Below are 60948 nucleotides of genomic sequence, written 5' to 3' on the forward strand. Positions count from 1 at the left end.
AAAAGCTAAATTTCGAGAGGAGGGGGTCATCCTGGATGGTGCTCTATCACAACTGCAAGACAGAGAGGAACTCCAGCTTGGATCAATGTGTTTGATACTTTTTCCTTCTTTGTATTTGAATTTTTGGTGTATTTTGGATGATGTTAGTTGAAATTCTTGATCGTTCTTCTTGATTTTGGCCTGCACTTCTAAATTGCTTGGCTTGAGTGGCATGTACAAGCCCTGACAAGGATTGAGAGGAGAAATTGAGAGATTTACCTAGGTATTCCAAGTGCATATCAAGAAAACTATAAAAAAAACTTATAAAAAAGGGTTAAATTTCTAGGAAATTAAATTTCCCATTTCATTATCCAATAGACTAGTCATTCCTGAATTATCAAACCTACAGAACCAACCAAAACGAATCTAAATTTTCTTCTTAATCTCTCTAATTGAATTCTTTGATCCTTTCAATTGGATCAATTAATTCAATTTAGAGCCCCTTATTTCTTATACTCCTCTCATCTATTTTTTTCCCCCCTTTCTAAATTTCTCCTCTAATTAGGGTAATTTGATCTCTGTTGAAGATTAAATTAAACCCAATTAGGTTTAAATTTTTCAAGAAGAACATCAATTGGATTCCGTAGTAGCTTCTGTTTGATGATACTCTACTTATCTTTATACATCTTAAGTTAGGGTTTTATAAATTTTATTGTATAAGCTAAAATCGACAACGACAAGGGATTATAAAATTGCAAAATTTACCCCTATTTTTGGCTTATCAGCGTCTGACCGTGATCAGTCCACTCCCGAGTCTTTAATTGATTGCCATTCTATTCAGCGCTTGCCTCGTCTTATCTCATTACTTTACAACATATACTGCATACTGCGCACTAGTTTTCTACTCAATTACCATCTCACCTGTGTTGTAAGACAAGCCAACCAATACCGGTGCTCTTCGTGTTACATCAATAATGTTGGACAAATATTAGTGGAGCATTAAATTTATTAATTAGACTGATTTATAGGCCTAGGGTGTCACACACACAAGATAAATAGACATTTGTGGATATAAATCATGTTGTAAGTAATTTTGAAAAGTACCTAGATAAGAATAAATAGAAGGCCACCCATTTTAGGTGCCCTTGCCAGCCAAGCTTGGGTGTCCCCTTCCCATTAGTTTTTTCCTGCTATTCAGTCCACTCCATTAGTGTGACTTGATGATTAGAAAATAAACTAGAACTTACAGAATAGTTTGATAAGAAGAAAATGATATTAAGTATTTTTTATGATCGTGTGGATATGTCTAACGGTGAGAAACATGAACAGCTTGAAGAGTCTCACACACGTGTCCAGTCTGGTGGAATTAATTCCCCACAAGGTGATATGATTATATGATGCATTATATGGTAGTTCAATATATTTTACAGCTTCCACTACCTGAAAAGGGTTTATTAGCACTCAATCAAAGCCCTATAACCTAACAAAATTTCATTAGAGTTTTGTAAGCTTTAGAAGTCATTTAGGCAAAGGCCTAAATGGTAAAACAATAAAATACTTTGGGGGTCAAGTCAAATAATGTCAAACAATGTCGAGGAAGGTAAAGCTGCATTTGTTTATTATTTTTTTGGAATCATTGTTACACCTTATTTCAAAGTAATTTTATATGGTCCATTCACACAAACTTGATTAGGACTCATTATCACCATGGGTAAGATACTCCCAACCACTATTAAGGACTAATCCACTGTTGTTTTTAAAAAACTGAGTATACCTTATCATATTTATATTTCCCTAGTTAGGTAGATTTTATAGCACAACTTAACCAGATAAGAATGACAAAAGATCTCAAAAAGCTAATTCATCCCCCCTCTTACGTCATACCGTCGACACCTAACCTAACACAAAGTAATTACCAAAATTGGAAGTTTAATTATTATTATTGAACTATTTGATTGAAAATGACTTAAGTATATCAATATGAATTTAAATTATATCCATATTTACAATTTCATGAAGTTGTAGATATAATTTGACTTAATCAGTTGAAAGTTGACAGGGGAGGTTGAAATGAAAAGAATTTCAAAGAGAAAAATGACAATATTTATAGTAAAATTGAACTCGGATTAAATAATATCCTTGAAATGTTGAGAAGCGGAAAAAGCGATTATATACAATTGATATATTTCATGGTATTATGAAAATATTCAACATTAAATAGAGATACTGTTATCAGACTATTATTGGTGAATCAAGCAGGTTTTGATATCTTTTTACTTTCCATTTTAAAAAATATTTAAAATTAAATTAATATAGAATTAAAATCTTGCAATTGGATTTAGGCTTTTATTAAGTAATAGAAATGAGGTTTGCACAATGCAGAATCTCACAGTGGAAAGTGACATGGGATAATAATTTATTAGATTAAATTACCATTATATTGATTTGAATTGATTCACTGATAATTAAGGTAAACTATTTTAATGTTCATCTGGTAATTTTTTGGTTGCGTTTATGGTCTTAACTGAAACTTCTTGAGAAAGATATGAAACAATGATCATGCAAACGTTTTAACAAATATTGCAGTTGAAGAAGACACAGTTTCAATAAATATAGGGGGTCTAGAGGAGCTGAAACCATCACAGATTACGTAAATTTGGGTGCCTGGATGGAAATATAATGTCTCGGTATTTATGCAACGTTCTCTATCACATTAATTTAATGGGATTAGGCATGAGTAGCCTATATTCGTAACAGGAAGATAGTGTGAGGGTCTGGATACACAAAATGACAAAGCAAGATAATCAATTATCCTAATTCTATACAAAGATATAGTATCATTCCTTATATTATAACACCATTAACTATATATGTATATTCTAAGTAGGTACATGTTTGGTATTTTATTTTAGCTTAAGACTATAAAACCCCTCTCTTAGATACTTTAGTAGCTACACAAAATAATATTTTTCACTTAATGTTTTGATGAATAAATGGCAATTTATCAATACTCAACACAAAGAACCATGTAATAAAGTCAAGTTATAGACATAAGGAATATGAAACAGATAATTTTAGACAGACGTTCTAGAAGAACATTGCAAAGAGAGTATCAATTTCATAATCATTAAATAAAACCAGTAATTTTAAGAATATGGTTTGATAAATTACTACGTGGGGACTACCTTTATGTAATTTCAAATTTCAACAACCTCAATTTCTATTTTTTAGATTGCATATGTTACTCATACATCATATATGTGAAAAGACAAATTTCTGAAAATATTATTCGTTGAAGTATGACAAAATCATTCTGTGATATTCATAGACCTCAGGATCATAAATGTGATTTTATTCATACTTTTGTAGAAGAGAATATAAATTAGTTTCAAGTATGTCCAATTCAAGAATGGAAATATTGCAACTTATAAAATGTGTCGACTGAAAAGAGAATATTATATGTATTAGATTATTAATAAAATGTAATTAATAAAAATATAGAACATAAAATTAATGAGTCAATAAATATGTTTGAATATAAATCATAAATGATTTTCTAAATTTCATATAGAGTACATCAGAAAATCCCAGATTGTGAGTAAAAAGTATGTTCACAAATAGGAAGTTAGAGTCCTAGTGAGAGTATATGTAATATGCCCATACCAGGTTAAAGAACCATGCATTGTATCCTGAAATAGTATGAAATAAAAAAATCTTGGAGGTTAGCTCGTAGGCATAAGGATAAGAACATTATAGGCACTGCATAAAACCAATAATATTAAAATAATTCATGGATGATATTTTGAGAAATGCGTGTTCAATAGATTTTCTGAAGAGTAAAAAATTTTCATTAACTCTTATAAACTAGAACCTCAAATCATAATCCAAGTTTAGAAAGGATGAGTAGGACAGCCAATCAAAATATTCGGCATCATGCCTGCAGAGTTTAGCTTTGGAAAATCCGCATAACTCAAGTTCTTATCCTATTTTATGGTTTTGTAAGTTTGAAGATGGGAAATAATCATTAATATTTTTTAATTGAAATACTTCATTCAAAAAAAAATTTAGATCATTTGATTTTAAAACTAACGCCTATTTGAAGAGAGATTAAATTTATGAATAAATATACTTTCACATTCAGCATCATTTTAAATATGATGATTTTTCATTCTCAAATTCCTAATACTTGACGTTAATTTATCATTATCCTGTACAATAGATATCAATATTACCCTTTATGATCTTGAGGTCTATGAATATAAAAAATGATCATTATATACTTAAATGGAAACTTTTTAGTAATATTATCTATTTCCATTTAGGATATATCCATGACATCTTAAAATTCAAAAAAAAATTAAAAATAGGGTTATTCAGATTTAAAGTTACATCTGGAAGTGATGATCAAACTCTATCCTGAATATTACTATAGCTATTCAAAAATTCTGACATTAATACTTTTTTATAGTATGCTTTTATAAATGTCATTATAAAGGTCTGTTAGTTTCATATTACTTATTAGTTTAACTTTACTCGAATACAAGTTTCGTCGTCAGTAGTATTGATGAATAGAGGGAGGTGCTGTGTTTTAAATTTCAGTTATAATTTATCAGTATCTTTCTTATTGATGGAGGACCATCCGCAAGCTAAAGCGCCAGGTCTACCCGCGCCGACACGTCAGCAACCACGTCACGAAGCTCGAGCTGACGAGAAGAACCCGGCGTTCAAGTACACGGCGTGACGAGAAGGCGTCCCCAATTTTATTTTCCTCGCGTTTTTCTGAACTTTGTCGTTGTGTTTTTGTTTGGGGGGGCCTCCGTGTTTTGGCCCTTCTGTCGTACTTCGAACTGCATATTACGGCCCGATTAGGGTTTTTTTTCCCTAATTACGGGCCTCCCCTAGGGTTCCCTCTCTCCCGCTATAAAAGGAGAAGAGATGCCTTAGACGAAGAAGGAGAATTTTTGAAGTTGATTAAGTTTTGCAGTTTGTTAGAATGGAGTCCCCTTCAAGGAGAAGAGGAAGACTGAACTCGCTACGCCGTTGCCGTCCATCGTAGGTCTGAAGACTGAATTCGCTACGCCAGAACGCGCCGCCACCGCGTCGCCATCACCTCCCTCGTCCATCTCCCTGAGGAGAGAGACCGCCGGAGTCCACTGTCTGCTGCCGCTGTGACGAACTTCCCCGCTCGCCGCTCGCCAAGACCCGGTGCCTGCTTCCGTCCTGCTGTGGCTCCCGCCCTGAACGTCGCCAACCCGACCGACGCCTAAACAAGGCCTTCTCGGGCAGCCGACCACGCACGAGCCCAGGCGCTCCGCCAGCTGAGCCATCTCTGGTGCCCCGAGCAGGGTGCCTGCCCGTCTGCCCACCTCACCCACTCGGGGGTCCGACCACGACCCGCTCGAGCGTCTGTTTCCTCGCTCTCCCGCCGGCCTCGCCAACTGCTGCCACCGCTGAACAACCTAGGCGCGGGGAAAAGGGTGAACCGGATCAGTCGCCGAGTTGACTTAGTGTGACCGGCCGATTCCGGCTCTAAGTCAACTCAGTCCAACCCGGTTTTAAGTACCGGCCAGTCACCACTGAGTTGACTCAGTGTGACTCGGATTCAAGTAAGGGCACTCGAAGGTAAAAATGCTGATCCGAAAGGGCCTTCCTGTCAAGACAAAAAAAGGATAAGAAGAGAAGTGTTACGGCTCCAGCGGGGTGGCCGCACCGCTCGCCGCTGCAGCCGTTCGCCGCCGTCGCCGACACCCCACTCAGGGTGCCAGCCGCTGCCACTGATTATGTTGGCGCCCTTGCGCCTCGTGCCCACCCCGACCCCACCGTTCACCAACGGGTGACCGCCAGGCGCCCGCCGCCGCCGTTGGGCCGCGGTCACCCCGTGCTTCCGCACTCCCACGGTGCTAGGTCGCTCGCAAGCACCTGCCGAAGCCACCTGCCCCAAAGTCCTCCCGTTGAGAAGCCAGATCGACGCTCGACACGGCCGAGCACCGTCGGTGACCCCGGCCCCCAGGGCGCTAGTTCACCTCGTCCCCACCTCGACCAGCGCCGCCAGTTAACGCCGGTGTTCCGGTTTGGCGCCCGCCTGCCCTCCACGCGCATCGCGCCCCAGCCCGGTCGACAGGGCTCGCCGCACGACGCCGCCAAGCGCCGTCCAACCCGGCCACGCCAGCTTGTCCGTTCAACCCCACCGAGTGTCGCCGGTGACACGGCCACGGTGCCCGCTCACCTTCCGTGAGAGCCGCGCCCCTGTACTGTCCTATGGCCGTACGCCTGCCCGAAGCTCCGAGCCGAGCAGGACAATGTCGCTGCTCCTGCGTCTCCCGCCTGAACACCGCTCGACCGACCATCCACGATTGTCTTCCGCCTTGCTGCACCGGACAGCCACGCCAATTAAAACACGACTTCGACCACTGCAACAACCAGACTCGAGTCCGCAGGTCACGACGCTAACCCTTGTGCGCTATTACCTCTTGCAATATTCTCTCACGTGCCCTATCCTCGGATCTCCCCCTTTTGTCGTTTCTCATTTGTTTGGGGTTCGGGTAGTTATCTCCACTCGTTTTTCCTGCTCAACATCTTGTTTCCGGGATAGATAGTTGGATCGAGGATACCCGCTCCGGCGGCGTCCTTCGATTGATCTATCGGGTTATTGGGAGTCGGATCATACGTGACACGTAGGGGAACTCTTTCAGTGCCCCGTCCTATTTCAGTTATTGCTGTACTTCTCGTTATTTTCTTCATAAACGTGCATCCCGCATTCCACATCAAACTACATGTTATTCATCGCCGCCCTATGTTGCAACGCGACCCATCGATCCCGGCCGTACGTGTTGCATCACTTATGCTTTTTTTCCAAGTGTTTTGCTTGGGGGATACAAAAAATACTATCTAAGGATCATCATAACCTTAGGATGGATAAATCCAAAAAGAATTATGGATTATCCAATGCTATCTGGAAAAAACTCGGTGTATTCTATCATCTATCTTATTCCCTGCCTGGGTAATCATCTTTCACTTTCCTAACTAGATGAGAGTGAGTAAAATTTAAAGAATATTTTTTCATCTAAGGTGATATGATTACCTCATGATTTTATTTAATCAATTTTGATTGATTTCATTTCCGCTCAATTAATTTCTTTAAATCATTAATCTATCCTATATAATCCAACATTCAGAACATAAATACTAGTCGAGATGTAGAGAATTATGGGTAAATCTGAAGATTGAGTTGGATTAGCCAGTGGAGTCTCACTATTGCAGAATTCCATGGAAAATGCTTAAAATTGGGCTAAAAAGATGATTAAATATGCAATGCTTCGTCGATACCATCAATATATATCTTTATCTGAATGAATATTTTCATTTAATGGTTCCCATGGGCTGGGTAATATCAGGGCACCAGGCTTGTTACGTACCAGAGAACAATGAATCAAGGTATTTTAGGCATAACACATGCATTATCAGTTATATAAATAGACAAATCATTATGTTTTATCAAAAAAAAGTATGGTTATTTAGCATCCATCTGGATTATACCTAAATATCAAGTTGAGAACATGACTGATAACACCCTAGATTCGGTCTTTATTTCATGATATTAGCATAATTTTATGCATTTAGAGAGCTTAAAATGGGGTTGTTATCATCTATTTACATGAAAATACTGTTTCCAAGTGATTTCTGATTTTTCCCTAATTTTCTGTTAATTCTATGAATTTTAAGATATTTATTTGAGCTTGAAATAATTATTTTTGAATGAAAATGGCAAGTTTAATATATTAATTTCGAGATTTATCAGTACGGGGATGAATCAGTGAATTTTCTAGGATTTTTTACGATTTTTTAGGATTTTTCTGAGATTTATTTGAAGAAGAAATACATTTTTTCTAAGGAAAAAAAGTATATTTATAAGGAAAAAATGAGTATTAACATTATTTTCAAACTTTGGAGGGCCTTTTTGTAAAATTTTGTTGCAATGATACCCTCAAAGCAGCTCTCGGTCGTGGTTGCAGGTGTAAAGATATTATTTAAAATATTCTAGGGTTTTATTGCAATTATTTAATATTTGTTTTAATGTTTTTAGGAGAAACCAGAGGAGCGAGAGTGCACAAGGGGCATATACACAATTACTTTTGGGCGGCATCCAGCAGCAATTCTGGCCTTTTTTAGGACTTTTCTGCAAAAAGAAGAATTCAAAATGTGCCAGCCAATGAGAGAGCGACACATGATGGCGTGTTAAAAAAAGAAATGAATAAATGTATCAATTTAAATCTAATGGATTAAATTGGTTTAAAATTCATTTATTAATAACTTTTGATCCTGAAGTCCGATTGAGATGATTTTTTATGGATTTGCTCGTCTTAATTCCCTCTTTCTATCTATGTTGAATCATTCAGATCCATCCTACATTGATAGATAAAAATTAATTACTAAACGGGGGTAAAATGGTACTTTTTACCGTGTAACCTAAGTATAAAAGCTAAATTTCAAGAGGGGAAGCTCATTCTTGATGGTGCTCTATCACAGCTACAAGATAGAGAGGAGCTCCAGCTTGGATCAACCTATTTGGTACTTTTTCCTTCTTTGTATTTAAACTTTTGGTGTATTTTGGATGTTGTTAGTTGAATTCCTTAATCTTTCTTCTTGATCCCTGTCTGAACTTCTAAATCGCTTGGCTTGAGCAGAATGTACATGCCCTGACTAGGATTTAGAGGAGAAATTGAGAGATTTCCTAGCTATTCCAAGTGCATATAAAAGAAAACTATAAAAAAAACTTATAAAAAGGGTTAACATTCTAGGATATTAAATTTTCCATTTCATTATCCAATAGAGTAGTTATTACTGAATTGTCAAACCTAAAGAACCAACCAAAACATGTCTAAATTTTCTTCCTAATGTCTCTAATTGAATTCTTTGATCCTTTCAATTGGATCAATTAATTCAACTTAGAGCCACTTATTTCATCTACTCCTCTCATCTCTTCTACCCCCCCTTCCCAATTTCTCATCTAATTAGGGTGATTTAATTTCTGTTGAAGATTAAATTAACCCCAATTAGGTTCAAATTATTCAAGAAGAACATCAATTGGATTCCTTACTAGCTTCCCTTGGATGACACTCGTACTTATCACTACACATCTTAAGTAGAGTTTTTATAATTTTTATTGTATAAGCTAAAATTGACAACGACAAGGGTTAAAAATTACATAAAATTTACCCCTATTTTTGGCTTATCAATGACCTCCCAAGATGTCGGCCCATTCTGCAGTATTTAATAAGATCTTGGCTAAAATTTAAATGCAATCATGTTTTGTGAAAAATAATTATGCATTGTATCTAAAATTAGGGGTTTTATTGGACTATACTTTAAGATGCCTCTCTATCTGAACTCATCTCAAATGCAGATTCTTGCATCTGTACTGTTTCTGATGGTGATTCAATTCCTACTAGTTTATCTACATAATAGAAGTACATGTACCGCCCATACTGGTATATGTGCAACCGAGCAATAAATAACTAATGCATTTATTAACTCATTAATTATTTAACCAATGTCCTCTTTAGGAATTTTAGTAAAAAATCTATATGCAAAATTCATTGAAAGTATATAACAATGATTTTTTATACTCACAAGACCGTTTGGATTCATTTAATTATTTGAAATTAAGTTAGGTATGCAATAAACATGCAATATATCAGGAAACATATGAACAACTTCCCCCACTTTGTATGAAGTCCAAAATATAATAAATATGTGACTAATTTCATCTCAATAAAAATGTGTAATAAAATTTATTCCTATATGGAAATATAACATTTAATGGTAGACATGATCATATATTTTAACTGTGTCAATAACTATGACGCTAAACAGTGCCACGGATCCTATCAGTAAATGATACTAAAGGTAACAAAAAAACTCATGATTAAACATTTAGGGCATAAAATTGTTTAGGTTTGTCCCCAATTTGCTTTAAGTCTTTCAGTCTTGAAGGCATGTGGATATTATTTCAATAGATCAAATATGTTCATTTCTCAAATTTGAACTATTTGAGGCATTATCGCTAGATTTTTCATGCATTCACCATTAGTTGAGGTTGGTTGACTAACCATCATAACTTCTACTGAGTAAGAAAATCCCAGGGAAACGTTCACCACGCAATAACCAGTTTCATTTCTCGTTTGTTATCAATTCAATTATAATCCTATAAAGTTTAAGCAGCTTATCAAAAAGCTTGGTTTTTGTGATTTGGGTTTATGAAAGTTCAATAAAAGTATCATGTTTCTTGGTACAATCTTTTTTTTTCTTGGTACAATCACCCGAACATATAATTGAATCATAATAAGCAAGGTCGAAAGGTTTTAAGTCACGCACCATGGTAAATCTTAATATTATTGAACATAGCAAGTGTCATTAAGATGGGGATGTTGTTCGAACGCTTATCTCATAAGGTTCAAGGACATCCTTGATAGGTTTGTAAAACGTTAATATCATAACCACCTGAACTATTATAGTCATGATCCATATGTTTTCCAAGCGTGGACAATGATTTGACCCTGGTATTTTTGACCATTTAATTTTGTTCATAATAATTGAATGATGTTAGATGCTGAATTCCTTAAGTGCGCCTTCATCAGGTTTATGGAGATGTAAGTGATTTGAGTATTAAAGATGTAAGTAACAATTACGCAAACATAGAATGAATGGGATTATGACAGATCCATCAATTATGAAGTGAAACCATAAGGCTTAGGAACCTTATTGCCTATATTATTTTCTCCCACATGGGTTTATGGAGCTATTAACGTGATAATAATGTTACAAGCACAATAGTTCTGATTCATATGTTTTCAATGAATGGACCACGTTTTCACCGTAAAATCGATACTTTCTATTTAGTTTTCTTTAGGTAGTCGTTGACTTTTTCCAAACGATTTCATAGTAAAAGGTTTCACAAAGCATAATCAAACTCATTATGCCAGTGCTATTCGTTGCACGTGAGCTTAGAAGACTTAATCACCTTCCTGGCAAGCTTATGATTTATCATATAGGTTTACGGAACTTCGTGGAAATTATCAAGCTGCCAGCATAGTTCTCCGGCCATTATCACTCATGGGATGCTGAAGATCCGTAAGATTATTCGCTATTGTTACCGGATAAAATGCAAGCATTAATGATTAGTTCAGTTAGAATCAGCTTTCAGATATCATTCAGAAGGTTTTGAATAGTCACAGGCTTAAAATTTTTGCTGAGCAAATTTTTTAATATTGTAAAATGTATTAATTGTTAAATGTGGGGTCAGTCATTACGTTTGATTTGTATAACTTGTTGCGTACCTTTCGTGCACTAGATTGAATGGTCATTCATCCAAAGATTATAAGAAAGAACTACGATTGGTCTCTATCTCTACTTGTCAACCAACTTATCCCATCATCTATTGATACAGATACTAGCCCTCAGATATTAGATTGGCTTATTTTATCAGTCTTTTCCATATGTCTGCGTCTATCGGCCTGACTTCTTTTCCGTCTATCTATTTTCGTCTGACTTTCGATTCATACATACATTCTGATTAGCTGTTTCCATTAATGAGAATAAACAGCTGAACAAACGCTCGTTAGCTGTTTCTATTACGAAAGGTTGAGAACCCCAGTTGTGCGTGAAGTCACCCGCGGCTACAGTTAGAGTTCACCTATCACGCCCACGAATAAGTACCGGAAACGCACGTTCCCGGATGCTGTTGACGAAAGTGTCCGAGACTTCCTTTCAATGCCAGCCAAAGACGTTGACGGCGCACCGGTTAGAGACAAGTCTCTGCGCTGTCACCGCGCTGGCTTTTCTACTCCTTTTTCTTATGGCTCCTCTCTTCTCTCTTACGCCATCATTCCAGGGTGGTCATGATAGATAGACAGCGAGACGACGACAAAGAACGATAGATAAAAAGAGAGGGAAGAGATAGATAGACAGATGGAGAGATAGATGGAGAAATATATAGATAGAAAGATAAAGAGGAGAAATAGATAGAGGGAAAGATAGATTGATAAATGGAGTGATAGATAGACAGATAGATACATTGATAGAGGGAGAGAGATATAGATAGATAGATAGAGGGATAGATAGATTAAGATAAAAGGAGAGGGATAGATAGATAGATAGATAGATAGATAGATAGATAGAAAGAGAGAGAGAGAGAGAGAGAGAGAGAGAGAGATAGATAGATACAGCGACAAAGAGACAGAGAATGATAGAAAGAGGTATAAGATGAGGTGTAAGGGAGAAGAGGACCCGCAGATGAATGACGACGCAAAACCGAGCAGATTAATGATCCTTAGCCAAAAAATGAGTACAAGGGCTTTGTCATAATTGCGAGATATTCTCCAGCGATGGTGATAGGGAAGTTAGCGAGAGAGAATTGGAGGCTCAAGTTTATTACTGCAGCGACAACCCCCAGTAAGACCGTGGAAGTTTCCCAGATACCCGTTCGAAATTACAGCAAATGGACAACTAGGAATAAATAAGAGGTAAAATTCGGAATAAATAAAGCGGAACGCGGCCAGATTTCCAACGGGATGCCCACCTGCGCGCCGCTTCGCTGGCTCCATCTGTCTTCCATTCACAGGCCAATACGCCTCCTCCCACCTATATATAAACACTCTCTTCCTCTTCTCTCCTTCACCCCCATCGTCACTGCAGTAGATCTTCTCCCAGCCCAAGACATGGCCGCCCCCCGCGGAGCTCTGGCGCTCGCCTTCTTCTCTCTTTTCTTCGCCGCCAGCTTCGCCCAGGGTCCAGTCGCCGGACCCACGGCCGCGCCGCCCGTCGCGGCCACTCCCCCGCCCACCGCGCCGCCCCCGGTCGCCACCCCCCCCACTGTAGCCACTCCCCCAGCCACTCCGCCGGCTACCCCGCCGGCCACCCCGCCGGCCACCCCGCCGGCCACCCCGCCGGCCACCCCGCCGGCTACTCCGCCAACGGAAGCTACTCCTCCGCCAGCCACTCCCCCAACGGCTACCCCGCCAACGGCTGCTCCGCCAACCTCTATCCCGCCAACGGCCTCTCCTCCAGCGGCGACTCCCCCGTCAACGGCTACTCCTCCGGCCTCGCCGCCGACCGCCGGCGAGCCAGTTGAAGCGCCCACTCCGAGCAAGTCTCCGGCAGCGTCGCCGGAGAAGGCGCCGACCGCGCCGACATCGCCGGGGCCAGCGCCTGAGGCGCCGCCGGCGGACACGACCCGCAACGCCGCGGGCGTGGCCGGCAGCAGCTTCGCAGTCCTCGCCATGGCCGGAGGAATGGCGGCCCTGCTCCTGTAGAGACTCTGGTTTCATCCACGAGGGCGCCATTTTTTCTTTTTCTCATATTCTATTCTTCTGCCTCCCTTGTATTGGACCTGCATTCTTCTTCTGGTTCGGGGGTTTCGGGGGTTTCGGGGGTTTCAGTCGTGTCTCGGGCGGGACTATCATACATTGTGCCCATCTGCTGTATTCCAAACCAATAAATCTTGATTTCTCGCGCCACGCCCTGCTTCTTTGAATTATAATCCCATTTCTGTTCTTGTTCTGGAGTTTATCTATCTGCGGGCGGAGAAATCGTTGCATTATACGTGGCCAAGATCACGTTTTTACCGGGTTTTGGTAGGATTCTGTTGAAGATGGGCTTGTGTTAGGTGAGTAGAGGACGTTACAGAAAACGAGAAGACGGGTTGTTTGTGCAAGTGAGAGCCAGCTGAGTGCAAGCTGGAGGCTTTGTCGGTGCCAACGTGATAGCTCGAGACAGCTGGTCTCTCTAGAGAGAGACATACCTACTAGTCTATTATATCCGATGAGAGAGATATAGAGAGCATATCCCTAAACGAAGAGAGCAGGAGAGGGGGAGAGAGAGAGAGAGAACGTGGCTTGGCAGGATGGGGTGGGGGCCTGGATCCAGATCAAATCTGTCTTATTGAAACTTCCCGGATCTACCTCCGGTTGTCGTTTTTCTCGCGTGATATAAATCTTTGGCAGTAAAACGATGAGATCTAGTTACAAATTTACAGGGACCAACACTCCATGAATGAGCTCTTCTTAAAGTGCTCTGACGTGAAATGGGTGATTTTTCCCGAGCCCTGGAAGTCGCATTTCCTCTGTGGTCACATTTTCAATTGGGACATTTATGACTTCCAAAGTCTGTACGTAATGGGTTGAGTCCAGATTCTCAGTATAATTTCTTTTCTGATGGCTTTTCCTTGTTTATGCAATAGTATCATGTAATTTCCTTACGTTCTTTGAATTGGGAACCCCGTTAATCGGGAATGTTTCTCATCTTAATTTCTGTTTAACATTAAACTATTCATCAGGTAACCTTCAATATTATCTTTTTATCATAAACTTTTCGTTTACTCACTTTTGTATATTTAAACACCAAAATATCTTACAAGGCATCATTTTCACATGCTGCCACCAGAATAGTAGATATCAACCATCTCATTATTAGGTGTTATTTTAAATGTGTTCTTTCCAGAGGAATTAGCTTAACCGTTCACAAAACATAAAATTGACTTGTCGCGCGAAGATCACTCGTATCTTCAAAGTAATGCTTCAGAGGCATTTACTGATAAATCCAAGCGGTGAAAAAAAGGGCTGTCTGCGGAAACGGAAGCGGACAAAAGGTCTGGCGCCGTTATCTCCAGAAGCTATCCTTTACTTCACGGGGGGTGCCTGCTGTCTGAACTCTGGAGTAGTCAGGAGCTGATCACCATTTACCATGGACATGGGCCCACTCTCCATCTCTCTCTTTTCCTCCCTCCTCCCTCTCTCTCTCGTTTCTGTCTCTCTCTTTCTCTCTTGTTTCCGTCTCTCCCTCTCTCCCTCTCGTTTCTGTCTCTCTTTCTCTCTTGTTTCTGTCTCCCCCTCTCTCGTTTCTGACTCTCCCTCCCTCGTTCGCCTCTCTCTCTCTCTCTCTCTCTCTCTCTCTCTCTCTCTCTCTCTCTCTCTCTCTCTCCTCTCCCCCTCTCTCTCTCTCTCTCTCTCTCTCTCTCTCTCTCTCTCTCTCTCTCTCTCTCTCTCTCTCTCTCTCTCTCTCTCTCTCTCTCTCTCTCTCTCTCTCTCTCTCTCTCTCTCTCTCTCTCTTCCCTTACTATCTCTTTCTCGTTTCTGACTCTCGCTATCTCGTTTCACCCCTCTCTCTTTCTCGCTCTACTCTCGCTATCTCGTTTCACCCCTCTCTTTCTCTCTCTCTCTCTTTTTCTCTCCCCTTACTTTCTCTTTCTCGTTTCACCCCTCTTTCTCTCTCTCTCTCTCTCGCTCTCTCTCTCTCTCACTCCCCTTACTCTCTCTTTCTCGTTTCACCCCTCTTTCTCTCTCTCTCTCTCTCTCTCTCTCTCTCTCTCTCTGCCCTTACTATCTCTTTCTCGTTTCACCTCTCTCTCTCTCTCCTTACTATCTCTTTCTCGTTTCTGACTCTCTCTCGCTCTCGTTTCTTTGTCTCTTTGTTTGTCTGCCTCCCTCTCTCGGTTTTCTCTCTCTCTCTATGTCTCTTTCCTCTCTCCCCCGCTTCCTATCTCTCTATTGTTGGATCTTAAATGTGGGCTAACACATATACCATTGTACATCAATATTTGTTGCAGATTTTAGCTATCCTATTTAATTTTTGATTTTCTAAAGACTGAGATTAAGGCATTGTTCATAACTGTATGGGGTGCAAATATATTAGAAACCAGGTCAGCTATACAAATAGTGATGGGTATTTTTGGAGTGTATATACGGTGGTTGTGGTCCCTGGATCAGGCAGAACGTGAGACCCTCAAGTCCCTATCTGCATTGGCGGAACAAGTCTCAACTGCTAATACGTTAATACCCATATCGGGTGAGCTGTTGCTTAATGTGACTGCTCCAATCCAAGGGCCAATGAAGGCCCATTTAACCAAGTTAATGGTGGTCCATTCAATCTGGGGCTAGTAAGGCTCAAAAGACTCAGCTGACCCCAGTTGCCAAATTGGGCTTAGCTGTGGCTCAGAGCATCCTTTAAAAATATGGGCCTGCGATGGTTTTTTTTTACCCAATTGGCCAAACATCCTACCTTTAGCCAAAATGTGTTGAACATGGATAATTTGGCCAGACCAACAGATACGAGGTCATTTTCTAAGTGAATTGTTTCATTTATTATATTTATCAAAATTTAAACCTTTGGCAACTAAAATTTGTTTAATTCATCTGGGATTCAATTTATCTACGCAGTATTTGCACATGCATTATCTAGGTGATGAATATGATATTATACTGGTGTATATTAAATTTCATGTGGGTGTTGCCCATTGTAATGCATATAAACCGGGCTAATATTATAGTTTGCCCTACATTCATGCAGACACTTATTAGCCAAAGCAATATAAATGTTTGAGCAAACACATTGGACACATTGCTAATTAAATCATACTATTGATATGCCATTTTCTCAAATAGATTTTATAATAAAATGTAGCAAAAAATACTCTGTTTCACGATTTTTGAGGTTCGATGACAACATTTAGCCTGCCCAAATGAAGGCTCATTGGTTATATTAGCCCATTCCTGAATCCTTGAGGGATACATTAGCTGGGAAGGAAACTGAAATCACAATGCTTCTTCAAAATTTTGAAAAGAGATACTACAAGAGTCATATATTTGAGATAATTACAATTATGAATTGCGTAACTACCATGAGGCATAAAGATATAGCCAACCCTAAAAGAGTACATTATTGAAATGATTCATATTAGTTCCAAGTTTAAGGCTATACATCTTTAAGTACCTGAAGAATCCATTCTCTACATGCTTCTCAACTGCCTCCCTTCACAACTCAACCCGTTCAAAGTGAGATATAACTGTAACATGGACCCTTGGTCTCCCGATGATCTCTTTTCTCATTGTGTTTAAGAATAAAAGAGATTGAAGTCTGAGAAATGTGAAAGTGTTCACCTCAATATTTCCTCAAATGGAAAATTCAAGGATACAGGAAAACAAGGGCAAGAATGGAGAAGCATACGTAACATAAATGCTTATTCTGGAAACATGGTGGAGAATTGAAGAACGATTGTTGTAAATATCTTGCTTACTTTGATAATAAATGTACATTTTCTCTTGTTTTTTCATAATTATCCTTACTTTAGTACGGATATACACATGGTGGGTAGATTGGTGGTGATCATTTTTATTTTAATAAGAGTTTCATTGTACTGTCTTTTGGATGTATTATCTATATTTTGTCTTGGACGAATCTGGTTATCATTCTTCATTTGGAGATAAAAAGTTGTCTATTTCAAAATTCACTACTCATATGGACTAGATGTTTAGTGTCTTATAATAAGTTGAAATTAGTTGATACTATCACATCTTCTTTAGATGAATCCTTGAAAACCAGCTATTTTTGTATGAAATGCAAGTTAGGTGATGAGAATTCATCATATTTGTTGCATAAATAAGTGTGCCACATTTTTCAGAATAGCATTGCAAGGGTCGTGTCATAAGGAGTTATAGATTCCCTATATCTTAAAGAATTTGGCACATGTGTGTGATGTATCAAGGTAAAATGGGCAAGCACAAAAAGAGCAGGTCCCAATCAAGCCTCAGAATTCTCAGAATTGATACATATGGATATTTGTTGACCCTACGTCGTCCATCGGGTATGGATCTACGGAGATGCCACTACGTGATGCAAAGACTCCTAGGTGGATGTACGTGCAGGCCCTGCCTCGTAAGTCGTTCGAGAGTCTCGTGCGGTCATACCCTAAGTCGTTCGAGAGTCTCGTGCGGATGTAGGATTATACATATAAGGTAACCAATGATGGTAGAGGTTCCGTAAGAGAGTTTAAAAACTACTCGAAATCTTCTAGAGCACAAGGTGTAGGTTGGCACCCCACGGCCTGGAAACTTAACCAATGGATTTGGTTAAATTAATCTTTAGTTAACTAGTCTATATGTTGATATAGTTAATTAATAAGGTTGACCAATATTTGTTATTGGGCCAATAAATTTATTAACTAGAATGATACATGGGCCTAGAGGGTCACACACATAAGATGCTAGGGACATTGGTGAATATATTTTACTCTATGAGGTTTTTTGAGAAAAAAACTCAAGTAAAATATAAATAGGGGAAGGGGCACCCATTTTTGGCACCCAGGCCAACAAGAATCGAGAGGCCCCTTTCTCCACTCTGATCCCTTCTCCACTAAACAAAGGAGAGAGTCTTCATGGTGAGAAGATCTTCAAGATTTTCAAGAAGCGTTAGAGAAGAAGAAATGGAGATACAAGAGCAACGTGATTGGGTGTATACTTCTAGAGGCTGGGAATGTTAAAAACTTCAAAACGATCTTAGAGTGAGAAAGTCAAGGGTTGAACAAGTTACCCAAAAGATACATGTGATTTATTGGTTTCATAGATTGATTTTGAATTGAGTACAGCTTCTGTTACATAGAAAAGGATGGTGTTTATTATTGAATCAAGGCACTAGAACCCAAAAACAGCAACGTAAATATATCTATACAAATTAAGGTTGCTTTATATGCATCTCTTTTGAATATTTATCTTCATAAAGAAAGTTGGAACAGTTGGAAATATCCAATTCAAATCATCATTTATGAACTTTCCATGCTACACATTCATACTTGATCTTTCTCATTTGTCAAAATAATATACATGATTATTTTGGGCATAGCAACATAAAATGGTGGTGACAATTTTTACTGTTTTATGTTCAACTGATGATGGAAGCAATTATGGAATATGCCTTTGCTTTTTTATAATATCGAATTTGAGCTCTAAAGCTTGTAATGTTAAGTGGTCGGAGTGATCATATGTGTTGCCCAGGAGGTAGTTGGATCTTATATGTTGGATAACACATATATCATTTCACACAAATGGTGATTGGAAATTTTAGATATCCTATTTAATGTGTCAAAACTTATGTCCTTGAGATAAATTTATACTAGCACTATTACCTTCCACATACTCTTAATACATATGATAGCATTAACAGTACCTCCTTCATTACCAAATGAGAATGCAAACCAGACTACAAGAGCTTGTTTATGGAAATATAAATTATTATTTAGTTTTAGTACCACATATGATTATTATTTACCTTAAAATATATCATTTGGTTTTCTACAAGTCTATTCCTTGATATTTCTACTACCAAAGGTACTTTTCTGGTATATTTTTAATATTTTATAATTATTCAAGCAATAAAATTCCCATGATTAGGATCTACAACTAGTTTAGTGATTGCATTCAATGCCTTCAACATGGAACTATTCCTAGACTCCAGTTGTTGCCTTATTTGAAGTAAATATTTGTTTTCCGCTATAATTTGTGTTGGAAGACCACAACCTTTTCATACAATGATATCATTTGGGGTCTAAAATTATCTGCCAGATATTATATTACTCCCATGTGATATTTCTCTTCATGCATGTCATTTTCCAGTCTAGCTTCATTCAAGTACTAATTTTCTTTAGCTCAATTTGAGATGTGAAAGATACTTCAATGAAGTATCATTATCTGGCACTAGTCCTACATCCATCTATAGGAGAACTACTAAAACTTCTCAAGTCTCTCATTTCTACAAACTTTTTCACCTTATATTTCCTAAAAGCATCATAATATATGATTTGTTGTAGTTAAATGCTAGTATCAGATTAATTTTGATTGTCCAAGTCATATTTCCCATCTTCAAATATCATAAATGTTATAAGAATCCATTCCCATTCCTTCCTGGAAATCTTGATATATGTCATACATTATTGTAATGTTTTTTGTTATCTAACTAAGATCCCTTCACAAATAAATACATATCTTTCTTAATAAATTTCTTCTACGTCCAATTAGGAGTCATCATTAACATGCAAATGCTCAATAAAACATTGCAATGAAATATTTCCATTTCAAAAACTCAAAGGGGTTGTTTTTCATGTTGAAACTTATAAAAACCTTAATTTAAAAAAAATACAGAAAAACTTTATCGCATAAGGTTTTGCAAAGCTTAATTGCTCAATCATAGTTAGACATTTCATGGAATCTCTAGACTAGACTTCTGATTGGGGATTCTACTGTAATAGAATTAATGAAACATTACATACTCTTCACAAAATATAGTGAACGACCATTTCTCAGAATATTCTACATAATTCATCCTTTGAATAGTATTAGTTTTCTGCAGTACCAATAATACTTCATCCTTATGTCTATAGATGGACATTCAAAGTCTATTCCTTCTGGCTAGTACGGGGCACACCATATGGAAATTTAGCCCACTATACACCCATTATACTGTCATACTCTCACTTAGAATCTCGTTATATTCTAAGGACACATTCCCGGACTTCCAATATGAACACCTGGTTTTTACTATCTTGCTAGAAATTTATAATATACTCTATATGATTTTTAAAAATCAGATATCATTAATAAGAAAAAAGAGTATATGAACTTATTGATTTCATATTCTCATGTTTATTGTTTTTCCTTCATTATCATTTAACATATTATCATTAATATTTTTTGTTAAACATATGGCTGATGGAGCGCGCCAGCCCGATCCACCATTGTCGTCATCGACAGCCCCCCCCAGTTCGCGTCCAGCCCGACCGGCACGCCAAGGCGCAAGTAAAGGCAGCCGGGTTCAAATACCCTGGGTGAAAGCACATCCATATCTTTCTGGCATTTTGATTTCGTATTGCCTTAGGCGTCTTATCGTGTTCACATTTTCATTTTCATCATGTCAGTATCCGCCATGTCGTGTTCGTGTTCATGTCGTCACATTCGACTCATGTCATCAAATACGTGTCAAGAAACTATGGTTATTTTGTATTAAGGGGGGGCCCTATGTATAACCCCCCCTTGTAAGGGCACTTGTGCCCTTACTAAGGGTCCCCACCCTTAGTAAGGGCCAGCAGGCCCCTATAAAAGGGGGCACGATGGTGCCCTAGAACTCAGACCAGGAATTATCGAAGTAAGAATTTGTTCCTCTTCTTGGTCTAACAAAGGAAGAAGAGGGAGGAGGAAGAAGAGAGGGAAGGGGATAAAGGAAAGAGGGAGCGGGAGGAGAAGAAAGAGGATAGCGCATGGGCCACAGTGTTCCCTTGGGTATCTCTGCCATCAGCGCTTCAGTCTGCCCATGGTCTCCCATCGTGCCACCACCGAAGTACCGGTAGTATGTTGGTCTGGGACATCAGGAAGTCACTATCTCCCTTCTCGCAACGCGTTGAAGATTCTCATGCACGACAGCTCACCTTCCTCGCCAGGACTCATGCTGACCAGCCACGACCGTGCGCGAGATTGCACTGCGTTCGGTCAAACCACGATGGAATTTTCCCCGCGAGGATCGAGTGGACACCATTCCTGCACGCGATGGTTTCCCCGCGTACTGAGTGTGCACCGCCCCTCGACGGGCTACCAGGAGCCGTGAATCATCGTACGACCATTTTGGGTGTGATGTGGACCTACAGTCACCACCAGTGGTGATGTGCATCACCCCTGGTTGAAGTGCCTAGCGGGTGCAACATCCCTGCGCATTGACTGGGCCTCATGGTGAAGCCATCGATGCGCCCTGCTCCGCTCGTGTTGACCCACCTCAGAACTGTCCACCGGCCTAGACCGACCGCTTGAGCCAATTTGCTGCTGACCATCCGCGCCTTTCATCCTCACTTCCACCCTCAGACTACCGCTCTAGCGCTGTGCCACATCCGCCTATTGAGCTACCTTGTGCCTGTCTCTAGCACCCCTCCACTGCACTCGCTCGTATTGGTTCGCGTCAACAAAGACACCGACGATGAGTGACACCACCGACGAGGTACATCATTCCCCTTGCTCATCAGTTACACAATGTCTTTCAATATACTTTCGGCTACACTCCACCGAGCTCGGGTTAGTTTTAGGTGAGAGACTATATCGAGAAACTAAATCACCAGTGAATTCTTGGGTACGGGCTAGCCCATCTGTTACGTGTGAGCGTCAACAAAATTATTTTGTTCGACGTTGTAGTCAACATCGTCTCTCCGACAAGCATTGCAAGGTCACCGTCATTGTCACCATCACCAATCCCCCACTGATGGAGGACCATCGTGCCGACGACGACTCGCCAGCAGCCACGTCGGACAGCTCGTGCCGACGTCCGCAACCCAGAGTTTAAGTACTCCGGGTAGGTTCGAACAATTTATGTTTTTTCTATGTGTATTTTCTTTGCATTTCGAATTATGGATTGGGCCAGTATCGTAGGGCCCATCCTCGTCTTTATTTTCATTTTAAGATTGTATTTTGATTTCGTAAGGAGAGGTCGAACCACGTCTCATGACGGTTCAACCTCTCCCCACGTCTCCTTGGCACCCCTCCTCCCTATATAAGGGGAGGGCATGCCCAAGGGACTACTTGGAAGTTTTTGAATTGAAAAGCATTTTCAGAAGTCTTCCCCCCTTATCGTAGCTGTAGCGTAGGGGGTTTGGTTAGCCCCACCTCTTCGTCGAGACCACTCCGGAGAGTAGAGCCCACGCCCCGCCCGTCGAGATCACTCCGGTCGTGGCGTGTTCAACCGTACCATCGAGATCACTCTGGTATGTTCAAGATTTTCAAGAAGCCGTCGAATCAAGAATTGAGAGGGCTCCCATCGAGATCACTCTGGGCGTCCTCAAGGTTCGTGACAACTACGGCGCAGTGCGGCATCGGGACATCTGCCTCCAGCGAGGAGGAACGCCCGCGATCCCGTCAAGAACCCTCTTCGCCAGGTTCTTGATCCTTCTCCTTCACCATCATCCTTCTCACCTCCCCACCTCGATCATCTTCTTCCATCGTTCTTGATTATTCCCCCCCACTTCTTCCCTTGTTTCCTTGACCGAGAACCCCTTTCTTGATCTCCTCCCATTGCCCTTCCCCCCCGTTCTTGAACCCCACGTCCTGTTTCCCCCCCCCCCCCCCCCTTCGCCTTCTTGAATCATCCCTCCTCTGCATAATCCCTTCTTGATCCATCCCCACCCCTTCTTGACCGCCTGTGCCATCCCACTCCTTCACCTCTGTCCCGCCACCCTCTCGCCACGCCGTCCACCGATTCTTGATCTTTCCCCACCCACGCTCCGGCCACGATCATCTCTGACCCCGTCGCCATCCCAACGCTGCCCTCGCCGTTACCCCTCGCAGCCAACTCGCGCGCTGCGCCGCGCAGGCCCCACACGTGGTCTTGCCTGGTGCCGCGACCGCATGGCCCCGCACGCAGACCCGCCGTCCCTTTCGCTGCCGGCTCTGCCCGCGGCCGCGCCGTGCCGCGGCACGACCCCGCACGCGACCTCACCTGGTCCCGCGACCGCGGCCTCACCTGCTCCGCACGCGGCCTCGCCTGTTCCGTGGGATCTCGCCATCCGGCGGTCTGGTCGCACGCCCAGATCTCCGCTCAGCGCCGTGCTCCCGCTTTGCGCCGCTGCCCTGTTCCAGCCGACGAGCGGCCCCGTGACGTGCCCTCGCCCTGCTGTGTACCCCCGTGTCCCCGCATCGCATTCACGTCGGCCTCTACCGGTGACTCGGACATCATCAAGCTACCATTGGTCTTCGACCCGTCAACTCATCGCTCTCATCCGACACGCCGTGGACTACGTATCCTAAGGTCCGCTCGTCTCTTCTCCCACTTAATCCAGTATTATTACTACTTGCAGTCCCATCTTCCGCTATCACGTCCTCTGCCCCGGCGTCCCGCCTATCGCCAGAAATCGGAATAGCCACCGTTGACGAGAGTAGGGACTTTCTTGAGGTAAACGGACTGTCCCCTGACCACTTAAATTCCGAACTTAACAGGGCCGTTGGACGCCCCTCTCGTCTAGACGTCTAGTAGATTCCGAGGGTCATTGGGAGTTTGATCCTTGGATCATTCTTCCCGGGTGATCGTCCTGATCTACATCGTTATCTTCCGAAGTCTAGTATTGCTCGTTCAAACGTGCATTATTTTTTTGGATTTCATCTCATTACATTGCATCACTCTTTCCTGTGACGTGAAACGCGCCGTTCGATCCCGGCCGACAGCGTTTCGCATCACCCACCCTAGAGCTCGGAGCTCAGTGAAACCCCATGAGTTGAGGCCTGCACGTACGTCCGCTAGGATTCATCGCATCACGTAGTCACATCCCCTTAGGGAATTATCCATTTGGGTGACGTCCTCGACGACGTCTGACATCATCTCGGTATCAGAGCACCGTCTTGGTACTTGATAACACCCTAAATTTGGTCTTTATTTCATGTTATTAGCACAATTTATGCATTTAAAGAGCTTAAAATGGGGTTGTTATCATATATTTACATGAAAATATTGTTTTCAAGTGATTTCTGATTTTTCCCGAATGTTCTGTTAATTCTATGAGTTTTAAAGGATTTATTGGAGCTCGAAATAACTATTTTTGAATGAAAATGGCAAGTTAAATATTTAATTTCGAGATTTATCAGTATGGGGATGAATCAGTAAATTTTCTAGAATTTTCTAAATTTTTTTACGAATTTTTAGGATTTTTTTTTAGATTTATTTTAAGAGGAAATGCATTTATGCTAAGAAACAAAGATATATTTATAAGAGAAACAAAAAGTATTAACATCATTTTTGAACTTTGAAGGGCCTTTTTGCAAAGTTTTATTGCAAAAAGACCCTCAAAACAGCTCTCGGTCGTGACGGCAAGCGTAAAGATGTGATTTAAAAAGTTTCAGGGTTTTATTGCAAATTGTTTATTAATTTTTTTAATGTTTTAGAAAAAAAAACAGAGGAGAGAAAATGCGGGAAGGACATATACACAAATATTTCAGGGCGGCGTCCACTCGTGATTTCGCGTTTTATAAAGGGCTTCGCCAAAAAAAAAGGCCAAAGAGTCTTTCGCGTGCGACGTGGCGCTATCATGGCCGTCAAATGAGAATCCGACGGGGCTTGAAGAGGGGTTGGCTCCGGCAGGTAAGTTCACTTCCCGCGCGGTGCATACGACGCGCATGCACGGGCGGTGACGTGGCGCTTGTGGATTCGTCTGCGCAGCGAAGAAGCCGTGCGCCATGTGCATGCCATATTTATACGCATAATCTATTTTTACCTTCTTTTGTTGATTTTCATTTTTCGCCAGGGGGTACATGGCGCAACGAGAAGACGCCCGCCTGGAGAAGTTGAAATGTCGCTACCAATGAAAAAGCGACACGTCAGCGAGCAGTTAAAAGAAGAAAAAAATTAAATAAATGGTTTAATCCAATGGCTAATATTGGTTTAAATTCATTTGTTCATAACTTTCAATCCAGAAGTCCGATTGAGATGATTTTTTTATGGATTTGCTCGTCTTGATCCCCTCTTTCTATCTGTATAGTTGGATCATTCAGATCCAACCTACATTGATAGGTAAGATTGAATTACTAAATGGGGGTAAAATGGTAATTTTTGCCATTTTACCTAGGTATAAAAGCCAAATTTCGAGAGGAGGGGGTCATTCTTGATGGTTCTCTATCACAGCTGCAAGACAGAGAGGATCTCTAGCTTGGATCAACCTATCTGGTACCTTTTTCTTATTTGTATTTGAACTTTTAGTGTATTTTGGATGATGTTTTAATGAAATTTCTTCTTCATTCTTCTTGATCTTGGTCTGAACTTCCAAACCGCTAGGCTTGAGCGGAAGGTACAAGCCCTTACTAAGATTGAGAGGAGAGAATGAGATTTACCTAGCTATTCCAAGTGCACATTAAAAAACTATAAAAAACTTCAATTTCTAGGAGAGTAAATTTCCCTTTGTATTATCTAATTGTGTAGTTATTTCTGAATTATAAGACCTACAAAACCAACCAACTCAAATCAAAATTTCCCTCTCAACCTCTCTAATTGACCCCTTGGACCCTTTTCTTTGGATCAAAGAAGCCAATTTAGAGCTCCCTATTTCTTCTATTCATCCCATCTCTTCTAACCCCCTTTCTAAATTTCTCATCTAATTAGGGTGGTTTGATCTTCCTTGAAGATCAAATTAACTCTAATTAGGTTTGAATTACCAATAAAACCATCAAATTGAATTCCTTACTAGCTTCCCTTGGACGACACTCGTACTTATCACTACACATCTTAAGTAGAGTTTTTATAAATTTTATTTTTATAAGCTAAAATTGACGACGACAAGGGTTTAAATAAGCATAAAATTTACCCCTATTTTTGGCTTATCAGTACTACCAGACAACGTCCTTGACGACGCCTGACATCAATGGTTTTCTTTTCACTGAAAAATGACTGTATAAGTCATTTTTTCATCCTCAAATAACACATAGTTGAGACTAATTTATTCTTATCCTCTAGCACACATACTATACTGAATTTTATGATATTGAGATATGAATATCACAGAATATTAGTTAAATCTATTTAAATTGAGGATGTATCAGTTACATCATAAAATTTATAGATGTATTAAATAGGCTTATTCAGCTTTCAAAATAATAAGGGGTATTGCCCAAATGTAGCACTCTGATAAAACCTATTTTTAGTATTTTATGCTTTATTCACATATTACAAAATTGATACACTCTTATCTGATGTTATTATACAATGTCTAAATAAAAATCTATCCATTTTTTACTTTAAGTTGCTAAGGGATGACATAAGTGGGTAAGACCTTTAAACTTTATTCACTCCATTCCAGATAACTATGTTAAATACGTTCTTCCTATCTTGGGAATGAGGTAGAGGATAGGGCAGAATCAGTTATTTTTTTATACTGCTTAGGCTAATCCTTAATAAGGTCTGGGGGTGCCTAGCTGATGGGGGACCATCTCGCCAACCACACCAAACGACGCCAACAGCCCTCGCGAGCAGCCTGAGCTGATGCTCGCCACCCCGACTTCAAGTATTCGGGTTAAGAATGGATCATAAATATTTCCCTATAATTTTATTTCTTGTCTTGAACAATTTGGATTGGGCCGCTGTGTTTGGGCCTCGTCCTCGTTATTTTATTTTGAACAATTAATGTATGATAGGGGAATCCTCATCACGAGATGGTTTTCCCCTACTTTTGGCCCACTTGGGCATCCTCCCTCCCCTATATAAAGGGAAGGCATCCCCAAGGAAAGCCTAGGGAGTTATTTGAATTGAAGTTTCTTTCACTTGGCTCCCACCTCCTCCCGTTGGGAGCTATCAGTTTATCATTTTCTAGGTAGATTGTGGATCGTGTTGCATCATCCGTCCACCGCGTGGAGATCACTCCGTGGAAGAGACCACGATCCTGCCCCTCTGCACCTTGATGAAGAGACGGGGTTTTCTTGAACCGCCTCACCACGTCTGTACGCCACCAAGAGTCTACATCAAGAATCCTGCTTACTCCTCACCGTCATCAAGGGTACTTAGTTTTCTTCAACACCCTTGCGAATTCTCCATCAAGAATCTGAGTTTCGAGACTACACCTCCACGAAAACGTCTTCTTGGAAATTTCTTGCCAAGAATGTTTGTTATCGCCATGCCCACACCTCCTCACGATCTCACCTCACGCCCACGCATCCAAACACCGCGCGTGTCTACGCACCTTCGCCGCACATGCCCGCATCTCGTTGTCGTGCTCATCCATGCGTTCTCGCCATGCTCATCCATGCATCCAGCATCCACGCCTTTGAGCAACGTCGCCAATCATCACGCAAAAACTGGTACCATCGTTCCCCTCTCTTAGCAGTTTCCAATTACCTTCTTTTATGATGTCGTCTATAGCTCCTGTGCCGGGAGATGAGACGCCTGATGCCAGATTTCATTCGGTCGGCACTGAGTATGATGGCTCTGTACCGATGAATGATGACGGTATTGAACGTCGACGGTGTCGTCGTCCGACAGATCTAAAACCCTAACGGGTTGATGTAACTACGATGCGTTGAATGCCTTACGTGTTGTACGTGCAGGCTCTGACTCAAGGGAGGCGCCGAGCTCCAAGCTTGGACAGGGTCGCCAGGGTGATGGCGACGGTGGCCTCTCGGACCTCGTCGGAGTGACGAAGGCGTCTACGGCCGAATGGAATCTATCCGTAGGGTTCGCACGTAACAGACGTACTCGTTATTACCAATAAGACACTCAAATATCGTTCATAGTTTGCCCTCAATATCTCTCTCACCTACCTACCCCGAGCGCAGTGGAGTCGAGATGAATCGATACTGCAAGAGATAACTAAACGAGCGCCAGGAGAGGATGGTGTACCTCGATGTCGTCAGTGTGGCTCGTCCTGCAGGGGGAAAAGTCATTGATGTTGTGACGGTCGGAGGGGGTGTGATGGAGGGGCGCCGGAGAGTGATGATGGCTCGACTGGCTATTCGGCACAGGAGCAGTCTATGGGAAGGAAGAAACGTAGAGCACAAGCATTGCTCGGGGTGACGACCCTTGAGGCGGCAAGGAACGGCAATCTCAGGGCAACGGCCTTCGGGGCATCGTAGGAGGGCGACGCTCAGGCGGCAACCCTAGGGGCGTCACGAAGGCAGTGGCAGAGTGGTGGCAATGATGTCAACGCACCAACATTGGACACGCCACCTACGTCATCCGACACGCCGGGCATGCAGACTCGTCATCGACATCAACTAGATAACCCCCAGACTTCGGACGTGCAACCACCGCCTCTTGAGACGTCCCGCATCATGACACGTCGCCCACGTTTTATTTTTATGTCATTTCTCGTATTTTTTGCTTTCCTCCAAGGGCTATATGAAGGCCAATGTTGTAAGAAACACTTGGCAAAGATATATTCAAGAATTGAGTTTTTCTCTTCTTGGAAGACTTGCCCTAACCCATCCATCTTCACCGGATCGCCGGCGCCGCCGTCAATGCCGCCACACACCGCCAACCGTCGTCCTCTCTTCCCCTCTCCCTCTTCTCTCTACCAGCTCGCCCTACACCCGCTGCCAGGCCGCCTCGCGTCCTAACGTCAGGCCGCCCATCGCCCAAGTGCAAGGCCGCCCAGTGCCCACGCACCAGGCCACCCCGCACCCTAGCGCTAGGGCCCCGGCGCCGGCTACCCCGCCAAGGCCACCCTCGCCCGGCATCCCAGCATCTGCCGCCCGCTAGGGCTGCCCGTACCAGGCACCCTAGCATCGGCCGTCCAAGCCAGGGTCGCCCAAGCAGACTGCCAACCCGGTCGCCCGCACAGGCGCCCTCTCCGCCCTCGCCGCCCCCGCAGGCTGCCAACCTGGCCGCCCGCGCAGGCATCCTCGCCGCCCGCGTAGGCAGCCAACCCGCTAGCCGTGCTCGCAGCGCCCACGCAGGCCGCCATCGGCCGCCCGCACCTGGCCGCCCACGCGGGCAGCCAGCCAGCCGCTCACGCGGCAACCAGCTGACAGCCCGCGCTAGCAGTGCCCGCACAGACCACCGATGGCCGCCCGTGCCTGGCCGCCCGCGCAGGCTGCCAAACCGGCCGCCCACGCAAGCACCCACACCGCTCACGCAGGCAGCCAGTCGGCTGCCTGCGCTATCAGCCCACGCAGGCAGCCGCTAGCCACCCGCGCCTTGGCAACCCGCGCAACCACCAACCCAACCGCCCGCACAGGCACTTGCCCCATGTGTCTACGCCCACAATTTGTCAGCCACGCCCGAGAATCCTAGCTATCGAGCGATCAGACTTCGTTCGGATATCCCCTTGCCAAGGACGCTCAACGCCAGGAACACCACGCCGTATCATTGAAGCGGGGCCACGCAACGCCTGGATCACCGAGCCTAATTACGACCAGAATTCCCCGCAGCCTCAACACGCACTCCGGTGCCGAGGTACACCTAAACTCTTTGGTGTCGTGTGTTCTTCGTCTAGTATTCCTCGAGAATTTGTCCACTGTCGTCGGATTTTCTTTGAACTTCTTGGAATTTCAATGATTAGTGGATTAGGTCTTTCGTGAGTTTTCCCCCGACCGCGAATTTGAAGTATTGGATTTGGTGCTTAGGCATCGTTGTAGTGGTTGAAGATAGTACTCCCGCCCTCGACAAGGATAGGGGCTGCACTACCATTATTTCATTGGATTTAAGTTTACGAAACCGATCGTGTGGATTTGTGGTCTGGTTTATCCCTCCCATTCCTAAACCAGTCCATCCCAGCACCTGTCGTCCTCCTTCCCATCTCATCAGTCATTTTGCATCCATCATCTAGCTATCCTGCATCATAGAGTCCGACGGAGTTTGATGGAGGCGCTAGGGATGGACGACGCCCAGCAGAGGCACGAGCCGCAACAGCAATGTCTTTGAGGCAAGGCATGATAGCGGTGCCCGACGAAGGTGCGGGGTGAGGCGGCGATGCCAGTCAGAGGCATCCTTCGATGGTTGCATCCGTGGGGTTGCCAGCGGTGCTAGGCGGCAGCGCAGGTCATTCGCGGATCGGTGGCACTCGAGCGGAGGCCTTCGAGCGTCGCCAATCGGCGGCAAATGGCGGGAGGTCCGGAGGCACCTCGTGGAGGGTACCTAGGGCTCTGGCGGCGGCGCCCGATGTGGAGGCGCCAGCCACGGCGGTGACACCTGGCGGGGGGCACTGAGCGGCGCGGCGTCGGCGGCCTAGTGCCCGAGGCTCACAGGAACGGGATCCGGCTCCCCGGCTGGACTGCGGCGGTCCTGGACGTTGCGGGCGGCATTGGCGGCCTAGGGCTCGGCAACAGCGGCAGCATTTTCAAGGAGGTTCCACGGCTGAGGCTCGCAGGAACGAGCTCCAGCTCCCGACGGGACGGTGGGAGTCCCGGGCGTCGCCAGACGGCGACCAAGGGACTCGGAGGTGGCGGTGGCGGCCGCGTCCACCTAGGGTTCCTACAGCCTGGCTTCATCGGAATGGGAACCCTAGGAATGGGTGCGGCGGGATGGAACAGCCGTGTGTTGGATTACCCCATTCCGTTCCGCCATCCCTCCTCTCTCTCTTTCTTTCTTTTCTCTTTTCTTTCCTTTCCTTTTTGTTTCTAAATGTGAGACCAGAACGGCAACCAATAGGATTCCCTTTTTTTTTCTTCTTTTGGTCTAAGTCTTTAGGGCGCCCATCTCTTCCCTTATAAAGGGGAAGGGAAATGGGCCCCCAAATTGGGTCTACGAGGGAGTCCATTAGGGGAGCCCTTATAAATGGGCTCCCCCCATTACAAACAAAGAAAGAACATAAGAAAAACAAAGGGGGAGATGAGGGAATGGGGAAAGGAAGGGAGAGAGACAATGGGAAAGGATCAACGGAAGGCCCCTCCCCTTGACGGTAAAACGACAGACAGACGAACACGTCGCGAACGCGACAAAACACGACAATGCGAAAGGGAAAAATGCAAAGACACGAGAGAGAGAGAGAGAGAGAGACGAAAAAAACAGAAATGATAACTCGAGCATCTTCATCCAGTCTTCAATGTCGATGGCGCGCAGCGCAGGTGACGTTGTTGACGATCCTTGATGGCGTGCCCCATCAACGCCAATTTAGGAATAGCCGTTGTGTCGAGGAATAGGGTGTTCTATGGAATACGACTAATCCTCACGGAGGGGTAGTGGATGGGTTTGGGCGCTAATCGCCTCCCCACAAATTAGAGCGTCTAGTTGGCCTATCGGGACATGTGAGTCTGATTGAACAAAATCACGCTCTGAGTCTTTAGCAGGACCATCCGACTGCTCACCTGACGAGTACTTGTCATTAATTTTCTATCCATTTTCTCGTTTCATTCATATCCTTAGTGCATTGTAGACTTTTCCCCTGTGAGTAACACGAGTAGACCAATCCCGGTGCACCTCTTGTTAAATCACTAGCCCAGTCTGATGACAAGTGATAAGCTCAAAAAATACGTGTTTATATGTCATTATTAAGGGTTTTCGAACTTAAGCAATAACATTTATTTTATCCCTTAGTGTTTAAGTAAGGGGTCGAACCCTAGGGAGACGATAGGGAAATTCAGTTTTCCTCAAATTAGGGATTAGCACTCTAGGTTTTAACAGATATGATTTTTTTTTAACAGATTTTATGATTAGTTAGCAATTCTTGATAAGAATTACTAACTAATCTTATACTAGATTGTTTAAGTGTCCAATGGATCCTAGATTTTTAGGATGTGAGTGTGAGAAAAATCTAGATCAACAGTTCTCATTAAGCATGCTTTACTTATTTAATTAACCCAAATACTTAATTCAGCTTGAATATTTTTTATTTTCTTTTTAGTCAATTAGAAATAATTTAGAGAAGAAAATTGATCCCAATTGTTATTACCAATCTTTTTATAAGGATTTATCCAAATTTCTTATGGACTACAAGGCCTAAGGTAATATTTTCTAGTAATTTGTATTTTTTTCGATTTATTTCTCATGGATTTAGAATGTTTAGAAGAATTTTAATTATTATTATATTATATTTTATCCTGATTAATTCGGAATTGCAAAGATGTCCTAAATTAGCAAATCGTGAATACGATTTGCTAACCTAAGAAATACGGACTAATTTCTTTCGAAATGGTTCATCTAAACTTAAGAAATGTTAATTGATTTGAAAGCAAGGTAAAGTTCAGAATTGAATTGATTAAAACCTAAAATTAAGAAAAACAACGGCCAACATAAATCGAATCCCCGAATTGCTACAATTAAGTGTGAAATAAAAGGTAAAATCCAAGCAAAAGAACCTAGATGTACTAGGGATACTCGGAGATCAATCCAGGCTGATTCTGCGCAACGAACGTCCCATTTTCCACAGATTTTAGCTTGAATTTTGGGAAGAAATGCAGCGACGGATCTGCAAAATTCTTGTCCCAATTGAGCTCCAAATTGCTCCTAGATGATTCTTGAGTCTTTGAGGAGGCTAGGTTTCCTTTCTCAAGCTTAAAAATCAAGAACAGGCAGAATAATCTTCGTTCTCACTTTTTATCACCACGAAATTGGAAGAACAGCTTCTTCCAATTCCGTTATTATTTCTCTGTTTTTTGAGTTGTACGCATAGCATACAACACAGCGCCATTCACCGTTCTGGTGTTGTGTATGGGTTTTTCTCCATGCGCACCGCACTAGGTGCACGTGCTTTGCATGGTAGAAAACCCACCCAGTGCTGCGCATGCGTTTAACTTGCTCCATCGCACACAGCGAGTTAAGCCGCATGTGATTGGTCAGCGTGCGGTCGCGTGTGCTGCGCGACACGCATGGCGCTGCGTAGAGGGACGGAGAAATGATAAGGATGGGTGGAAGGTAATGGATGGATTGGGTAAGGGTGGGATAAAACAGACCACAAAAATCCACACGGTCGAATTCGGAGTTTAAAACCGATGAAATACTGGTGGAGCAACTCCGATCCTCGTCGAGGGCAAGAGTACTGTCTTCACCCACCGCGACGATTCCGAAGCACCAAAATCAATACCCGAATTCACGTCATGATAGAAACTCTCGAAGAGAATTTTGGGAAAATCTAAATCAAAAAAAATCTGATGGCGGCGGAGACTTCTCGTGGAATACTGGACGAAGAACACTTCGACACCAAAGGGTTCAGGCGTACCTCGACACCGTAGTGCGTGAAGAGGCTGTGGGGAATTCTGATCGTAACAAGTCTAGGCGAATCCGGGCATTGAGCGACCCAGTGGATGAGAAGACTGGGCGTTCTCGGCATTGTAAGGCCCTAGCAGAGAGCGAGACGGTCGCATAGGCACGAACGGAGTAAGCAGGCGCGGGCACCGTCCTGAGCGGTCTGAGATGGCTGCCATGGGCGCCCTTGGGCGGCGGCCCTGGGCGGCCTGGGGTGGTGCCTTGGGCGGCCTAGGGCGGGCTGCCCTGGCGGCCTGGGGTGGCTGCCTTGGGCGACAGCTCTGGGCGGCCTTGGGTGACCTAGGGCGGGCTGCCCTGGGGGGCCAGGGGTGGCGCCTTGGGCGGCCTAGGGCGGGCTGCCCAGGGCGGCCTGGGGTGGCTGCCTTGGGCAGCAGCCCCGGGCGGCCTAGTGTGGCTGCCTTGGGCAGCCTTGGACGGCAGCCCTAGGCAGCCTGGGCGGCGGCTTTGGGTGGCCTAGGGCGGGCTGCCCTGGGCGGCCTGGGGTGCTGCCTTGGGCAGCCTAGGGCAAGATGCCCTGGGCGGCCTGGGGTGGCGCCTTGGGCGGTCTACGGCGGGCTGCCCTGGGCGGCCTAGGGTGGCTGCCTTGGGCGGCAGCCCTGGGCGGCCTGGGGTGGCTGCCTTGGGTGGCCTTGGGCGGCCTCAGCGGTGGCCCTGGCTAGCCCAGGGCGGCAGCCCTGGGAGAGAGAGAGAGAGAGAGAGAGAGAGAGAGGGAGAGAGGGAGAGAGAGAGAGAGAGAGAGAGGGAGGGAAAGAACGGGGGGCAGGCCGACGACGCAAGGCGATGGTGACAGTGACGGCAGCGGCGGAGCTAGGGTTGAAGGAGGGATAAGGAGGCTGGGCTGACGTAGGACGACTATGGAGTGATCAACTAGGGAGTGGGCGATGAAGGAATGGATGATTGGGTTGACGAGGCAAATTACGGGTAGAGGGACGAGGAGGGATAAAACAGCAACAGAAATCACACGATCGGATTCGAAATTTAAAACCGATGAAAATCTGGTGGTGCAGCTCCGACCCTTATCGAGGGCGGGATTACTGTCTTCCCCCACCGCGACGATGCCTAAGCATCGAAATCAATATCCGAATTCGCGTCGCGAGGAGACACTCAAGAAAGAGAGAGAAGAAGCAGAAAATCCAAACCAAATCTAATTCTGATGGCGGTGGAAATTTCTCGAAAAAACACTGGACGGAGAACACTTTCGACACCAAAGGGTTCAGGCGTACCTCGGCGCCGTAGTGCATGAAGAGGATGCGGGAAATTCCATTCGTGACGAGGCTGGGCGAATCCGGGCGTTGAGTGGCCCACTGGACGAAGGGGTCTGGGCGTTCCAGGCGTTGAACGGCCCTGGTAGTGAATTGATGTCGAGGTGAGGTTCTGATGGAGGACAAGGCGGGCCGATGGGTACAGCCGAAGGAGCAACCACGACCCTGACAGGGGCAGCCTGGTTGGCCTTGGGCAGTCCAGGCAGGGGCGGCCCGGGCGTGGCCTTGGGCGGCCTGGCAGGGGCAGCCTAGGGCGGCCTTGGGCGGCCCTGGTTGGGGCGGCCTGGGCGTGGCCTTAGGCTGCCAGGCAGGGGCAGCCTAGAGCGGCCTTGGGCGGCCCTGGCTGGGGCAGCCTGGGCGTGGCCTTGGGCTGCCAGGCAGGGGCGGCCTAGGCTGCTCGTGGGCGGCCCTGGCAAGGGCAGCCTGGGTAGCCTTGGGCGGCCCTGGCTGGGACGGCCTAGGGCGTGGCCTGGGTGGCCTGGCTGGAGCGGCATGAGCGCAGCCTTGGGCGGCCCTATTGGGGAAGCCTGGGCGGCCTTGGGCGGCCCTGACTGGGGAAGCCTAGGCGGCCTTGGGTGACCCTGGTAGGGGCAGCCCTGGGCGGCCTGGTTGGGGTGGCCTGGGCAGCCTTGGGCGGCCCTGGCAAGGGGCAGCCTTGGGCATGGCCTGGGCTGCCTGACTGGGGCGGCCTGGGTAGCCTTGGGCGGCCCTGGCCTGGGTGGCCTTGGGCGGTCCTGGCAGGGGCGGCCCTGGGCGGTCTTGGGCAGCCTCGACCGGGAAGTTTAGGCGCTTGGCGGCGGCCTGGGCAGCTCGGGCGGCTGGCGCTGGGCGGCCTGGCGCCAGGCGGCCCTAGCAAAGGGCAGCCTTGGGCGTGGCCTAGGCGGCCTAACAGGGTTGCTCTCGAGCAGCCCTGGCAGGGGCAGCCTGGGCGGTCTTGGGCGGCCCTGATTGGGGAAGCCTGGGCGGCCTTGGGCGGCCCTGGCAGGGGCAGGCCTGGGCGGCCTGGCTGGGGCGGCCTGGGCAGCCTTGGGCGGCCCTAGCAAGGGGGCCTGGGCGGCTGGGCAGCCTTGGGCGGCTCGGCTGGGTGGCTGGGCGGCCTTGGGCGGCCTGGCGGGCAGCCTTGGCGGAGCTTGGCGGGCCTGGCTGGGGGCGAGGCGGCAGCCTTGGGCGGCCTTGAGCGGCAGCCCTGGGCGTCCTGGGAGGCTGCCTTGGGCGGCCTTGGAAGGGCGCCAAAGGCAGACGAGAGAGAGAAAGAGAGAGAGTGGGAGAGAGGTGGAAGAGGAGAAGAGGGATGGGGAGAGGTGGTGGCTGGCAACGCGACGGCGGCAACGGCGGCGGCGGTGGCGGCGGCAACGGCTAGGGTTTGAAGGTAGAGGGAGGCTGGGCAGTCCTCCAAGAAGAGTTTAACTAAAAACTCAATTCTTGAAATTTTGACTGCATAATATTTCTTGAAAACAATGGCCTATATATAGGCCTTGGAGGAAAGAGAAAATGACGAGAAATTAGAGACGAGAAAGTAAAGACATGCACCGTGTCACGCCAAAGGGCAGTTGTGGATCTGCCTCTGGCATCGTGTCATGACGCGCATAGGGACATGCGCGGGTGGAGACGTGCTTGTCGACGGCTGCAGCGTATTGACTTTGGTGTTGACTTCGGTAGATCGTGGCGGGTTGACTTCGGTTGACTTCGCCGTTGGGTCCATAGCAGGCGTGTTGACTCCGGTTAACCGTGGCGACGCGTTCAACGGTGATGTGTTGGCGTCCTCGTCATCATGGGCAGTCCTCCAAGAAGAGTTAAATAAAAACTCGATTTTTGAATAATGACTGCCTACTTGTTTCTTGAAACAATGGCCTATACATATAGGCCTTGGAGGAAAGAGAAAATACAACTTAACGACAAGAAATTAAAAATGAGAAATGGAAGATGAGAGACGCGACTCGTGTCACGTTAAGGGGCAGTTGTTGATCTGTCGTTGGCGACGTGTCATGATGCGTGCAGGGACGTGCGTGCGTGGAGACGTGCGTGATGCCGGAGTGTTGACTTCGTCCGATGAGGGTGGTGGCATGTCCATAGCGATGGCGTGGGCTTCGGTTGACGGTGGCAGAGTGTCCGTAGAGGTGGCGTTGACTTCGGTTAACGATGGAGACGCGTCCACTGTCAATGCGTTGGCGTCCTCACCATCAAATATACATTGATTTCACCTATCTCCCAATTCACTTCTTCTCTTCTTGTGATATCTCTCTCCTACTGTACGTTGATGTATATTTATTCTTTCTCACAATGAAACTTGCCACCAATTGACGATGTGTGGAAGTAAAGACTATTTGTTTGAAATATTGTCAGCGCGTTTCTGGATGTTTCCTCCTCTTGTATTCAAATTTCAAAATAATTCACTAAAAATTATGTATGATTTAATGTCCAATGATTATTTGAGTGAATCTCTAGTAAATGGCCTCAAAAGTTGGTCATTGCTTTTCCTTGGGGATTTTGCAATGCTGTCATTTGTTCCTTTCTAATTTGTTCAGTATTGCATGAAATAGAAATATTCTTGATGATATTGATCTTTATGAATGTTATTAACATTATTAATATAAAAAATATACAAAAACTAATAAAAATGTCTAAATGATGATCTTCAGACCAACGTCACTTACGATCTGAATTCTGACACAATGTTTTCTCCTTATAACTTATTTGAAACTGAATCAAATGGAACAACTCTGGAGGATATGGGTATCTATGATATTTTATAAATAACTGATTAGCAGAAATTTCCAAATGATGATCTCCAAACCAAGCTTGCTGATGTCACAAATTTTCTCCTTGTAATTTCAAAGTGTGTCATAAAATACAAGTCCAAATCCTAGGGCTGATGTTACCAACAAAAGGTTGTTGAAATATTTCTCAAACAAGCCCATAAATTTCTGAAAAGTCCAGATCTGATTCTTTCACTTTGTAGTATAATTGTTTCCAAGAGAGGGAGAGGGGAGAATTTGAAAATTATGGCTTGATCTGCCTAAAATGATTTCAAAACTGACAAGGAAACTATGTTTTGAAACAGTCCAACAGTAAAATTCAGTAATAACAACGTGAAAAATAAAACATAATAACTGATTCAGTTTGATTTGTCTGAATTATGATTTTGCCATTCAATTCATCATACATAAAACATAAATCCCATAATTCATCTGTTTAAAAGAATAAGCATAAAATTTTTGATTCGACATTTTTGAAAAAGTTGATATCAACATGAATAAGGTTTAAAAAGTAGAACATATAGAATTAAATCAATTTGTTTTTCCCCTTCTTCATGCAAATATTATCAGGATATTTTAATTTTTCTTTTATATAATTTTTATGCTCAACGTATCTAAAAATCTTTCATATACACATCTATCTCTTTATTCTACATATGTTATCTGAAAAACACCTGTGTCGAAAAGAAACAAATCTCTTTATCTTCCACCATTTAAATATATTTCATGTTTTTCAGACGCATGTATTGCCAATGGAATTTGGCAGCAATAGAGGAATTCAAAATAAAAATGTTTTGTATCAGCAGAATAGGGTCATTTATTTAATCATGATGAAAATCATAAAACAAATTGTTAATCCTCTGTCATGAAACAAAATTTCTAGGACTTACATGGGTGGTATGAACTCATAATATCAAGTGTTTTCATTTCATCAAGACCTAAAAAAATTACATATATATAGAGAAATCATTAGAAAATTACCATACATTAAAACACAAGTAATAATTAATTAGCACATGTGATCACCATCAGAGTGAGAACATAGGTGTAAGCCCGAGGCGACTTACAAATGAAGCTAATCATGCATAAGCTCAGTGATTATTTTCATTCTTCAGTTTGGTAATCACATTAAAAGTCTAGGTACGAAATAAGAAAACTTTGACGACTCCTATAGATTTCTTAAGCTAACAGTCATATGCAATTTAACACTATATAGTCTAAGAGACAAAGAATTAACTCACCGTAATTAACAACATTCATTTTTAATTTTCACATCACAGAGTTACTGCTGAGAAATTATAAATGATATCCATGTTTCATGTATTAATTTTACAGATAAAAAACCATAAGATGATATACATGATACACAAATTTTCATTATTTAGAAAACTTTAAATAAAATTATTGTTAATTTGGTTAGGTTCTGTGTGAAAATAGAGCAATGATGTTTTATTTTTTTTGAAACTAAATTTAATAATGACATTTTGAAAGGAAAGGATAAAACCATATTCAAATATTTGGATTCCAAAATGACGTAAAATGAGAACTCCTTTTCTTGGTCGGCTCGGACAAACATAGAATAGTTATTCATACGAAAATTAAACTAAATTTATATTTTTTGGTGATTCTCCTACCAAATATTGAGAACAATGGATTTGCAAATAAAATATTCATATTTTCTTTCAGAACACTACCAAAACAATACATTATACTCAGATTTGTTTATGATTTCTAAAGCCAAAATATTATGTTACTTGTAATGAGGGTGCCATATTCAGAATTACTAAATTACATTGTCCTGCAACCTATGAGTAGAAGCAACTGTCAAATTCATTTGTCTCCTCATGTTTAATTGAAAAATCAATAATTGAATATTTGCTTCTAGTTTTTCCCTCTGACTTAGAAAAGTAGACTGTGAATGATCATATTTTTGTTATAAAACATCAATTTAGTATGCAACTTCTGTTCTTCAAACATTATAAAGAAACACAATTACTCAATCTCAGTTTGAGTAATATGAAAATGCAATAATTTGGATTCTGTACCAGCGCTCTTCAACCAAAGTATCTAGGCATGTATGGATATAAAGAAAACAAACTCTTCATCAAAAGTATATAGATAATTTACTTTAGATGATGATCAAACCTCATGTCTATGAGTGTAGTGCATCAAGGGTCGATGAGTCCCATATACACGTCCTTGTGTGAATGGCACTATAATTCTCATTCAATGAGTTCTTTCACCTCGATGAGGTTGTCTATATCAAATATATCTTGCTCCAGCATACCAAAGTGTGTGGTACCATCTTTCGAGGTTTGGATTTGTCTGTTCCTTGAGTTTGATACATGTGTACTAATGAGATGTGAAATTTTTATTTCTACATAAATATCTGAGGCTTCTTTATTTCCTCAGTTTCCTTCCCCTTGGCTAATGGATCATCCAGATCCTAACCCTTCCTAAATGAAGTAGTATCTTTAAGATGCCAACATCATGTTAATGATATTTGAGCTGACATCATAGCTCTCTAACTTCTTCCCAATGTCATATTTCTCAGTTGTCTCCATACTATGGGAAGCCCTAAGTTCTTATTGTTCTTCATTTAACCAAGGGAACTTACTTTTGATTCTAGTTTTTTCCTTATCCTTCTGTAGTAGAACAGTTTCAAGCTCTAGTTCATTAATTCTAAGGTCTAAGTCGTTGTTACTTCTCGTTACATTAGAGGATAGAGGTTCATAAAGTTCTTCCTTTAGCCTAATATTTTCTTTTTTATATACTTTCCATTTCATTATTAATGTTTCACTACTTTACATTTTTTTATTTCTGTTTAATCTTACCTTTTTATTGGCACGTGTACATCAGTTTTAAACATCGTCAATATATGACTTGAGATCATTCTCATCCATCACATCAAATTCACAAGATGATTCATAGTTAGTCATTTGGAGCTGATTTTTGCCATCTAACAAAGATCAGCCTCTTTATCCTTGTATTCTTCTTCTCTGCATTTTGATGATTCGTGTTCCTCAACTTTTATTGTCTGAATGGTTTTATCCCTGCGTTGAATATTTTTTTGAGAGTCATCTTTCCTTTACACTTTGATTATCTTCTTATCACCCTTTGTTCCTTTACACTTTACACTTTGATTCCTTTACACTTTGTTCATTTCAGGGTATTTTGAGAAAAACTGGCCATTCTTCCTGCAATTAAAGCGCGTCTTTATTTTTTGACAACTTAACCATTAACACACTTCCCTAGAAGATGACTTCGCCTCAGACTTCTGAGTGAATTTTGCACTTCCTTGCCCAATGGGTTTCTCATTACTCCTGCATGCTATATCATTTTGCTTCTCCTCTGCATTTCTTGTATGAACTTGATATCGAGATGCCAAATCTTTTTTATTTGTTTCTCGTCTCATGGCTAATGAGGGAATTCAAGCTCATTGGCGGGCGCCTCATGATGCCAACTCTCTTTTCTTTTTTGTTTGGAGTTCAATTGTCGTTACCTTCACCTTCCATTCTTTAGAAAGAAAAATCAAAATATTATGGTTAATATCAGACTTTTTAAATGTCTTACCCAATGACTTTATCATGTTAAGGTGCTTGTCAAATTCCGCCATCATGTCCTTGATTTCTCACCTTCATTCATCCTGAAAAGTGAGAACTTAATATTTAGAATAGATAAACTCATTTTATGTACCCTAGATGTAACTTCATGGATGGTACATAACTTAACCCCACCTTCTTAGTAGTGCTAGGACATGATATCTTCTCATGCTTTGAAGGTTCCATGCACCAAAAGACAACGGTCATGGCCATGGAGTAAAGTGATAACTCATTTTCATCGACATTATCAAGGTCAGCGTCCAATCCATCACACACTATTTTCCATAGGGTGAAACTAACTCCCATAAGAAACATAATCATCATGTTCTTCCAATATGACAAATGACAAATGAGTTTCTAGAAGGTACAAAGGATTTATTGAACTGCATGGCTTACAATCCAATTTAATAGCGATCCCTGACTTCAATTCATTAATGTAAGACATATTCATTGTTATTCTTGTACTACAATTATAACGAATTCCAAGAACCTAAACAATGGTAAGTTAATCATAATGAGATCACACATTTTGGTTACTGATGATAATGAGGTGTCATGTAAGAGTTGATTAAATCTTTTGTACCTTTTGGAACACACTGTGAAGGTTGGGACCTTACATGTTCGAAACTCAACCCAGAGATTAGGTACTTTTTTTTGAAGAGTTAATTGGATTTGCAATTTAAGATTACTTGGGCCAATGGAGTCATTAACTAGCCTTGCCCATGACCCAAAAGATCACACAAATAAGGATTATCGAACGTTGGAGGAAATGTCATAATGAAAGATCCCATAATATATAAAATAAATTAAAGTCAGAAATGAGAAATACCTGTACAAGTAGTTTATTGGGTGCTCCCTCGTTGCCTTCGTTGCTTATTGAGCACCCTCCCCCTTGTGGAGACTGGAATGATGAAAAATCATTCCAAATCTTTCTCATTGATAATCAAAGAGAATACACGAGATCTGGTGTGTGTGGTTATGTTTGGAGTCCGCAAATTTTTACAGCTCAAGATGACACTTTGTAGAGACCAAATGTACTTTCTTTTGCACGAGAGGATTAAATTGTACAAATGTTAGAGTTTATTTTAATTATCTAGTGCACTTTGCTTATCTCCAAGTATAGGAATCTCGAAGTAGATCGTGGATGGCCGCTGAACCGAGCAGTCTTTGCACAAAAGTAATGCTCAAACTCGATTACAAGAATTAACTTCACAATTAAATTTAGAGGGGTACTTGAACTAAGATTAAACTGTCTTTTATAAATCAGTTACATATTTGAATCCGCATACAAGAAATTTATTAAGAAATCACCGGTTTGAACAATAGAAAAGTTAACCAGATACAGTGTAACATTACCTTAATAAGCTTAAATTCATCAAAATATTTTCATTTATTTTGTTCATTATCAAACTAGGATTTCGGTGCATAAGCCGATCCAAAGAATAAAATAAATCTGGTATAAACGTGTAGCACAAAACCAACATGGAAGGCAATGTTGGATTGTAATCTTGAATGAGTTATTTTAGGAGTTGATATTTGAATAAGTCAAGAAATGGCCAAGTCAGCATGGCATAGGGAGATGTGGAGGCAGGAGCTGAGTTTGAGGAGCAAGTTCATGGACAGGTGTGTGGCCATGTTTAGTTTGAGTCTATAGGTAGTTATGGGAGAATGCCGATAAATATGTCTAAATTCCTTTGTTGTAGTATGCTGTGTGCATCAACTGGTTCCTTCCTCTCTCAAAGTGTTCTTTCTTCTTGTTTCTCTGTGTGAGATCAAGCGAGTGAGAACTTAATCTTTTTTCTCTGTGGGAGATCAAGAGAGTGAGCGCCTGTGCTTCTCTTGTTGGTCGCACACACTCGCGAAGCGTACTTGGACATGGACAACTGCAGAAGATGTCGAGGAAGATCCCAAGACGATATGAGGAGAAACACCGAGGTGTAGTCCTTAGCCTCGTCACGTCCCCGCGTCATCACCATCAAGAGAGCGCCAACTCCAAGAGAGAGGGAACGAGGAAGAGACTTCTAATTCAAATAAACTTTCAAGAAACTCTACTCAACTCAAAGAGAGAAAAGAGAATACATCAAGGGATGTTTTGGGGGGTGAAGAAAACAAGGGAGATGAGGCACAACACAAGACCTAAATGCCCCCTAAAAACTAGGCACGTTCCTAGAAAGTAAGCACAATCCTATTTTCAAAGATGTACCAAGTCATCCTACTTTCTAGGATGTACCAAGTCATCCTACGTTTTAGGATGTACCAAGTCAACCCCCACAATCCTGAAACTTAGGGCTGGGGGGTTTGACATTTCCAACATCTCTTCTCTGTTCCAACAGGTGAATCATAAATATCCAACGTCTGAATGAAGTTACTCTGAAGTTTTTCTCTGAATTGCCTAATAATATAATAGTTTCTTGATTTGCAATAAGCATTTTTTGAAATCAAATAAATGTATTTATATGCAACAAAACATTGTTTTTAATACTTTTAATACGTCATTATTACTTTGAAGGAAGCAATATGTTAAAGAATTTCCTCTCAATCGGCTCCAACCAATCCTTTTGGATATCATATATTACAATATGATATTCCTGTAACTTCTCCCGTGTCCTAGATACTCTCCTATCAAATTCATGCAAGTGCAAGAAAAAAAACAAGAGCGAAGAGGGAATAACTAGCTGTTTCTCTGGTGTCAACAGACAGTGTCCAAGTTTTAGCACTTCATTCTGGAACTTGATGTAGAGGAAAATATTAAGTTTTTTAAGCAGCCACTCACAATAGACTTTATAGAAGCATTTCCACTCTTCATACATTCGTATGTTTTATTTTACTAGTATTTGTTTTGTCCGTAGCTCGCTGAACGTTCACGATCATGGCGTGGATTTGGCAGCTCCGGTACCACAGAATGTTGTAAGAACTGATGCAGGGTCATCGCCGGCGGCATAGAGAAGAGGCTGAAACTGTTCGACGTACTCGAGGAAGCGGAAAGGCTTGAACAGCGCCTGGTTCTTCTCTCCGTCCACCAGCTCAACTGGGGCCTCTATTACCGTTTCTTCCTTGGGAATTGCGAAGAACATTATCGCCATCCTCTTCTCGCCGGAGCAGACACTCACGCGATGGGGGGGAGCGTAGAGCCGCCCGTTGCTCCACGCCTTCGCCATAACCGCCGATGTATCGATCAGTCTTACAGTAAAAATAGAAGCTGCATAGGAAACAATATAAAGCGACGGAACAGGGTGACAATCTCTGAAGGCCTTGCCGGCTGGGAGGTCAAGAGTAAGAGAAATCTCATGGAGGGAGAGAGAAACAAAGAGAAAGAGAGAGCGAGAGAGAGGGAAGAGATATGTAGAAAGAGCAACAGTGAGAAAAAACAAAGAGACATAGAAAGTGAGAGATTAAGAGAGAGAATAAATTTATAAGAAGAGAATGAAAAAGAGACAGCGAGAGGGAGAGATAAAAAGAAAGACACTCAGAGAGAAAGGCAGAACGATAGGCAGTAAAAGAGATAGAAAGAGAGAAAGTGAGAGAGCGAGGAAGAGAGACACTGAGGGACAGATAGAGGTAGAAAGGAGATAGAAAGAGAGAGAGATAGAAAGAAAGGCACAGAGGGACAGAGAGAGATAGAAAGAAAGGCACAGTGGGACAGAGAGAGATAGAAAGAAAGGCACAGTGGGACAGAGAGAGATAGAAAGAAAGACACTGAAAGAGTGAGAGAGAGAGATAGAAAGATAGACACTGAAATAGAGAGAGAGAGAGAGAGAGAGAGAGAGAGATAGAACGAGAGACACTGAGGGACAGGAAGAGAGATACTGAGGGATAGAAAGAGAAAGAGAGAAAGGGAGGTAGAGACAGAGAGAGATAGGAAGAGAGACAGTACGATAAGCAATAGAGACACCGAGAGAGAGAGACAGACAAATAGAAAGTGAGACAGTGAGATTAATAAATATACATAGAAAGAGGGACAGTGAGATTTATATATATACATAGAGAGTGCGAGACAGTGTAAGAGACAGAGAGAATGCGAGAGTGTAAGAGAGAGAGAGAGAGAGAGAGAGAGAGAGAGAGAGAGAAAGAGAGAAAGACAGGAAAGCCAAGTTACTAAAAGCGGTTGATATTAATCGCAATTTAAATTTCACAATCGTAAGATTACCAGGGAATTTTTTTTGCAAATCTTAATTCGATAATGCCGCGAAGTGAAAGTTACCGAATACCGATCCGTAAAGGTAACATTAAACGTGGGTGTACTAATTGTGCAATTCTTAATTTAGATTATACCTTTATGCTAAAGTAAAAATTGAAGATTAATGGAACAAATTAAACAAATAGGATTTCAACAAGAGAGAGACATTTATATATGGGAAGAATAAGAAGTAGATTCTTGATTCAGATAATACCGTTATGCTCAAGTAAAAGTCGGTGATCAATGGCAAAAATTTAAGTGAAAAGATTTTAAGGATCGCGAGACAGAAATTGAGAGACCATGAAGGACAAAGCCGTTAAACGTAGTTCGGGAATGGTAAGATTTAACCGGGTGTACTTGTAGTGCAATTCTTGACTCAGATTATGGTGTTATGCTCTAGTCAACATTGAAGATCAATAGCAAAAATTAAAGTGAAAAGATTTTAACGAGCGAGAGGACATAGAAATAGAGAGACTGAAGGGGAAAGCACTTCAAAGCAGATGTGGAATGGTAAGAATAAACGTGGGTGTACTTATAGTGCAAATCTTGATTCAGATTATTGTGTTATACTCAAGTCAAAATTGAAGATCAATGGCAAAAAGTCAAATGAAAAGATTTCAATGCGCGAGAGAACGTAGAAATAGAGAGATTGTGAAGGCGAAAGCAGTTGAAACCTGTTGTAACTCGTTGAAGAGAAACAACGACCCAAGACGCTACGGTGAAATGCAGAATCAACTCGGACGTGATAACTGTGTCGGCGTATAGAGACAGGAAAAAAGAACCTCTTTACGTCACCGGCGTGACGTCAACGTGCAAGGCTCTTGGTGCAGGGCAACGACTTCTCGTATGGTGCTGCGGAGCAACTCCTCAAACTCCCAAGACAAGGGAGCGACCACCAAGGAGTGATGAAGACAAACCAAAGGAGAGAGAGAGAGGAGAAGAGAGGAAGAGACAAGAAGAATGAACAGAAAACTCATATGCCTTGCATTTCAGAATAGATTTGCCCTCTATATATGAGGGCCAATTACAGTTTCAGGGAATTTGAAAGGTCTGGAATATGAAAAGCCAAGAGCCTTTTCATATTCTCCAAAGAAGCCTCTTCATATTCCCACAAAGAGACAAGAGGAGGGGGGTTAAAACTTTTCAACTCCCCATTCCTTTATTGGGGTTTGACTAGTCAAGCCCTCCCCCTTCACATTCCCGTAATGGGGGGGCTGACACACCCCAACAAAACCAGATCTGTAATGGTAAGATACAATGTGGGTGTACTTACAGTGCAATTTTCGCTTCAGATTATACCCGTTATGCTTAATAAAAGAACGAATATAAATAGCAAAATTTGAAGTGAAAGATTTCAACGAGTACGAGACATAGCATGGAGAGACTGTGAATGCCAAAGTTGTCAAACGTAGATTGGAAATGGTAAGATTAAACGTGAGTGCAATTCTCGACTCGGATTATAGCGTTATGCTAAGGTATAAAGTGAAGGTCAATGGAAAAAATGAGAATGAAAAGATTTCAAGGAGCGAGAGACGTAGAACTGGATGGATAAGGTTAAAGAGAAAGTTAATGAACGCAGATCCTGACTGGTTAGATTAAACGTAGGTGTACTTATATTGTAATCCTTGATTCGCATCATACCGTTATACTGGTGTAAAATGCTAAAATCAATGGCAAAATTATAAGAAGCAAGGATAAGGGAATACAAACCCTGAAGGAGTCGCCAATGAGGAAGACGAGAGAGTTGGGCGAGGAAGGCTTAACGCTAACCCAGTTGCCGCTCCTCGACTTCAACTCGAAACCGGTAACGTCGTTCTGGATGCTCAGCGTGGTAAGGTCGGCGTCACTGTGAGCAGGTAAGATGGGCCACCGCATAGGTTTACCGATTGCTGCTGGAGGGGCGTATTCTGCCACTCGCATCATATATTTGGTAAAACCCACGTGAATATCGTGATATTTCTCTACGCCCAAGCTCTCGAGCACCATCCTCCTCAGCGCCGCCTCCAGTGCCGCCGCTGCTTCGGTGAAGTTGTTGACCGCGTCGCTGAAGAAAGATAGAATGCTCGATAGAACACTCATACAGTATCTAGAATACTGGATGTTAACCACCAAAAAAGATCAACCCTAAGGTTTCTAACTCTCAGCAAGGAAATAACAACCATTAGACATACTCGAAACATATAGACGATGATCACATCTCTAGCTTAATATAACCAATACTCATATTACTAAAAAGAACCAAAAAGGACGAATAAACATTACTTTAAAAAACATAGCATGGTTACAGGTATAACTCAATAGAACACTCGCACATTAACTATAAATAAATAGAACATGATCGCGGTTATAACTCAATAGAATTAATAACTATTAATAGAGAAAAAAACAGTACCCAAGTTGAGCATGATCAAGGACCTCACTATGGTAATAGACACAATCTAGTTCAAATATGAATGATTGAAAAGAGAGAAACAGAAAGAGAGAGAGACAGTGAGAGAGAGATAGAGAAAGAGACACCGAGAGATAGACAGAGAGAGAAACAGAAAGAGAGAGGGAAAGTGAGAGAAAGAGAGAGAGAGAGAGAGAGAGAGAGAGAGAGACTGAGAGATAGACAGAGAGAGAAACAGAAAGAAAGAGAGACAGTGAGAGAGAGAGAGAGAGAAAGAGACACTGAGAGAGAGACAGAGAGAGAAACAGAAAGAGAGAGAAAAAGAGAGAGAAAGAGAGAGAGAGAGAGAGAGAGAGAGAGAGAGAAAGAGACACTGAGAGATAGACAGAGAGAGAAACAGAAAGAAAGAGAGACAGTGAGGGAGAGAGAGAGAGAGAAAGAGACACTGAGATAGACAGAGAGAGAAACAGAAAGAGAGAGAGAGAGAGAGAGAGAGAGAGAAAGAGACACTGAGATAGACAGAGAGAGAAACAGAAAGAGAGAGAGACAGTGAGAGAGAGAGAGAGAAAGAGAGAAAGAGACACTGAGAGATAGACAGAGAGAGAAACAGAAAGAGAGAGAAAGAGACACTGAGAGATAGACAGAGAGAGAAACAGAAAGAGAGAGAAAAAGTGAGAGAAAGAGAGAGAGAAAGAGACACTGAGAGATAGACAGAGAGAGAAACAGAAAGAGAGAGAAAAAGTGAGAGAAAGAGAGAGAGAGAGAGAGAGAGAGAAAGAGACACTGAGATATAGACAGAGAGAGAAACAGAAAGAGAGAGAGACAGTGAGAGAACGAGAGAAAAAGAACCGGAGGAAATGGAAAAGTGTTTATTGTTGATCATAGTCCAATTCATCGTGTTTAGCCACAACTCCTTTTAATTATGGAGTTGTTACTCAGCCTACGATGTACGATTAATCTTTGGTGAAGTGCCGTTGGTTGCTTTAATGTCGTCGTTCATATTTCTCTGTCTATCTCTCAGTGTCTCTTTTTTCTCTCTCTTTCTCTCACCGTCTCTCTCTCTGTCTATCTCTCAGTGTCTCTTTCTCTCACTGTCTCTCCCTCTTTCTGTTTCTCTCTCTGTCTATCTCTTAGTGTCTCTTTCTCTCTCTCTCTCTCTCTCTCTCTCTCTCTCTCTCTCTCTCTCTCTCTCTCTCTCTCTCTCTCTCTCTCTCTCTCTCTCTCTCTCTCTCTCTCTCTCTCTCTCTCTCTCTCTCTCTCTCTCTCTCTCTCTCTCTCTCTCTCTCTCTTCTCTTCGATAACCCCTTTCCTGGCTCTAGGTTCTGTACCGATTGAAGCGAAGCATCTATTACCAGAAGCTGGGGTTCCCTTCAGGCCACATGAGGCTGGAGAAGCGTTGAGCGGCAGCCGAGTTTTGTACGTTGTCGATGGCGAGACTCTCGTAAGGGAAGCCGGGGATTTGTCCGATGTATCCGAGATAAGAAAACGGGGCCACGTTCTGGCGCTTAGTCTCGGGGGGCAAGGAGACGAGCTCCTCGGCGGCGTTAAGAGCGGCGTTCTTAATCTCTGGCGTCAAGCCATCGTATATGATCTCCACACAGCCAAACTCTTGAATGGACTTCCATACCTCAGCCCTCGCCTCTGCCCAAGAAGAACCCTCTGGCTGGCTTATAACCTCGCGGGAAATAGAGACAATAGGCACAGAGAGATTCATCTCCGAAGCCATGCTTAACTTTAGCATCTCAGAGCAGAAGCTTTTGCCGTGAGGCTGTAGCCTTGGTTTCTCGCCTTTTCAATGAGGAAGAACGCCAACTCTACGGCCTTAAATAGATGACAATGGAATCTTTTTCATTTGCTTTAACGCTTATTTCAACCTCCATGGAACGCGGTTGATTTTTGAGTTACTTTATTTATATGGTTTTATTCATGACGAATCCAAGGGACGCGGTGAAGATTTCTCAGTTGCCACTTATCAGCACCGCTTACACTGAGAAATAGTAAAGTTTGAAAGCTTGGCGAAAATGTATGTTATTTTGTTAGGATTGTATTCCCTTTTAAAGGTTATTATTACAATTTTGTTACAAACACACTCGTTTCATTTACTAGCTGATATTATGGCGACCCATTTACAGTTAAAAAATAATATTTTAAAAATATGTATCGATCGCGTGGCAAGTTGTCTAATAATATATATCGGAACAGTATCGCAAACTGCGGAAATGTTATTGATCTTTTTAAAGCTCCTATCGGAAAAAACATGTGCATCGATAAGCGAAGACAAAAAACATTAATTAGTTGACATTATGCCGATCCGCAACTTTTTCTAAATCTCTATCTACGGATGTTGTCAAAAACTTGATAGATAAGCACAATCGCACCGAGTAGCCGAAAGGAAGTACTATTACAACGTCCCGAGTCACTCCGCGCAAAAAGTGTTTGCTTGATCAAATAAATATACATAATGAGTTTCCCGATTGAACGCGGTGTACAACAGTATCAGTAAGTAAAGACAAAACGCAAGTCTAATTGATCCAGCTGGAGGTGCTATGACTCAGCTCGTTGGATGGGAAGTCCTTTTCTCATGTGCAGTTCCTGGTTTGTGTTACGGAGAAAGTGAGATGAGTACGAAGTGATATTCATGGGTGTTTTGGTTACTAAAATATACGAAAAAAACATTAACTGGGTGAATTAGGTACCTTCATTATATCTGGTAGATAAATAATTAGTAGGTATCCATTCTATTTGTGGGAAGGAACGATATAACAAAAGAATGTTGGCAACACCTTAACTCTTTCTCTACTTCTGTCTCTTTCTGTCTGTCTGTCTGTCTGTCTGTCTATCTACCTATCTATCTGTCTGTCTGTCTATCTATCTCTCTCTCTCTCTCTCTCTCTCTCTCTCTCTCTCTCTCTCTCTCTCTCTCTCTCTCTCTCTCTCTCTCTCTCTCTCTCTCTCTCTCTCTCTCTCTCTCTCTCTCTCTCTCTCTCTCTCTCTCTCTCTCTCTCTCTCTCTCTCTCTCCTATATATATATATATATATATATATATATATAAAATCTCCGTCGGGCATGTGTAAGCGTCCCCCCCTTCCCCTCCACATCGTGTGAATACTGGAAAGAGGGGAGCTCCACGCGAAACGTAAGCAGGTTCCCTCATTTATGGTTTTTGTCGTTTTGCCATTTGGATGGGTTCATTTCGGGGCCCAATCCTTGTCCTATTTGGAGATGGTTTTACTTGAAGAACCCAAGACTTGAATAAACATCAGAGAGAGAGAGAATCTTCTGGAGGGTGTGTTTCCAGTCGCTTTTAGAAGATTCCATACTGCGCGAGGTCTTGAACCTCCCTCACAAGCATGATGGCCTTAGCTATGCTCGTCAGACCAAGTCATCGACAAATTCAGCAAACTTGCGTCTTCCTAAAGCCTTGGTTAACATATGATGAACATGCAACCCTTCTTGTGCTGCTAGAGTAAATAGTAGTATCGTCTCCGTCCTGGCTGCTGGCGCAATAACCTGTTCCTGCTCAATTCAATATTTTGTGCATAGCCTCGTGCCAAAAGTTTGGGTTTATTCCTAACTATCTCACCCGAGGACTTCTTAACCATGTATGCCCACTTGAGACCAATAGATTTGCAACCAGGGATAGGACTCACGAGTAAGAACAAAATGATGAGGAATAATAGTAAGATGACTAAGTCAATAATTATGGGACTTGGGTCTACAAATTTTCCCAACATATAGGGGTATTCTTCACACGATTGATGGTTAAATAAGAAAAACAATTGACAGACAATTATGATGTTATTTATGCTGGTGATAAGAGGTACAAAAATATATAAAGTGGAAGTAAGCTGGTAATAGTGACAAAGGATTTCATATGCAATAATATCCAAAGAGAAAACAGCAGCCCGCCATATATTCAAGTTTTATTTCATATTTTCTTACTGTCCCTATTTTATATGTGGCTTTTTATTTTTTACAGCCATTAGAAAGTAATAATTAATTGAACCTTGTAATACTTCTGTAGAAAATTTTAGAATAGAACATCATAGCCTGATATCAAACCATGATATCAGTCATCGTTACCCTCTTAAAAAATGATGCCAGAAACTCATAACAATATTAGATATCCACACTGATAACAGTACTTGACAACGTAGGAGGATGAGAATAAAAAGGAGATGAACAAGAAAAAAAATGACTGGAAAGAAAGAATAGAGGAATAGAAATAGAAAAAGGAACATCAAGAAGAAAAATAAGAAGAAGACGAGTAAAGTGAATAATGGAGGAAGAGGAATACAAAGAAAGAGAATAAGAAGAAGAATAATATTTACAAGAAAAATAGTATAATGAAGAAGAATACTAAGAACAAGAACATGAGTACAAGGAATTAAAAGTGGAAGCGGAATAATAATAAGAAAAAGATGAAAATGATGAGACTTCACGAGTGATAAAGTTGCTGAATCTTAATTTATGAACTTCTCTATTTTTATTTCTACACTTATTATAACTCATTGATCATTTATGTGAATTCATTTATCCCGTGGAGAATAAGAACAGAAAGAGACAAATACCTAAGTTGCAACTTCAGGAGCGATAAAGGTGTTAAACCCTAAGCTCTGACAGTGTTTCTTTACTTATGCACTTCTGATAAATCATTCATTTCTTTGACTTCCTGAATCTTGTCACACTAAGTAAGAAGAAAATAAATATGAGGGGGAAGAGGAAGAAGAAGATGATGAAGAGGAAGAAAACTAACATAAAGAAGAAAAAGAATAAAGATAAGTAGGTCAAGAAGAATCACCAAGATGATTTCAATTAAATGTTTCCCATCCATTGTTGAATTGAACTAAAGCTTTTGCTGAAAATAATCCCCAAATTTAAAATCTGGTGTCAAAATATACCAGGGTTTTTTAATTGGGAATGAAGAAATTAAATACATTAAAGAAGGTTATACAATCTCGGTAAAAGTGTAACACAGCTCATTAGTCACATAATATCTTAATATAACTGCAGTAAAAAATAGTTAAAATTTCATTAAATTGGAGTGGTGACTATTAATTCTTTTGAATATCATACCTACACATTGCAGAAGTCTGGACAAGGCTTCGTCACTGCAAGGGGTGGAATGGCAGTAGCAGTAGTGAGCTGCTACATAGGATTAAGCAGAAAGAAGGTACCAAATGCAAAAAAGGGAAGCATGCAATGGGACAAAACCCTTTCAGGTGGTTCACAAATCACATGTCATGTTCAAACTATGACCCAGCCCTTTCGGGTGCTTTCTTTCTAGGAAAAAAAATTTTACAGAACCAATTAACTGTTCTTCCCCATACACTGCACATTGTGATGGCAAATGCTTCATGTCCTGAGAGAAGGCTGGTTTAAAATCTTGAATGGCACTACGCAATAAGTGTGGAACTACTCAGTCATCATAATCAATACATTCCTAAGTCGTAGAAAACTTGACAAAACTGACATGTCAAATGGTTCCTTACTCTATGAGCAATGGTCTTTTAAGGATATAAAGAGCTCACACAGTTTTAATAATAGGTTTCCTATATTAAATTAATTAATGTTCATGGTTACTCATGGAGAATAATGGTAGGTGGAGCCATCTGCAAAGGCTCACAGTATAGGAAATCAATACAAAAACTAAGCTATTTGTCATTATAACATTTCCAAAATAAAGTCAGTAAATTGGATACATGATTCTGCTTCCAAATTTATTTATTGTTTCATGGTAATTCTAATGCAGTTTGAGTATCATTGCAATATTTTACAACCTATATGACTTTATTATATATGATTTTTTACCCTCTGTATTCTAAGTGTCTAGGCAACGAGCGCAGTAAAATTATCACATATTTTAGTATAACTAAGCTCAAGGTATTTCCCAATATATGTCTTTAGTCACTTGCATTATAAATCATTAGATATTAATAAATGATTTTTTAAAAATTATGAAAGATTTAGACATGTTGCCCACATCCTCAGATACTCATTTGATGATAGTAGTTATCCTTGTTTATCTGATTGGAGTCTATTTTAATTTTGGGTTTATAAACCCAAAATAACTGTTAAATTGATGTCATTTATGCATTTTAGTTTAATCAATTAATCTATAAGAACTGGTACTCACAAACTAAATTACGCTAGTGAGTAGTATGGGTCATCTCCATAGAGAACATGGAATAGGGGATTTGAGGTTATTAAAGCAGTGATTAAATAGATACGAGAGTATTCATGTATAAAATAATAGATAGTAAGATGAGGGAAGCAATGAGATGAGAATATTATAATTACTATTAATAAGGATTATAAGAATATTTAATAAGAGTATCTGATAGGAGGGTGTGCACCGAGGGAATAAGAATGGAATAATATGATGGATGAGAATGAGAAGTTTTGATTGGAAGAGAAACTGAATAAAGAGCTTGAAGTGAAGAGACGGTTGAATTTTGGGTGTAAGATTTAAGTGAACATGAGATGATGAGGTGAGGCAAAGGTGATATTGTGGCAGGTGATGAAAATGGTAAAATGAGATGTGAAAAAAAAGAGGTGGAATTAACCTAAAAATGATGATGGAGACAACACAGTGTAATTATAGAAGTTATCTTGGTCCTTATGTTTCACCGTAATCAGGGGATTTCCCTAATGTTGACAAGTGTATCTTCTTGTTTCTTCACCTCTCTACACACCTCATGACACCAAGAAACTCTTGATGGATCTCAAAACCTCATACACTCTTAATCAACCTACCCAAGTAGAAGGCAAGTTCAAAGACAGATTTTTCAAAGATTGGTGGTCATCTTAGAGATCCAATATATGGATGTAGGAGATAAAGATGAAGTTGCCATCAAAATTTCAGCTTGATTGGCCTTTAGATCATTAGATATCAAGCCCTAAAATAAGATTAATCCTTGTAGATATGTAATGAATCACTTTCCTACCATCATTGCCTCCTGTGCCATCATTGCGCATTTAGGTTTTTGTTCCTCAGACATTCTGGAATTATTGGCATAGATTTGCTTATTTTATTCTCAATCAACAGTTCCAAATCTTCCAGGTGTCCCTGCGCCCACATCCTCAACTTTTAGGCCTTCATAAAAAAATGAATGTCCATTTTTAATGTGACTTGAAAATGTACTTTGTGGTGCCACATTGACGTCGATGCTCATTTTCTGCCAATAAGCAGTTAACATATCATCCCTGAAACTTGGGACTTCTCTGTTCGGTTAAGACAACAGAATCAATGTATTTTTTAAATGAAGGTAGGCATATTTTTTATTCTTTCTCTGCATCCTTATTTACTGAAATTTTAAACCTCTCATTTTATTTGTTGGTCCATGTCCACTCTATTTAAAAAATGAAACAACATCAGTATATGATTGGCATATGGCAATTGTATTTTGTCACGTCATAATGACATCCTTTTGCAACAATTAGTTCTGCTAATCATTATGGAGGACAATGATTGGTCACCATTCGTCAATTCAAATGGCTACATGCAACAGGCCATGAATATTAAACCCATAAAACCTAAATTAATTAATAAACAATCACATATAATCCATAATAATATATCAAATATATTTTCCAACTTAGAAAAATAATATATATGAGAATTAAATACTGCATAATATGAATATGATGTCTAAAAAATCCCTAAAAATACCAATACAATATATTCTTCTAACAATAAATTTAAAACATTGTTTGGGTAGATAACACCCGTAGATAATTATTATACTGGTAATCAACATGTAACTACAGGTATATTACAGTGGAAGGCAACAAGGAGGATCCTATAGGAAAATTTCAAGAGACGCGTTTTATTATGTGCAAACTTTCATTTCATTTTTTTATTGTTTTTTGTTTCCTTCCTTTCACTTGGCGAAGGCCTTACTGACCAAGACAATTAATAGGGTGAAAGTAATAAGTTAGGCTCTAGGGAAATAAAATTACCCAATAAAATATTACAAGATTTGTTTAAAACTCATGTGTATAAAAATACTGTTTCCATTTCAATTTCCCAAACCCCATGAATATTATTTTATGTTATTAAAAGATTCTTGCTGGCATGATGGAACATGGAATTTCCTCCTTCGTAATATACTTTTGAGGATTTCAATTTTTCAGATATTAATGATTGACTGCATTCATCATAGTGTGCGAGTCTGCAACATGGCAGATGGACCATTTCTTGATCTGAGACCCTCGTGCGCAGGCTATACTGATTCTCTCCATGTAGTAGATTAGACAAAAAGAGTATTTCCCACTGATAAATTTGATTAACGGGATATATAGACATGTTTCTATTTCCCATCCTTTCTATAATTCATCATTTTATATTTTCTTTATTTCCTTTTATGGACTAATGGGCCGAACTCTTGGCTCAAACACATATACCTTAACCTGGTATTTAAACCAGGGTTCCTTAGTGAATGTGATGTTGTTGGTTGCTTGACATTGGAGGGCCTCTTAGGGTTTCCCAGAGGGTTTGACTTTGAGGAGCTGAAGTCACTTAGAGGAAGCCAACATGTTATCATAGCTTGGTATCAGTGGAGAGAATATGCCTCAGTAAAGGCATTCTCAGCTAGACATGGTTGTTTGGTTCCTTTTGTGCAAATTTGTGCGAATTGTTCGTTCTGTTCGGTTTTCCGAACAGAACAATACCAAATTCGAACAGATCATCGCACAGACCCATGTGCGGTTATATTGTTCGCTTTGAGCGAATGTTGTTCTAATTTTGCTCGAGTGTGAGAATTTTGTTCGAATGTGCGAATTTTGTTCATTTTTGCACAAAAAAAGAACAGAACAAAGAACAATACCCTTTGCGGTTCTTTTGTGCGAATTTTTTGTTCGTTTCAAACAAACAGAACTGAACAACCATGTCTATTCGCGGCTTATCTTGATTGTCCTGTGTCATCAAGTGCATTGCAACTTCCATGAAGCAACCAACTGTGTTGGACGGTCAACACTGTGTCAGTTTTTGCTGCACACAGAGAGCAACAATGGTGTGTGTTTTGCTTGTCACAGTGACGCTACGATAGAAGCTATTATCATCCCTAATTGTTGGGAGCTAGTAAGTCGATGTCTGTTCCCTTCACATGGTGACATTCAATCTGAATTAGCAAGAGTAGCCATTGTTGATCATCTCAAGGCAAAGGTGTACTGCGTAGCACCATAAATGGTATTGGAGAAGACTGATTTGAATGATCTCCAATTTATTCACCGCGAACAAGGAGTAATAATTGGGATTATCCATAGCATACCCAAGACCTTGAAATACACGGGACTCGATCTACAACAACGGAGTAAGTTCATAGAAATCATTCCGGAAAGAAGGAGATTGGGACATCATTTGATCTAAACCTGGCTGAGGAAGCCAACCAGTCCACACAATGGAAGGTGGAAGGCTGAGGATGCTACAGTCCAAACCTGGCTGCTTAGCAATGCGCCAGTGGACCTGATTCATAAGTATCTGCTGCTACTATCAGTTCTGGAGTAACAGCCACAACTGCTAATAGTACCACTAATGGTACTTGTTAGTGAGATATATCTTGTATGGGTAATGGGCCTCTATGTTTAGCCCATTACCCTCTTATTCTCGTTTCTCTCTCCTAGGGTATATATACCCAACTCATGTACCTTCACTATTATGGGATTATTCTTCTTCTCTCAATCTCATCTTCTTCCTCCTAACCTAGGTTAGGGTTTCACATGGTATCAGAGCAAAGCTCTTGATCCAGACCTTCCTCCTTGCTTCGGCTGCCACTGTCTGCCTTGCAGACTCACCAGCCTTGCTTCTCCCTTCTTTCCCCTTTCTGGCGATCCGTCTCGCAGCCGCCGCAGCCCTAGGCCGCCGCCCACAGACGCCGACCGCTCTCCACAGGCAGCAGCCGCCAGCCGCAGCCCTAGGCCGCCGCCCGCAGCCGCCGCCCGCCCTCCGCAGGCAGCCGCCGCCAGCCGCAGCCCTAGGCCGCCGCCCGCAGCCGCAGCCCGCTCTACGCAGGTAGCCACTGCCAGCCGCAGCCACCACCCGCTTACGCAGGCAGCCGCCGCCGCCTCCGCAGGCAGCAGCCGCCAGCCACAGCCTCGGCCGCCGCCCGCAGCCGCGCCCGCCTCCGCAGGCAGCAGCCGCCAGCCGCAGCCCTAGGTCGCCGCCGCTCTCCGCAGGCAGCAGCCGCCAGCCGCAGCCCCCGGCCGCCGCCCGCAGCCGCCGCCCGCTCTCCGCAGGCAGCAGCCGCCAGCCGCAGCCTGCGCGCCGCGCGCTCCGCAGGCAGCAGCCGCCAGCCGCAGCCCTAGGCCGCCGCCCGCAGCCGCCGCCACCCTCCGCAGGCAGCAGCCGCCAGCCGCAGCCCTAGGCCGCCGCCCGCTCTCCGCAGGCAGCAGCCGCCAGCCACAGCCCTAGGCCGCCGCAGCCGCCGCGCCGCCGCCGCCGCTCCGCAGGCAGCAGCCGCCAGCCGCAGCCTAGGCCGCCGCCCGCTCTCCGCAGGCAGCAGCCGCCAGCCGTAGCCCTCGGCCGCCGCCCGCCGCCGTCGCCCGCTCTCTGCAGGCAGCAGCCGCCAGCCTGCCCCTCATGTCTACCGTCAACTCAGGGTCCTCGTCTGACGAGAACCCCCCGGTGCAGGCTCCCGTCTTCACCGCGGCCGACTTCGGGAGAGACCTCCCTTCTCCGAAGATCGGTCTCCCTCTTCCTCCTGCTCCAGAGTGCTGTCACTTGAGCGCTCCTCAATTGTTGGCCTGGATCAAGTTTGTGAAGTCGACACTCAAAGGCCGGCTTCTCCACAAACATTTGATATGCCCGCTGCTTGCCCCGACCGACCCGCACTATGGTGCCTTTGATGCTGAGCAAAATTTCATCCACTCCTGGCTGCTGAATCACACGCTGTTTACTTCGGTCTACGATAAGTTCCTCCACTTGACTACCCCGAAGGAGATTTGGGATTATGCCCACAAGTATTGTGGCCATGATGCCGACCACTGGCCCATCTTCTCGCTTGTGGAGCGTGCGAATGCTCTCCGCCAAGGGACGCTGTCCATCATGGACTACAGCTTGGCTCACAATGCCCTGTGGCGGGAGGTTGACTACTACATGCCGGTTGGTGACCCGCACGGAGTGGACCGGCGTCATGCTCTTCGTCTCCGCTTCTTGTCCTTCCTCGATCGCCTCAACCCGGAGTATGCCGAGGTGCGTCGCCGCACCTTGCACTCTCCCGGAGTTTGATGCCGTGGTCAAGGACCTGATTGAGCTGGAGAGCAGTCTTCGCCGTGATCCTCCTGACATGGCGAACCCGGCCGACTCCACTGCATTAGTCTCCCGCTCTGGGGACTCGCCTGGGTTACTGCCGCGTCCACCGGTGCCTTCCCACTCTGCTCCCCCGGACTCGGTTGCCGACCCGCGAGACAAACTGGTTTGTACTTACTGCGGCAAGCGCCGCCACACGGCGAAGCGGTGCAGGAAGAAGCAGTTTGATCTCCAAGCTGCCAAAGATGCCAAAGCTCATGTTGCGGCTGTCCCTGCCCCGGCTCTCTCCTCGACTGGCAGTGCCACCGTCACCATGGAGCAGTTACAGGCGGATCTTGCTCGGTTGTCTGCGCAGATGACCGCCCTCCAGACTCAGCCTATGGCTTCCTTCGGGACGTTCGGTGCGCCTCTTGCCTCTACTTTTGATTCGTGGTATTGCGGACATACGGCTCTCACCGCTCCTCTCCTATCGGATACCACTTGGGTGCTTGATACAGGGGTCACGGAACACATGACCCCGTTCAATCACCGGTTCGTATCTTATGAGAGGCATGGTGGGAACCGGGCTGTCCTCACTGCCGGGGGCGGACGTCTTCGAGTGGCTGGTATCGGGACTATCCACGTGGATGGTCTTGGTTTCATCCCCAACGTTCTCCATGTTCCGTCTCTTCGAGCTTTGCTTCTATCACCGCAACGCCTTGTTGATGCGGTTCAGTGTTCCTTCCACATCCAACCTGATGGGATCTTCTTGTCTAACAAGGTGCGGAAGATTACACCGATTAGACGGGATCGGGGATTGCTGCTGTTCGAGGATGGGGGCCGATCGTGTTTCATGGTGCAGCGCAGCCTTCACACCACGGCTGACTCTCGCCGCGACCGCCTTCAGCTCACTCATCAGCGCCTCGGCCACCCGCCGTTTTCTACTTTACAGCGTTTGCTTCCGTCCTTATGTATGGGCTTGGACCTTCAGACCGTTGTTTGCGAGGCATGTCAGTTAGCCAAACATCGACGTTCGTCATTTTCTCCATCTACTTCCCATACGACGGTGCCGCTGTATCGTGTTCACAGTGATGTGTGGGGCCCGACTCCGCGGCCTAGTCTGAAGGGGCACCGCTGGTTTCTCCTCTTTGTTGATGAAGCCACAAGCTACACGTGGACTTACTTGCTGCCTACCAAGTCCGTTGTCGCCGCCACCGTTCAGCAGTTCTGCACAATGGTTCAGACTCAGTTTGGCCGCCCCCTTCAACGCGTTTCCGCCGACAACGCTCGCGACTACGTCAACCAGGAGCTGACCTCGTACTTTGCTACATGTGGTGTTCTCCATGAGACGTCATGCGTTGCCACCCCGGAGCAGAATGGCATGGCAGAACGTCGGATTGGTTACGTGACATCTACCGCCCGCACTCTGCTCGTGAACTACTCCGTCCCTTGGACATACTGGGGCGAAGCTGTCTTGACGGCCACCCACCTCGTCAACCGGCTACCGTCTCAGACTCTTCAGTTCTGTAGTCCGCTCGATCGTATGTCGACCACCTTTCCAGCTGTGACATTACGAACAGGCCTCCTTCCTCGTGTCTTCGGGTGCACGGCATACGTCCACGACACGGCGCCCACTTTGACGAAGCTTGACGCCCGTGCCCTCAAGTGCGTCTTCGTCGGCTACTCCTCTCTCCAAAAGGGGTACAAATGCTATCACCCTCCCACTCGTCGTTTCTTCGTGTCTGCCAACGTCACCTTCGCTGAGTTTCAACCTTTCTTCGCCGCCTCCTCTTCCGGCCTTCCGCTTGGCGAGGTTTCCTCATCCCCTTTGTTAGATCCCTTTCCTCCTGCTGCGCCCCCAGCCAGTCATTCCCCACGGACGTGATTCCTCGTCGCCCCCTCCTCCGCTGTCTTCCCCTTTGGCCCCGAGTAACCCCTCTCCTTTGCCCCCCACCCCACCCGAGTCCTTTCTTCCTGCCAGGCCGTCCTCTCCCACTTCCTTTGCCTCCGCTCCTACTCCCGTTGGTTCTCCCTCTCCGTCGCCCCTCTAGTGCTGACGATGACTCTCTTGACTGGCCGATCGCTCTTCG

At 43.1% G+C, this 60948-nt stretch overlaps 2 protein-coding genes across 2 annotated transcripts; one reads left to right on the forward strand and one right to left on the reverse strand.

Moving 5' to 3' along the window:
* Positions 1–43800: 43800 nt before the first annotated feature.
* LOC144710162 (deoxypodophyllotoxin synthase-like) lies at positions 43801–49438 on the reverse strand. The gene is made up of 3 exons (XM_078583843.1): positions 48983–49438; positions 46952–47285; positions 43801–44213 (listed from the first exon to the last, which is right to left on the reverse strand). The coding sequence occupies exons 1-3, from the start codon at positions 49369–49371 to the stop codon at positions 43932–43934; spliced, it is 1005 nt and encodes a 334-aa protein (XP_078439969.1). The 5' UTR covers positions 49372–49438; the 3' UTR covers positions 43801–43931.
* A 9370-nt stretch (positions 49439–58808) lies between these two features.
* LOC144710340 (uncharacterized) lies at positions 58809–60005 on the forward strand. Its single transcript, XM_078584082.1, has 2 exons — positions 58809–59280; positions 59640–60005. Exons 1-2 carry the CDS (start codon positions 58815–58817, stop codon positions 59660–59662), a joined length of 489 nt encoding a protein of 162 aa, XP_078440208.1. The 5' UTR covers positions 58809–58814; the 3' UTR covers positions 59663–60005.
* Positions 60006–60948: the final 943 nt, after the last annotated feature.

Source organism: Wolffia australiana, chromosome 12 (assembly GCF_029677425.1).
Source record: "Wolffia australiana isolate 7733 chromosome 12, ASM2967742v1".
Lineage (NCBI taxonomy): Eukaryota > Viridiplantae > Streptophyta > Magnoliopsida > Alismatales > Araceae > Wolffia > Wolffia australiana.

Bases quoted from the DNA above. Each gene is read 5' to 3' on its own strand.
- LOC144710162 (XM_078583843.1), bottom strand. From the start codon at position 49,371: ATGCTAAAGTTAAGCATGGCTTCGGAGATGAATCTCTCTGTGCCTATT. The intron at 47,286-48,982 runs GTAATAGATGCT...ATCTTTCTTCAG, and splicing joins GAAGGGAACCCCAGCTTCTG to CGACGCGGTCAACAACTTCA. The intron at 44,214-46,951 runs GTTTGTATTCCC...GTTATGGCGAAG, and splicing joins TCATTGGCGACTCCTTCAGG to GCGTGGAGCAACGGGCGGCT.
- LOC144710340 (XM_078584082.1), top strand. From the start codon at position 58,815: ATGCCGAGGTGCGTCGCCGCACCTTGCACTCTCCCGGAGTTTGATGCC. The intron at 59,281-59,639 runs GTGCGCCTCTTG...TTGTCTAACAAG, and splicing joins GGCTTCCTTCGGGACGTTCG to GTGCGGAAGATTACACCGAT.